Source organism: Nomascus leucogenys, chromosome 2 (genome assembly GCF_006542625.1).
Source record: "Nomascus leucogenys isolate Asia chromosome 2, Asia_NLE_v1, whole genome shotgun sequence".
NCBI lineage: Eukaryota > Metazoa > Chordata > Mammalia > Primates > Hylobatidae > Nomascus > Nomascus leucogenys.
The window spans coordinates 28,266,884-28,336,066 of record NC_044382.1 but is presented as its reverse complement, the minus strand read 5'-3'; the positions used below and the strand labels follow the sequence as shown (position 1 = coordinate 28,336,066).

At 51.5% G+C, this 69,183-nt stretch overlaps 2 protein-coding genes across 14 annotated transcripts; one reads left to right on the top strand and one right to left on the bottom strand.

Moving 5' to 3' along the window:
• The first annotated feature begins 10,500 nt into the window (after positions 1-10,500).
• On the top strand, positions 10,501-52,870 carry TCOF1 (treacle ribosome biogenesis factor 1). 10 transcript variants are annotated; one of them, XM_030826561.1, is made up of 27 exons: positions 10,501-10,714; positions 13,999-14,054; positions 16,968-17,107; positions 20,376-20,449; positions 21,247-21,433; positions 22,062-22,135; positions 24,528-24,758; positions 26,703-26,888; positions 27,119-27,313; positions 27,458-27,667; positions 27,843-28,058; positions 28,218-28,406; positions 28,602-28,850; positions 28,943-29,140; positions 31,429-31,566; positions 31,753-31,932; positions 32,056-32,256; positions 40,468-40,654; positions 42,462-42,598; positions 44,119-44,232; positions 44,531-44,750; positions 45,283-45,365; positions 45,947-46,127; positions 48,858-49,418; positions 50,913-51,010; positions 51,582-51,630; positions 52,371-52,870. In XM_030826561.1, the coding sequence occupies exons 1-26, from the start codon at positions 10,607-10,609 to the stop codon at positions 51,606-51,608; spliced, it is 4,440 nt and encodes a 1,479-aa protein (XP_030682421.1). In that variant the 5' UTR covers positions 10,501-10,606; the 3' UTR covers positions 51,609-51,630; positions 52,371-52,870. The 10 variants fall into 10 exon arrangements, 8 of the variants coding, with proteins under 8 accessions (XP_030682421.1, XP_030682419.1, XP_030682435.1 ...); XM_030826559.1 differs by having other exon boundaries at positions 45,280-45,365; XM_030826575.1 differs by lacking the exon at positions 24,528-24,758.
• A 1,310-nt stretch (positions 52,871-54,180) lies between these two features.
• CD74 (CD74 molecule) lies at positions 54,181-65,330 on the bottom strand. Of its 4 annotated transcripts, XM_003266638.4 has the most exons (9): positions 65,018-65,330; positions 59,656-59,828; positions 59,385-59,464; positions 58,763-58,825; positions 57,606-57,701; positions 57,205-57,292; positions 55,656-55,847; positions 55,105-55,167; positions 54,181-54,792 (listed from the first exon to the last, which is right to left on the bottom strand). In XM_003266638.4, exons 1-9 carry the CDS (start codon positions 65,140-65,142, stop codon positions 54,782-54,784), a joined length of 891 nt encoding a protein of 296 aa, XP_003266686.1. In that variant the 5' UTR covers positions 65,143-65,330; the 3' UTR covers positions 54,181-54,781. The 4 variants fall into 4 exon arrangements, with proteins under 4 accessions (XP_003266686.1, XP_003266685.1, XP_030682460.1 ...); XM_003266637.4 differs by lacking the exon at positions 55,656-55,847; XM_030826600.1 differs by lacking the exons at positions 55,656-55,847; positions 57,205-57,292.
• Between the last annotated feature and the right edge of the window lie 3,853 nt (positions 65,331-69,183).

The following is a 69,183-nucleotide window of genomic DNA, read 5'->3' as shown; positions in this document are numbered from 1 at the left end:
TCTCAGGGAGCAGCGTCTTCTGAGGCTTTTCTCAGTGAGTCCTCCCTCTCCCTGGGGGATTTCAAGACTTCCCACTGTGCCTTGGCCTGCTTCCTCCAGCCTCATAGCACCCCTGAGAGCTCAAGACAGTTCTCTTCCCTATTTTACAAGTAAAGAAGCTGAAACCCAGAGGTAAAACGACTTATCCCCAAGTTCTCCAGCCTATAAATCACTCAGCCTGAATTTCAACCCAAGTGGGCCCTGCTCTAAAGCCCGTGCTCCTAACATTCCACCTGAGGTCAAGGCCTCCTGAGGAGGGTGCCACACCAAGAAATGGCCCCAGCTTGCTGCGGATTGTAGAACCCCAAACAATAGAGGAAGACATTGACGCAGTTCATTATATTCAAACCTAAAGCCTTTGTGCATCGCAAGACTGCATAAATAAAGTGAAAAAATAATTCACAGACTAACAAAAGATAGTCGCGCAGACCACAAGATTAGAGCTCCTGCAAATCAATAAGAAAGACACAAACAGCACCATGGAAACGTGGATAGGGGGTACAAGAGGCAATCCACAGAAGAGGAAATCCAAATCACCAGCACAATTATGAAAACGGTTTAACTCCACTCTTCAGAGAAATAGAACTTAAAAACAAGAACGAGAGACGTTTGGCCCCCATCAGAGTGTTAAACATTCCAAAGTCTGACTATTGCCAGGTCAAGTCTAGATGTAGAGCCACAGAAACTCACCCTTTCAGATACAGTCAGGCAATGGCAGGGAGCCCCAAGATGCTCACACACCCGGCCATTCTTCCCCAGGCACATGCAAGACACGCATGAGGATGGTCATGGCAGTGCGGTTTTTATTATGGAAAATTGGACATCATTCAAATGCCCATCAACATGAGAATGGATTGATAAACTGTAGTACATGCCCCTACAATGAAATTGATTGAACAGTGGACATGTGTATACTGGTGCTCTGCACATCAAATGTGGATAAATTTCAAACACAATGTTGAATGAAAACAAGCAAGTTGCAGAAGGCTATGCACAATATTATGTCATTTACAAAAAGTTTAAAGCTACAAAGCAACACTTTCTATGTTTTATGAATGAATACATGTATAGCATGTATACATAAACATGTGCAGGAACAACTCATGCCAACTTCTGGGAATGGGCTGGTGACTATCTCTGGGCAAAGGGAAGGGAAATGATCTGAGATGTTCTTATGTATTTGAAATGTCTTTTTTCACAATCTAGGCGGGCTGCTGTGGCTCACACCTCTTATCCCAGCACTTTAGGAGGCCAAGGCAGAAGGAGGATCACTGGAAGCCAGAAGATCGTGACCAGCCTGGGCAACAAAGCAAGATCCTGTCTCTACAAGTTTCTAAAAGTTATCTGGGCATGGTGGTGTGTGCCTATAGTCCCAGTTACTCTGGAGGAAGAAACAGGAGGATCACTTGAGCCCAGGAACTTCAAGCTGCAGTGAGCTACGATCACCATCTCACTCCAACCTGGGTGACAGAGCAAGACACTTGTCTCAAAAAAAAAAAAAAAAAGTAAAGAAAAGAAATCTATGCCGGGCATGGTGGCTCACACCTTTAATCGCAGCACTTTAGGAGCCTGAGGCATTTGGATTACCTGAGGTCAGGAGTTCGAGACTGGCCTGGCTGACATGGTGAAACCCCGTCTCTACTAAAAATACAAAATTAGCTGGACGTGGTGGCGCATGCTTGTAATCCCAGCTACTTGGGAGGCTGAGGCAGGAGAATCGCTTGAACCTGGGAGGCAGAGGTTGCAATAAGCCAAGGTCGTGCCACTACACTCCAGCCTGGACAACAGAGCAAGACTCTGTCTCAAAAAAGAAAGAAAGAAATCTAGATCATGGGAACATGGAACTGTATGTATGTGTCCCTGCATTTTTCACATGCCAAATATCTTAGATACTAAAAATCAGGGAGCTGGACAGTTGTCCTAAAGTCAATTGTCTTCCAGGTCACTGATGACTGTTTGAGAGTTTCATCTGGAATTAACTTCCCATTCACTGGCCCTAATTCTCTTCCTTAAGGATCCCATGTGAAAATCCAATGGCTAGTGGCATGCATGCGGACTAGCTCCTGCCCTCAGCAGGCTGACTGTGCAGGCTGGCAACTGTGAGAGGAGGCCACGTCTCCCAGCCACCCCCTCCATTGGCATCTCCCTCCACCCTCTCCCACCACCATCCCTCGCCACCCCTCTGGCCTTCTCAGCAGATGGTAGCTCATACAGCCTGTTTTCTTCTGTAGAAAGTCCTTGACAAGCCCACACGGAGGCTCAAAGAAAGCCCACCACTTTTTCAGCGGAGTTGTCTTTGCTAACTATGGACTAGGCTCAACAAGGGACACTCAGTGGGAAGAACTGAGCTGGGAGTCAGGACAACTGCTCTTGACTTGCTGGTGACTTTGAGTAAGTGACACAACCTCTCTGAATCTCCACAGGTACACTGAGGGAGATGTGCACTTTGAAACCTTGAAGCCTCAGAATCCACTAGAGAGATTTTAAAAGCCCAGATGCGGGGGTCCCAAAATGGGAGTTGCTTGATGTGAGGCCTTGGAATTGTATTTCCATTGACTAGCCAGGCGATTCCACTGCACAGCTAAGCTTAGGAATCATTAGACAATCGTGGCAGGTTGGACATTCAGGTATGTGAGCAAACTCTGTCCACATTGCCTATTTTCTCTCCCCACCCCCAGTGCCTTCCTGCATCCTTGTTAATCATCATCACCCTGAATAGTTTATGCCAAGCAGGGTGCTGGGTGAGAATGAGGGAGCAGATGAGCTTCCAGAATGAGGCCCCTTTCAGCCTCCCACTCCTTAGTAACCGCAGAGAAGCTGAGAAAGAAGGCGGGAGGGGGAGCCAGCCCTCGTACCCTCCACAGGTGGAGGAGGGTCTAGGGGGCAGGGGCACATGGCCCATCTGCTGAGTTCCTGACCCTCTGCCCAAGGCCCAGCCTCCTAGCCCTGGGGCAGCTCCTTCTCCCTGTCTCCACCCCTACCAAAGGCAGGAGTCTGCAAATCACAGCATTCTAGAACATCAAAAGCAGACTAATGTTTTCCCGATTGCAGCCATTCACTGCTGTCTTACCACCTGTATATTATTTAATTGATACTTTCTTTTACATTGACTCACTGTTTTTTACTTGAATGCCTACTTTAGCCCCATTCTAAGCAATAATATCTGCAAAATAACAGGTTTGATGTGCTAGTTATTTTTTGTCTAATACACATTAAAATAAATACATAACGATTTCCATTTTAAAATGTCCATCTTTTTATCTCTTGAAGTCACTTTGTGCATCACCACACTTTCAGAAACACTGAGCTAGTCCAACCCTGCCGTTGCACAGAGATGCAAACTGAGGCCCACGGAGGGGTGGAGCTCGCCGAAGGTCCTGCCACTGGGGTGGAACCTGATATCCACAGGTGGCCACACTGGGCAGGCCCCAGGCACTCTGGTGACCTTGACCTTTTGAGAGACCTTTCTTTGGTTGTGCACTGCCCCCTCCTGGCTGGTTCTTCTGCAACACATGACCTCTGGGAGGAAGCAGCCAGGGGTGGAGGCAGGGCCACCTTGTTGCAGAACATAGATGACTGACTGCCCAGGTTTGGAAGGCTGGGCAGTCAGGGAAGGCACCATTGCAGAGGCGGCCTTTGCACTTGGCTTTGAAAGATAAATAGGAAACAGTCAAACTTCAAAGAGCAAAAAGGCAGTTCTGTCCAAATCATGTGAAGGGAGTGAGATGTTCTGAGGACAGAGAGTACTCAAGATTTAGCTGCTGGTTTGGATGATAGGAGACACACCAGGGAACAGACTGGGATGGGCTTTGAATGCCTAAGAAGAAGCTGTGACTTGAGCCTGTGGTCAGCAATTAAGCTAGGGGAGGTTTAATGAGCAGGGAAGTGATGTGATGCCAAGTGCAGTGTGGAGAGTGGACAGGAGAGGAGAGAGAGCCAAGGCACAGGCAGCACGGAGGGAAGAGGATGTGGCAGTGGCCCAGGGAAAGGTAGACAGGTACTTCCCTCTGTCTCTAACCTGCTGGAGTCCTTGTCGAGTCACTTCCTGTCACTGGGACTGTTTCCTTATCAGCAAGAGGAGCAAGCTGGGCTAGATGCTCTCCAAGGACCCTTCTAGCTCTGAGAAATAAAACCACAAAAATAAGAAATTATGCTGATGAGGCTATGAATTGCTACAACCCTTTTGGCAGTTAATTGGGCTTTAGCTATTAAAATAAAACACATGCATCCCCTCTGGTCCACTTTCAATTACATCATACAGAATTAAAGCTCCAGTCTGCAAGGATGTGTTTACTAGGATGTTTAGAGCAACACTACTCTATTAGCCAAAAAACTAGAGGCGAATAACCTGTATCATATCATCTCCCATCTCTGTCTGTTGATGGCCCTACCGGGGGACTGGTTATGAGCCCTCTGGCAGCTGGAGCCTGTCTTGAGCCTCAGTTTCCTCATCTACAACCATTTGACATGCTTTATAGGATGTTGTGAGGTTTTGATTGGTTAGTGTTGGAGCCTGGAAGCGTAGCTCCAGCTCACTGCACACACTCAACAAATGATAACTGTTACTATTACTCAAAAGAGTGTGGCAGATCCCAGCATCTGGAGAAACAGCTCTGCTGTATTGTTATTAGGTGAAAAAAGAGAGTTGCAGAGTTGAGTGTTTAGTATGATTCCCTTTTGTAAGAAAAGAAGCCAAGAAGCCAGGCGCAGTGGCTCATGCCTATAATCCCAGCACTTTGGGGGGCTGAGGCAGGCGGATCATCTGAGGCCAGGAGTTCAAGACCAGCCTAGCCAACATGGTGAAACCCGTCTCTACTAAAAATACAAAAATTAGCTGGGCATGGTGGCGCATGCCTGTAGTCCCAGCTGCTCGGGAGGCTGAGGCAGGAGAATCATTTGAACCCAGAAGGCAGAGGTTGCAGTGAACCGAGATCATGCCACTGCACTCCAGCCTGGGCAACAGAGCAAGACTCCGTTTCAAAAAAAAAAAAAAAGAACAGAAAAAGAAAAAAGAAAAGAAGTAAAGAGAAATTAAAAAGGAAAAGGAGAAGGGGGACTAAACTATATGAAGGATGTCTGTGTTTGTCTGGGCAGAGAAAGGATGTGAAGGGATCAAATACCAGGCTCCTTTCTGATTGGGAAAGGAAGAGGCTCTTGTGTGGAGAAGTGGGCTGGGAATGGCTAACAGGGAGGGAAAAATTATGGGCTTTGTCTTAATATATCTCTGAATTATTTAACTTGTTACTTTAGTAACAACTTGTAAACCTTTAAAAGCTCCTGTGAGATTAAAGAAAGAGACAAATTGGCATTTCATGAAAGGGAAGGAAGCCTTGGGAAATCTACTGGCCAAAATGACTTGGCCCAGGGAAAACCTGTTGTTACAATGGATGAAGGGAGCTACTGGGAAGGGCACCCTTCCCAGATGGGCCCTTCTCTTAAGAGTTCCACTACTGGAAGGGTCTTTGTTCAACAGCTTCATTTAACACAAGGTAATGCTGAGGACCAGAGAGGGCAAGAGACTGGCCCAAGGTCACACAGCTGAGCCAGGCAAAAAGGGCCTGACTCCTGACAGTAACACAGGGGAGAGGCCCAGTAGCCTTTCCCCTGTATCGCTGCTACCTCCCACCTCTGTGTCAGAGCCATTCCTGCTGGGAGAGACAGGTAGAGTACCCCATCTGTTGAGCTTCCTTCTCGTCTGTTGTTCATTCTTCCTTCATTCATTTCCTAAGTGACCTCGCCGTGCTGTGCATGGGAATCCAAGGTGACTAAAGCATGCTGCTTCCCCGAGAGGGACTCGCAGTTCAGTGGTCTGGGAGCATCTGGTTTCTACCACTAACAAAAGCATTTTCTCTTACTGGTAGAGAAATGTTCTGAGGCTAATTTTTTTTTTTTAATGCACTGTTTTGTTTGTTGCTGTCTTAATTGTTGCCATGTTATATTTTATCAGTTTAATGTTCTAATTTTGTGCTTGGGCCCTGAGGCAATTCAGTGAAGGGTATGATTTGGAAAATGAGGGAAATAAAGAAATTGTCCACAGAAGAGGCAGCCTCCCAGGAGCCGAGGACAAAGCATAAGTGCCGACAATGAATTTTATTAGGAGCAAAACAAAAACAAACAACCTGTTGCCAGACAGAAGGTATTAGACCATCCTGGTGTGGTTTTGTTTTCGTTCTTTAATTTAATTACAGTTCTGCATTTCTTCCAGGGTCAGCCAAGGATGCACAATCCAGTTCCTTCCCCACTGCCTTCCAAAGCCTTCCACATTCCTGCTTCCAGGCCTAGACTCAGTGAGCGCCTTGCCTGCCCTGCCCTCCCTTCTTCAGGAGAGGTCCGTAACCATTCCTGCACTTGCCAATACTTGTTAAGTGCCTGCTGTGTGCAGGCACTGTGCAAAATGTTGGAAATAATGCAACCAACAAGGCAAAGGTAAGTCTGCCTTCAGGGAGTTTACATTCTACTAAGGCATGCATTCTCAAATGGGGCCTTGACGCCCTCGAGGAAATGAAAACTGGTTCCTGGAGGTGTTGGTGGAAAAAAATCTTAGATCTTACAATGGTTTGTATGCTCATCATGTATATTCATCACCCATCCAGCCACCCAAGCGGAAACCTGGGTGTCACCACCAGTTCCAGCTCCCAGCCCTCTCTGAGCTCCCAACTTCATAAGGCCTGGCCCATGAAGGATTCCACTCTCTCCCTGCAAACACCCCATCTGCCTTGCTTCCCTCGCTACCCAGTGTAGATCCCAGGACCCAGAATTTTAGCATCTCTTTGCCAACACTTTAGACTCCTGTGCCCTTTTTTTTCTACCCATCTGGCAAAGCCCTAGGCCTGGATAAATCCCACTATGTACATACGTCTCCCCAGCCTGCAGCTGGGTAGGTGAGCCCTGATGGAGGAATTCACTCAGCAGGACAGGACAAGACCCACATACACTAAGGACCACCAACCTCAACTGGGGAGCCAAGACTGTCAGGCAATTGGGGATTTTGTGGGCAAGTTGCTTCTCAACACTCTGAATGATCATTCTCCTTCTTTCAAACTCCTCACCACCTCTTCTTCACTCTCAGCAGAAGACCTTGCCTCCCACTTTGCAGAAAAAATAGAAGCTCAAAATGAAATCTCCCTTAACATCCCACTATAAACCTACATCTACATCTGCACCCATCCTCTCTTTGTTCCTGCTTTTGGGTTCTAGAGAACTTATCCCTCCTCCTCCCCAAGACCAACCCCCCAACCCACATGCCTGATCCCAGCCCCTCGCACATGTTTGAGAGAACTTTACTCGCTGATTATCTCCCCTATTTCCTACACTCTTGGTTAACCTCTCTCTCCTGGATCTGCCATTCATTTTTGAACAAATCTCAGGTTTCTTCTACCTTGAAACACATCTCCCCTAACCTACATATTGGCCCTAGCACTTTATCTTTCTTGTCCTTTTTACACAAAAACTTCTCGAAAGACCCACTGCCTCCCTCATCCCTCCTGCACTCATCAGACCACTGCCATCTGACCCCCTCCATCATGCCATACATAAATAGCCCTCCCTAAGGCCCCAACAATCTCCACGCCTGTCCATAAACCAAAGCCCAGGGCTGCACCTTCCTCCTATCTGACCTCTCAGAGCATTCCCTCCATCAAGTCTTCCCGGCTTCCTAAAATGTCTCCCTTGGCCTCCTTCCATAAGCCCACTCTCCTGGGCTTTCTCCAACCTGTCCAGCCACTCCTGATCAGCCTTTGCAGGCAGATCCTTTTGTACACAGCCCTAATCTGTAGATGTACCTCAAAACTTCATCCTGGGCCATCTCTCTTCTCTCTCCACATTCTTCTCCCTGGGTAAGCTTCTCCTCATCCACAGCTGCAATTATCATCTCTCTATCGACAACTTCTCATCTTCATCTCTAGCCCAGACCTCCATGCCATGTCCAAACCCAGGTTTCCAAGAATCTTCTCAACATCTGCATGTGGTGACTATAAGGAATTTCAAGCTCAAGATGTCTAATGTAGAATATATACTTTCACTTCTCTGTCCACATCCTCCTCTCCTCAATCAAACCACCCCCCTGTCTCAGTCCTCTTCCAGTTTTTTCTATCTCAGTGAAAGATACTGCCTACTTGTTTGCACAGAAACCTGAAGGTCCATTCTGACATTGCCTCTTCCTTCCCCTCCCATTCCAACACACCTCTGTGACAACTTTAGTTCCTGATTAACTCTGGGAATCTTCCACTGCTCTTCAACTCCAATGCCACCAGCACCTCCCCCCCTGCCCCCCCACCTACCACCCCTCCCCCCAACACACACACACTGTCTTCTTCCTGGATGCCTGCCTGCACTCCTAACCCTGACTTGTCTTCCTACATATACTCATACCCGCCAGACACACTCCATTCTCCACTGGGCAGGCACACAGGTCACAGTAAAATTCAGATTTCATCCTGTACCTCTTGGGCTTACACTGTCAGTGGCTTCCAATGGCTCTTAGGATGGAGAAAAAAAACCCTGATGTGGCCAATCCTTCACGTACAGTCTGCCCTCTGCCCACCTTCTACACTCCCCAGTCCCCCTGCTCTCCCTCTGGACCATGCTACAAAGGCCTTTTTGTGTCTATTCTCTCAGCTGTACCTTCTGCCCTAGGCCCTTTGCACAGGTTCTTCCCTCTGCTCAGATTTCTTCTCCCCGACTCTCCCTTACACACAGTTCTGGTTTCCTCATAACCATCAATTTCTCAGGGAATCCTTCCCTAACTCCCAAGAAAAAAATAGATCCCTCCTTCCTGTTATATGCTTTCACAATAATAGCACACACGCACACAAAGAGCGCTATTGTTCAGGGCTCCTCTAAGCATTTCTGCTGAGAATTCATTTACTCCTTATGACAACCCAGTGAGGTAGAAATTATAATTATCTCCATTGTACAGATAAAGAAACTGAGTCACAGAGAAGTTATGTAACTTGCCCAAAGTCACCTAGTTAATGAGGCAAAGCCAGAATTTGAACCCAGGCAGTATGACTCCAATGCAGCTTTTAAACACTATATTTATTACATAAGAAAACACTATCCTTTTCCTTCCTGCACTTACCAGCTGTTTGTAACACTGTATTGTATGACTATTAGTTTAGTATGTGTCTCCTCCACTAGACTGTAAGCTCTATTGGAGTAGAGACCATTCCATCACTAGACTGTAAGCTCTATAGGAGTAGAGACTATTCCATCCCCAATGGTAGGTACTCAATAAATATTTGCTCAAGAAAATGGGAAATGTTGAATGTGTACAGACACATAACATTTTCCATTCAAGTTCAAGACAAAGATAACCACATACCTGGACCTCCTAGGGTTAGGGACTCCTGTGCCCGTAAGAAACATGCTGCCCTCAGATTCTCAATGGGTCCATGAAGTTAAGAACAGCTGACTCTAACATTCTGCAGCCTACCTCACCTTTTCCCTGCCAACCTTCCCTCAACAACTACAACAGCCTCACATTTAGTATTAATGGTATGTGCTTTGGTTTTAACAATCTTTTAAAAACACAAAACAGGGTCAACCTCCTTTGAAAAGCCAGTCAGAGACTATCTAATGCCCTCAGAGCAAAGTCCAAACTCTGTTGGGGGTGGGGGTGTTGTAGGCCTTGTCTACTTCTTCATCCTCATGGGCCCTCATTTGTTCCCTCTTCCCCACCTCACCCCACCCCACCTCGACAGCCCAGCAGCGCAGACTGGGGGTTCTGGATTTAGGGTTCCCAGGCAATAGCAGGGTGTTTTCTCATGCCTAGACTCATGCAGTGCCCTCTGCCAGTCCTCTGCTTTGCACCCAGCAATTTCAGGTGTCTTTATGCCTCAGCTTAGATATTTCTTGTGGGGTTCGGTGTCCCTCCTTGGGGCGCCCATAGGCTGCATCTGTCCCTGACAATGCACACCACATATTGAACTATAGTTGCTTGGTTACGGACAGTCGTCTCTGTGAGCTTTGAGGGCAACCGCCATGTATTATGCATCTTTTGAATCCCCCTAGCCTAGCCGGGTGCTAGCCCAAGTTACGGTGCTTACTACAGATTTGTTCAGTTAGCGAATGAATGAATGAATAAACTGGCAACTCGTGCCTGGTTTATGGGCACCAAAAACCGTGTGAAATGGATAAATGAGCAGGTAATGGCAGTACAAAGTTCGGATCAAGAGAAAGATCCAGATTAGGGAGTTCAGAGATGAGTAAAACGCAGACCCAGCCATCAGAGAATTAACAAGGAAGATAAATCTCTTCAAATCTCACCAGCCAGAAGGATTAAAAGAGAGTCGTTCAAGTCCCGGCCGGCCCCGGGGGCGGGTCCCTGTCTAGCCCCGCCTGCTCCGCGCCAATGGGCGGTCTTGTTGACTACGAGTCTCCGCCCCTTTCGCCTTGAGGGGCGGGGCCGGCCACTCCCGGAGAGGGGACTACGTTTCCCGGCGCGCCGCGCGGCCGGAGCGGAAGAGGAGCCGGAAGTGGGGCGCGCGAGGTCTAAGGGCGCGAGGGAAGTGGCGGGCGGGGACTAAGGCGGGGCGTGCAGGTAGCCGGCCGGCCGGGGGTCGCGGGCATGGCCGAGGCCAGGAAGCGGCGGGAGCTACTTCCCCTGATCTACCACCATCTGCTGCGGGCTGGCTATGTGCGTGCGGCGCGGGAAGTGAAGGAGCAGAGCGGCCAGGTAAGCGTTCGTGGGCCGTGTGCGAGGGCCGCGTGCAAGATGTGGAGATCCGCGGCTCGCGGCCCGCGCCCCTTTCCCAGGCGACCCGGCAGGCGCCCGGAGCCGGGTCCCGCAGTGCTCGACGGCGCGGGCCAGGGGTACCGGAGGAGCCGCAATCTCTGCCTCCCCACTGCGACTTCAGTTCCCCTGGGCCTCACTTTCCACATCGGGGCAGTGGGTTGGGCCAGAAAGTGTGCTCGCAGGGGCCGAACTTTGTAATTCCCGCGTCCCTTACCTCCACCCCCTTCCTGGTAGCGGGTGTTTTAAGTTTCCTAAGTCTCCCGCCACGTGGCTAGGCTCAGCGCGGCCCCCCCTGGGGCAAGGAGGTTGCTGCGAGTCTCGGGGGTGGATTGCGACCAGCCCCTCGGGGGAGCGCCTGGAGAAGGGACCCTACAGCCCCTTAGTTGAGCTGGAACTCAGGCCTTTAGCGATTGTCTGTACTGAGACGGACAGCTTTGGTACTCGAACTCGTGGTACAGTAATTTCTTACTTGATTAATTCAACTGTTAATCCGGTATTAAGGGTGCTTCCTGGTGTTCGAATGGTGAGCACCGTCTCCCAGCCCTCCTGGAGCTTACACTCTAGTAAGGTAGACAAATCAAAGAATCACAAAAGTGACTATATGCTTAGCACTGCAATAAGTGTTAAGAATGAGAGGGATGGGCCGGGCACGGTAGCTCACGCCTGTAATCCCAGCACTTAGGGAGGCTGAGACTAGCAGACCACCTGAGGTCAGAAGTTCGAGACCAGACTGGCCAACATGGTGAAACACCGTCTCTACTAAAAATACAAAAATTAGCTGGGCATGTTGGCGCACGCCTGTAATCCTGGCTACTCATGTGGCTGAGGCACAAGGATTGCTTGAACCCGGGAGGCAGAGGTTGCAATGAGCCAGGATCATGCCACTGCACTCCAGCCTGGGCGATAAAGCAAGACTCTGCCTCAAAAAAAAAAAGAGAGATGGATGGCAGATTGCCCTGGTCAGGAATAGCTGCGGTGTAAATGCCTTGTGGTGTACACACTGGCCTGGAGAAAGTCCACTCTCTTGAGCCCAGGAGTTTAAGGATACAGTATGAGCCATGATCATGCCACTGCACTCCGGCCTGGGCAACAGAGCAAGACACTGTCACAAAAAAAATTTTTTATTAAGTCCATAGCAGGCCAGGTACGGTAGCTCACGCCTGTAATCCCAGCACTTTGGGAGGCTGAGGCAGGCTGATCACTTGAGGCCAGGAGTTCAAAACTAGCCTGACCAACATGGTGAAACCCTGTCTCTACTAAAAATGCAAAAATTAGCCATGCATGGTGGCGTGCACCTGTAGTCCCAGTTACTCGGGAGGCTGAGGCAGGAGAATCACTTGAACCCAGGAGGCAGAGGTTGCATTGAGCTGAGATTGAGCCACTGCACTCCATCCTGGGTGACAAAGTGAGACTCCATCTCAAAAAAAAAAAAAAATGTCCGTAGTGGCTGAAGTGTGAAGTACAAGGGCCAGATGCCCCTGGGGAGATGGAGGCAGGGGCTGGCTGGAGTGGTCTGGTGGGCAGTTTGATCTTCCTTGGAAGAGCGGTGGTAAACCAATGGAGAGTTTTGAGCTGGTGAGACAGTATCCTAAGTAGTCAGGTCCCTTTGCCCTGTGGTGTAGGCTCTGCTCCTAATGCTTGCTCTCAGAACCTCCTGGAGGGACTAAAGGGTGATGGGCCCTAAGACGTTATCTATGCTTTTCCCCCTCTCTCTGAACCTCATTTGCTCTTCCTATTTCCTATCACAGATAAGGGGAGCAAGAGATAGTACCCATCTTCATTGGAGCAAAAATGCCCTGCCCTCATGGAGCACACATTCTAGTAGGAGCAGACAGGTGACAAATAGAAAAAGTTTAATAAGTTAATGATATAGTATATCCAATGATGGTTGGTGCTTGCTATAAAAGTAAGGCAAGCAAGGGGGAAAAGGGATGTCAGAGTTCGATTATAGGTAGAGTGGTCAAGGAAGTCTCATTGAGAAGGTGTCATTTGGGCAGAGACCTGAAGGAAATGAGGGAGTGAGCTGTGTAGTTAACAGGGGAGAGAACACTCCAGACAGCAAGAATAGCAAGGCCCCGTTAGAGGCAGGGTGGCCTGACACATTTGAGGACAGCAAGGAGGACACTTTGTCTGAGGTGGAGCAGAGAGAAACTGACTCTTGAAATCTTAGTGTTACGGGCTCACTGCTGGGCACTGACAGATGGTCTTGTTCAAACCAGATAGCAGCCTGCAAGGTGGGTATCGCTGTTGTCCCCATGTTAAGAAGAAGAAATCTGAAGTTTGAAGAGGTGACGAGATTAGTTCAGTCCACCCGTGCCCCACATTGCTTAGCCTCATTAGAGTACTTGATATCATGGCTTATTGACATTTACAGAGACAGTGGGCCCTCTGGCCTCTGCTCCAAAGGCCTGGATTCCACCTGGTTCCCTCTGCTTCCACCAAGGGACTGGTACCATTTGGGCCCAGTCTTTTCCCAGCAGACTAGTAGACTGTGGTCATGCCACCTGGATGCCTCAGGTGTCTGGGCTGTGATTCGCGCTTTGGGAAGATTGGCTGGCCACGGCTTTGAAAGCTTTTCTAAAGGTCAAAGGTGAGGAAAACCCTGTCTCATGGCCTCTAGGCATGGATAATGCCAGAGAGGCTGGGAGCTGGATGAATGCTAGGTTGGAACAGTCCACCTCTGGCCTTTCAAAGGGGTTGTCTAAAAAGGTTTTAGTTGGGATTGGTTGTCCTTCTTGTCTCTGGAAGGTTTTGGACAGAACTGGCAGGGCCAAGCAGACATACTTCCCAGAGCAAAAAGACCCTCTTTTTTTTTTTTTTTTTTTTAAAGAAAGGGTCTTGCTCTGTTGCCCAGGCTGGAGTGCGGTGGCGTGAGCATGGCTCACTGCAGCCTCAATATCCTGGGCTCAAGTGATCCACCGCAGCCTCCTGAGTAGCTGGGACCACCAGTGCATGCCACCATTCTCAGCTAATTTTTAAATTGTTTTATAGAGACAGTCTCACTATGTTGCCCAGACTGGTCTTGAACTCCTGGGCTCAAGTGATCTTCCTGCCTCAGCCTCCCAAAGTGCTGAGATTACAGGTATGAGCCAGCATGCCCAGCCAAAAAGACCCTCTTCTGAACCACCTGTCTGTATAAGTCATGAGTTTGGGGAGAGTTGGGCCCAAGGAGGATCCTTACTGTACTGGGGGTTAATTGTGGCTTTCTCTTTACCTCTCTGCAGAAGTGTTTCCTGGCTCAGCCCGTAACCCTTCTGGACATCTATACACACTGGCAACAGTAAGTGGTGGGGCCGACAGGGTGGAGTAGGGACACCCCAAGCAACTCGGCTTGGAATAAGCTGGGATACCTTTCTGGTCTAAGATCTGTCCCCGTAGCCCACTGTGGACACCATTGTTGCCTCCAGAAAGCCAGCTCACATCACATGGGTGGGTATTTCTGTGTGGATATCTGGTAGTGGGAGGGGACATTGAGAGCTGTGATCTCTTAAGAACAAGAGCTTCTCACCAGCTTGTCAGTTGCTCAACAAACGTTTATTGAGCACCTCCTGAAAGCCAAGTCCTGTTCTTAGTATGCAAATATTGTCACAAGTGAGACAGACATGGTTCCTCCTTTCCTGCAGCCGACATTGTAGCCAAGGAGATAGGCATGAGTCAAAGAATGAAACAAATGAATGTTAAATTACAGTGGTAGTCAGGATTACAAAAGAGAGGAACCTGTTGCCACAGCCACATAAATGAGTAAGCCTGGCTTCATTTGGGGGTCCAGGGGAAGCTTCCCTGAGGTGATCTTTGACTTGAGAGCTGTAGGAATTGGAGGAGTGAACTATACAGTGGGTAGAGAGCGGCAGGTGGAGTGTACCTGCCAGTGGAAATTGCTAATGCTAAGTCCTGTGGCTGGTGGACAGTACAGATGGGGCTAGGTCATCACATGGATAGCCACGCGTGGGCTGGTTATCCATGGTGAGGAATTTTGTCTTTATCCAAGAGCAGTGGGGCCATGGTAGGGTGAAAAAGTGAGGAGATCGCTCTGCACCATGGTGAGACTTGTCGGGCCATGGACACCATCATCCAGGCAAGAGCTGATGGGGCTTGACACAGGGAGAACGGGGTAGAGAGTGGATTCCCAAGAATCATAGGGATGAAACCAGGGCCTGTGGATGGGTGGGAGAGGAAGTATCTGATTGACTCCACGTCTGACTTGTGTACCCATGCATAGAGCTTGAAGGGAACCCAGTTTGGAGGGGAAAGATTTCAATGACATTTGAGTGTGAGATGCCTTTTAAACATGTAAAATTTATGTACTCTTCAAGGAAGAGGGAATCATCCAAGGATGTATCAACAGAGGAATGGTTTGAAAATGGAGAGAGTAATTGTGTTCTCTTCATACACTGGCCCGGCCACAGCTGACTAAGGGAGTGAAGGACGTGCAGACATATCCCATGAGGAATGGTAGAGAGTATTGAATTGCCTTGGATGGAAAGGAGGCAGGAGAGGGGTATGAGGGACCACAGCACATCTTTGAGAACCAAGAATAGTGTGTTCTCTGAGGCCCTGGTGACAGAAGCGGGCCCCAAATGTACCTGCTTCAGGAAGACAGGTTTCAGCTTCTGAATATAACGACATCAGAGCTATCCAAAAATGAGGTGGGCTAGGTGGAAGTGGTGAGTTCCCTGTCATTAGAGGTGTGTAAACAAAGGCAGAAATGGTGTGGAAGGGACTACAGCCTCTGGTGGAGAGCTAAGGTCATTGAAAACCCTGCCAACCCTCAGTTCTTAGCTGTCCTCTGCTGCTAAGGAGAGCTTAGAGCACAGGGCACAGCCCACACTTCCTCACCCTGACTTGCCCAGATGGGTGGGTGTTATTCGTAGTACGTCCTTCCCCCAAAAAACTGCTTCAGTGAGCTGCTCTGCACACTCTTCCCTGCCACTGGCCCCTTCTATGGGTGAGGGGTGCTGAGTTGGACAAGGACCTCAAACCCACCAAAGGCAGCCTAGCCTAGCAATTCCCTGCAGAGTTCAAACTCAGCAACTAGCTGTATGTATGACCTTGAGTGGATTTCTTGGCCTCCCTGAGTCTGTGTCTTCACCTGTAAAATGAAAATAATGATGGCAGTTATCTCATTGCATTGTGAGGGTTAGACACAGTGGTCCATATAAAGTGGTAAAACTACCGGTTGGAGGCTCCCCCACTTCCTGCACCCGCCTCAGTATTTATTGAGCATCTACTACAACCCAGGCAATATTCCTGATATAGCTGGAAACAAACCAGAGAAAAATCCCTGCTCAACATTTTTATTGGGAGAAAAGAGGCAGAATAAATTGATACATGTAAAAATGAAACCTGTTTTTAACAGGAGAATCCTGACAAGTGGCTTTCCTGGGAACAAGGGACCTGAGTATCACATCCCAAACCATGACAGAGCAGAGTCCATCGCAGCTGGGAAACCTGGGGCCTAGACAGTGACTCCCTGGGATGGGGGTCAATGGGCGTGAGACTTGAAAGTGCAGGGGCTCAGCCATCTGGGTGCTTATCCTACCCATGCCCTAGACTCACTTTGCCATGAGCAAGTCACTTAGTTGTTCAGTTTTTGAAACATGTGCGAGGCACTGAGGATACTGTAGTGAGCTGCCAGCTGCCCCTCTCCCTGGGCCTTTCTGTGTAGGGGAAGAGTCTAGGAAGTAAGTAAAATAACAAGAGATAGAGAAAAGCTCTGAAGAAAATGAAATGGGATCACAGGGCAGAGCATGCCTTGGAGGAGGGGGCAATCATCGAGGGCCTCTCTGGGGAGGCTACATTAAAGTTGAGATGTGAAGGACAAGGACCTGGGCAGAGTCTTCCAAGAAGGCACAGTACACACAGCACATTCTGCAGGAGGAAGAGCCTGGGCAGTTCTGTGAGGTGCCTGAGTGGGTCAGCTCCTATCACTTACAGACTGGTAGCTGCTGCAGCTGTTACCTAACATTATCCAGCATTCCTGATTATTTTAAAGACTAATCAAGAATTGTAAAAGCACTTTATGAAGTGAGTGAAAATGCAGAATACAAAATTGTGTCTATACTGTGTTTTCACCACTGTTTAGATTCAATGCACATTGCCTTATAAGAGCTGGAAGGATGCGGGAAGGTCTAGTCAAATCTTGTGGAGTTGTTCTGTCACCCAGTTGGTATAGACAGTCACCCTTGTCCTGCAGAACCTCAGAGCTTGGTCGGAAGCGGAAGGCAGAGGAAGATGCGGCACTGCAAGCTAAGAAGACCCGTGTGTCAGACCCCATCAGCACCTCGGAGAGCTCGGAAGAGGAGGAGGAAGCAGAAGCCGAAACCGCCAAAGCCAGTAAGAGCCTTGCAGCTTTGGGAACAGGCTATGGAATATTGATTGTTCTAGGGTAGAGTCTACCTCCAGCTTCTTCTATTATCAGTAGAAGACCTAAAAGACCCTGGGGAGAAGATTGGGAGGGCACCACATATCTTTGGCAGTATTTGAGCCCCTCTTCTGTGCCAGGCATTATATCTCCAGGCTCTGGGGATGCAAGGCTGAACCAAAACAACCAGATGGGCCCTTCCAGTCTCATTTAGTGTTTGGGGCCCAGGAGCTGCCCTGTTGCAGACTTCCAGGTGATTCTTATTAGCTGGAAAGAAGACACATGTTCAGAAGTACTGCTGGAGGGATTTCAGAAAGCAGCTAGCAGACACATTTTCTGTGTGACCTGTGGGATGCTTTAGTAATTGCTGATCTTCGTGTTCTTTTAGAATTGTACCCATTAGCACTGGAAGGCTGTACTGGGCACTGGTTTTACACCGTTTGCAGGAGTAACTCAGTCAAAGCTTTTATAGCCCCTTCTTCCCCTAAGGTCCCAGGGCTCCTTGTACTTTCCCCAACAGCAGCCATAACTCCACAGAGGAATTGCTGTGTCTCCTGTGCATCGTATTATCTTCTTTTGCTTACATAGAAGACAAATTTCTGAATACTTATTTTTTATTTTTCAACACAAGGTCTCACCATGTTGCTCAGGCTAGTCTTGAACTCCTGAGCTCAAGTGATCTTCCTGCCTTAGCCTCTTGAGTAGCTGGAATTCCATGCATATACCACCATGCCCAGCTTCCTGAGCCTGCTTTTAAAGTGTTTGAGATCATACTGGATATATATTTTATTATTTTTTTGAGACGGAGTTTCACTCTTGTCACCCAGGCTGGAGTACAATGGCGTGATGTCGGCTCAGAGCAACCCCCGCCTCCTGGGTTCAAGTGATTCTCCTGCCTCAGCCTCCCGAGTAGCTGGGACTACAGGTGTGCACCACGACTCCCAGCTAATTTTGTGGGTTTTTTTCTTTTTTTTTTTAAGTAGAGATGGGGTTTCATGATGTTAGCCAGATTAGTCTCAGGTGATCCGCCCACCTTGGCCTCCAAAAGGGCTGGGATTACAGGCATGAGCCACTGCGCCCTAGATATATATCACTTAATTTTACATTATAAATGCAAAACGAGTTCACTTTGAACTGTAGAAGAGCATATGGAAGAAAACTTAAAGGTTTCTTGTTCTCCTACCCTGTTCCCCATCATTCCTAAGTGCGTCTCCTGGTAGGTAACCTTTAAAACTTCCTACTTTGCCTCTATAGTCATTCAAACATGTATTCATACATGCATATATACAGACCTGCATGCTGTTTGAAACACAAATGGTAAAATTTCGTACTGATTGGCTATTTGGTATTAATCAATTTTATAAGCTGTGATAATGAAAGTGTAATTACAATTTTTTTTTTTTGGTTTGGGGCTTTTTTGAGATGAGGTCTTACCATGTTGCCTGGACTGGCCTTGAACTCCTGGCCTCGAACTCCTAGCCTCAAGTGATCCTCCTGCCTCAGCCTCCCTAGTATGTAATTTTTTTAAAAAAGTCCTCACTAGGTTGGGCATGGTGGCTCACACCCACCAGTAATCCCAGCACTTTGGGAGGTCAAGGTAGAAGGATCACTTGAGCCCAGGAGTTGGAGACCCACCTGGGCAACATGGCAAAACCCTGTCTCTACAAAAAATTTAAAATTTAGCCAGGCATGGTGGCGTGTGCTTGTAGTTTCAGCTGCCTAGGAGGCCTGAGGTAGGAGGATTACTTGAGCCCAGGAGGTCAAGGCTGCAGTGAGCCATGACTGTGCCACTGCACTCCAGCCTGGGCAACAGAGCAAGACTGTCTCAAAAAAAAAAAAAAAAAAAGTAAGAAGAGTCCTCGTTGGCATCCTGGGCAACGGTGAGACTCCATCTCTGCAAAAAATAATTAGCTGGGCATGGTGGCATGCACTGGTGGTCCCAGCTACTGGGGAGGCTGAGATAGGAGGATCATGTGAGCCCAGGCATTGAAGGTTGCAGTGAGCTATGAATGTGCCACTGTACTCCAGCCTGGGCAGCAGAGCAAGACCCTGTCTCAAAAAAAATTTAAAAAAGGGTCCTCATTGAGAGAGAAACATGCTGAAGTATTTGTGGGCAACATTATAGGATATCTGGCATTTTCTTCAAAGTAATGCTTGATGGGGAAGGGTGAGTGAGATAATAGATGAGATGAGAAGATTGATCACAAGTTGCTAATGGTTGGAGCTGCCTGGTTCTTCCTTTTTACTTTTTTTACTTACTACTTAAAATTTTTCCATAATTACAGAAAGAGAGAGATGGAGTGAAGTGCCAGGAAAAGAATTAGATCATGCCATTCATCTCAGCAACATTCTCCTCAACAAAAAGAAATCTAAGATTTAGGGAGACAATACCCTGGTATAAAAGCTCTGAGAAGCCGGGTGCGGTGGCTCATGCCTGTAATCCCAGCACTTAGGGAGGCCGAGGTGGGCGGATCACGAGGTCAGGAGATCGAGACCATCCTGGCTAACATGGTGAAACCCCATCTCTATTAAAAATACAAAAAATTAGCCAGGCGTGGTGGTGGGCACCTGTAGTCCCAGCTACTTGGGAGGCTGAGGCAGGAGAATAGTGTGAAGCCAGGAGGCAGAGCTTGCAGTAAGCTGAGATTGTGCCACTGCACCCCAGCCTGGGCGACAGAGTGAGACTCTGTCCCAGTAAATAAATAAATAAATAAACACTAAGAATCAGTGAATATCAATATCTAACGGGGCCCAGGTGGCATTGTTCAGCCACCTGTCCACTAAGAAGCCATTTGAATTCCAGGCAACTTTCTCTGTGGACCTGGGGCTGGCTGCCTGCCTGACCACTGCCCCTTCTTGCCGAACAGCTTTCAGGGCTACAGTGTGGTGGCCTGTGTGATTGGTGCCCATTGCAGTGTGCAGTGCCCAGTAGGCAGCAAGAATGTGGGCCAGTCCTTTTCCCTCCGGGGGCCTCAACGTCTCATGCTGCAGGGGAGTTGGGAATCCATCAGGGATGCAGACACATAGCTTCATGTTACCGTCCTCTTCTCTCTTGCTCCTGGTGGACCTGGCTGATGCATCACAGAGCTCATTCCTGCAAGTCTGGGCTCAGCCTCAGATCCTCGTACCAGCACCAGGCAGCCAATACCAATAGAATTGTTAGGTGAGATGAAACCTGTTTGCCATTCATAGATGAGAAAAGCTCATCTGGCTTCTTTAGCAGATGTTTGTTTCTTGCAGCCCCAAGACTAGCATCTACCAACTCCTCAGTCCTGGGGGCAGACTTGCCATCAAGCATGAAAGAAAAAGCCAAGGTGAGTGGGACTGCCTTCCAAGCTATTGCCAATGGGATTTAAGGTGCCTGGCAGGGGACAGTCTTCCATGTCAGAGAAGGATAGGGTTGTGAGTAATTGCCCCACCTGGATTCAGAGCTCAACCTGTGTCACCAGTTGGGGGATCTTAGTCCCTTCACCTCTGTGGGCCTCAGTTTACTTTTCTATAAGATGAGGATGATGCCTGCTGCAGTGGGCCACTGGGCACATTCTACACCTGGGGTAGGCGACTTCTTTCCTCTTTCATGCCTGCATTCACCTGTTCACTCAACAGATCTTGACTAATACCCGTTATGTTCCAGGCACTGTGCCAGGTGTGGAGGCACCGTAGTGATCAAGACATCTGTGGTTCTGAAACTCTAAAAGCATTTTCCAAACTGGAAACTGCTCAAAAAACAAGGTGTCATTTTCTAATAATCCAGAAAGCAGAGTTAGATACATACATGTATAAAGAATTGTGCCTCTGCAATTGCCTGGAGCATTAGCAACAGTGTCTCAAAGTAATTATGAAATAATGATAAGATCAACAACAAACTGCTACTTACCACTTGGTAAATAACTACCATGTCCCAAGAACTGGGATTCTGTTCTCTCAACACCTCTGGTGAGAGGAGGTGCTGTTTTTAACCTCACTTTAAAGATTGGGAAACAGATTGAAGGGGTAGTTTACCCAAACTCACACAGCTAAGAAGTGGTAAGATTGGGTTCAGATACAAGTGGCCTGTGCTCTTAGTTCACCATGCCATACCAGATGTGTCTATCACTCTTGTTCTCTGTAGGCAGGGACAGAGAAAGCCGGCAAGACTGGGAACTCCATGCCACACCCTGCCACTGGGAAGACAGTGGCCAACCTTCTTTCTGGGAAGTCTCCCAGGAAGTCAGCAGAGCCCTCAGCAAATACTACGTTGGTCTCAGAAACTGAGGAGGAGGGCAGTGTCCCGGCCTTTGGAGCTGCTGCCAAGCCTGGTGAGAAGCCCCCACCTCTAGGAACCTAGTCCCCAGAACTTGGGCTGGTGAGGCAGGCCTAGGCATTGCTTTAAGTTCTGGGACATTTCTGGAATCAAAAGTTTGTCTCCATGACAGCCAGGTTCCTGCACCTTAGGCCTTTTCCCGTCCCCTAGACGAGGGAGGGTCAGCTTACAGGGACCTGGCCTCAGGCTGAACAGCCCACCTAGTCGTTGGAGCATTTTCTGCTTTATGACTCACTGGTGAGTTACAGAGACCACTGGCAGCTCAGAGACTAAACTGAAAGGCCTGGATTTGCCTCTGTTTCCTATGTAGAGTAGACATCTGTCTGGCCTGCATCAGTGGATATGATGGTGGATGGAGGTTCTGTAGACTGTCAGGTGCTGGTGCATGTTTGTTGGGTACCCTCACAGCCCTTCCCAGGGCCCCCAGAGATGTGTGGGAACATAGGGATGGTGATGGTACCCACCTCAGAAGGGGGCTTCACAGCTCAGTGCATGTGAGGCACACGAGGGGTGAGCACTCAGCACTTGGCTTTGATGAGCAGCTGGTTTGTGGGGAGGTGCTGGGGAGGGGCAGGTGAGGCTGGAAAGGGAGTCCCTCAGTCCCCTCCGTGTCCGATCCTCAGGGATGGTGTCAGCGGGCCAGGCCGACAGCTCCAGCGAGGACACCTCCAGCTCCAGCGATGAGACAGACGTGGAGGTAATTGCCACCCATCCCTAGGAGTTGCCCTCTCCCAGCCTCTAACCCTCCCAGGAGCCTGTCTGAGGCTTCAGACACCAGTGGGCCCAGATCAGTTCAGCAACTGTGGCAGGGTGACCAGGAGCTGGAAAGGCTGCAGCCGGGGAAGGGCAGGGAGAGGAGCCTGGTGCTGCTTGCTGCACTCTGAGTGTGAGATCAGCCCTGGGGGTGGGAGAGGGACACCCTCCTGCCTGTGAGACTAGACAAGCCTTCCTGGGAGAGGTGCCCTGGAGTAGGGCCTCAAAGCACAGTGGGCTTCACTAGGAAGGGGTGTGGAGGAGGCAGGGCATTCCAGACAGGAAATGGGGCAAGAACAGGGCCCAGGGGCAACAGTGTGGCTGTCGTGGTGTGGCTAGGGCTGCAGCTGCTGAGAGGGTTCGGGGCCCACTGGTGAATGCCAGGCCTGGACACTTGGCTAGAGTTGGGCAGGACTCTTGGGTTTGTGAACTTTGACCTGGAAAAGGTCTCCACAGGTTACTTTTTATTGTGTACCTACTAAGTGGCAGACCTAGGGAATATAGTGATGAGCAGGACAGAGTTCCTGCTACCATGGGGCAAGGGAGCGTCCCTCAGATATTTAACTGGTGATGGCTGCTATGAAGTGGAAATGTAGAGAGCCACGCAGGGCAGAAACTGACATTGATGAGTAGGCGTAAGCAGAAGGAATGGCATGTGCAGAGAAGGAGGCAAAGAGTTTGGTGCTTTTAAAGAACATTGATCTTTTTTAAGACAGTCTCACTGTGTCACCCAGGCTGGAGTGCAGTGGCGCGATCTTGGCTAGCTGCAACTTCCACCTCCTGGGTTCAAGCGATTGTCATGCCTCAGCCTCCCAAGTAGCTAGGATTACAGGTGCACGCCACCACGCCTGGCTAATTTTTGTATTTTTTGTAGAGACAGGGTTTCACCATGTTGGCCAGGCTAGTCTCGAACTCCTGACCTCAAGTGGTCCTCTTGCCTTGGCCTCCCAAAGTGCTGGGATTACAGGCATGAGCCGCCGCGCCTGGCCAAAACATTGATCTTTAAATGAGAGGGAGAAACCAGGCACGGTGGCTCACACCTGTAAGTGCAGCACTCTGGGAGGCCAAGGCAGTAGGATCATTTGAGGCCAGAAGTTTGAACCCAGCCTGAGCAATATAGTGAGACCCTGTCTCTACAGGATGTTATTTTTTAAAAAACAAATAAATTATGGGGAAAGTGACACAAGATGAAGTCCTAGGTAGACAGGGGCCAGATCTTCTGTCTGACCTTGAGGACCACCATAAGGAATTTGGGTTTTATTCTAGGGGCTGTGAGAAGCCATCCCAGCAAGGAGAGATGGCCTGATTTGCATTTAATAAGATTGCTGACTGCAGCCTAGGTTGGAGGGCAGTGCAGAATACAAGCAGTGAGACCATGTAGGAGACTATTGGAGTAATACTGGCATAAGAGGCTGGGGGCTGGGAGACCAAGGTGTCCACAGTTGGAAAGATGTTTTCGAGGGAAAACCAGCACAAGTCATGGATGAACTGATCTGGTGCCCAGGGAACTTCTCACTTTACTGTGCTGCCTGGCCCAGTAACCCTGTGAAGGTTGAAAACTCATCCCCATCTACCCCAGGCCTTACCAAGGGCTGCCCTTCACCTTCCATCCTCACCCTTGGGCCCTAGATACCACCAGCTGTAAGGACATCCCTGGCTTCTGTCACCCCGGGTCTTGCCAAAGGGAAGGGGACCACTCCCAGCCCTCCATAAACACACAACCTCAATGGGCTGAGGCTGTGCGGAGCTCCAGTAGCAGATGCCCCAGAAACCCAGGGCCGCAAGGGGTCTGATGGATCTCAGAGGTAGAAGTAGGGCACTGACTGCCTGGGAAATGTCTGAATTGTGGAAGTGTAGGAAAGGGCTCACAGAAGGAAGGAATTTGCCCAAGGTGTCCAGCAAGCCAGTGGCAGAGGTGGTGTTCACATCCTGAACTCCTGGCCCTCAGGATGGCTGCTGTGATCAGATACTTGAGTTTAAGGGGCAGACAGGATGAGCTCTCCTGATTGAGAGATGCAAGCCCTTCTCTCAGGCTGAGCCCTGTGTGTGCCAGGTGGGAGATGAGCATAATGGTTTTGAGATCTGTCCCAAAGTCAGACAGTCCAGGGTTCCAGTGGGGCTCTGCCCCTTCATATTGATCATGAGTGATTTTACCTCTTTAAGCCTCTTGTACTTTTCTGGAAAATGGGTCTAAAGCTATTAACTGTCTCAGGGAGTTACTTCAAAATCCAATGACATTAGGAAAGAGCTTTATCAACTGCTGAAGCACCTGATACAGAACCTTAGGGGGAAACAGTAATTATCATTCATTTTCTAATTCCATCCTCTTATTCCAGGGGAAACCCTCAGTAAAACCAGCCCAGGTCAAAGCCTCATCAGTTTCTACTAAGGAGTCTCCAGCAAGAAAGGCGGCCCCAGCCCCTGGGAATATGGGGGATGTGACACCCCAGGTCAAAGGAGGGGCCCTGCCCCCAGCCAAGAGGGCCAAGAAGCCAGAAGAGGAGTCAGAGAGTAGTGAGGAGGGATCTGAAAGTGAGGAGGAGGCCCCTGCAGGGACACCAAGCCAGGTGAGGCCTGGAGGAGGGCTGCCCCTTGGAGGACCTGCGGGTCCCCCAGCAGCCTGAGCACTCTCCCATGAGCACCTCTGCCACTGGAGTTGGGGAGAGGGAGGAGTACGGTGTGAAGTTGAAGAGCAAGAACAGCCTGCTTCCCACAGGGGAGTCTTGCACTCCGCTTTGTCTGTGACCAACTTTACCTCAGTTTCTCTGCCTCGTAAATGGGCCGCTGTCCTCGTCGCAGCCAGTCCTGCTGTGAGGGACTTGAGAAGTTTTGATTCCCTAATCCTCTGACTTCTCAGGACAAACCAGACCCTGAGCAGGCAAACACCATGTTAGCTAAAGGGAATCCAGTTCCCTTCTCCATCTGCTGGGAGCGGGCAGGGCTGCAGCCCCAAGGCCCTGGGTGCATCCCAAGGGCAAGACAGGGGGGCTGGAAAGCAATGGAAGTCAGAGCAGGAAGGAGGAAGAGTGAGGGTCACCCACCCAGCCCCAGGCCTGGGGCAGGACAAGGCGGGGGCATGCAGTAGATAAGCAGATCCCCTGTGTTAGCTGCTGGTGAATGGTAAAGAGGAAAGTTGGGTGGGGGACATAGGAATGGCAACTTGAAACAGAGTGCTCTGGGCTGGCCTCGGGAGAAGGCATCTCAGTAAAGACCAGAAGGAGGAAGCACTCTTAGGAAGGTCGTTCCAGGCAGGGGCTCAGCAAGTGTCAAGGCCCTGAGGTGGAAGTAGGACTAGGAATTGTGATAAATTGGTGTTCCCACCCCATCTACAGGGAGCTTCTCTACTCCTCGGCTATTTTGCAGTATCTGGGGGCTACACAGTGTTGGATGGGCATCCACTTTGAGAAGGAACACAAATGTGAATTTTTTTTTTTTTTGAGACAGAGTCTTGCTCTGTTGCCCAAGCTGGAGTGCAGTGGTGGCAATCATAGCTCACTGCAGCCTCACTCCTGAGTAGCTAGGAATACAGGCACACACCACCACACCCAGCTTATGTGTGTGTGTGTGTATAGACAGGGTTTCACTGTGTTTCACAGGCTGTGGACTCAAGCAGTCCTCCCACCTTGGCCTCCCAAGGTGCCGTGATTATAGGTATGAGCCACCGCACCTGGCCATAAATGTGAACTTTTATGTAAAATCTGCTTTCTCCGTGTTGGCTCAAAAATTTAAAAAGGAGCTAGCCAAGCAAGATATGTGTGGAGCAGCCTGCACCTTCTGCATGGGAAGCTCTTAGAAGATCAGAGCTGCTGTTTTCTAGGGTTGTTGGCCCAGGGCTGAACACCCAGGGCCTTCCAGGGAAGACAGGGCCTGCAGCCACCCTGCCAAAGCCCCAAGACAGTGCAGAGCCCCACCGAGGAGTTAGTGAAGAGGGGGCCAGGTGTGCAGACCTTGCCCCGTGAGGCTGAGGATGGGCTTCCCAGGGGTCCTGCTGCTGTCCATGTGCAGAAAGTCCAGTGAGGGCCTCCCTCAGTCCCTTCCACACTTTCAGACTGCCTCTTCATTCCTTCCCTTCCCTGGGCCTTTGCACAACCCGTCCCCACAGCCCAGTCTGATGATGCTCCCCATAAGCCAGTGCCTATGCCTGTGCCTCCAGAGCTCTCTGGCCAGTGGGAGCCCAGCAGAGGACAGGCTCTAACTACCCAGTGTGCTGGGGCACCAGGGAGAACCATGTTAAGGAAGTGGTGTCTCTTAGGGAGCCACAGGCTGAGGAGGCAGTGGCTAAGTGAAATGGAACAGGGGGCCTGAAGGCTCCAGGAGTGAGAATGTGGGAAGCTGATCAATTTTTGAGAAACCAGAAGGCCTGTGTGGCCAAGTATCAGTCAAGGTAGGGAGTGGGGAGGGAAGCAGGGGAAGTCTTAGGAGCCTCATTAAGGCCTCTGGACTTTATCCTAAAGGCATCACCAGAGAGTTGTCACAAGCAGGAGAGCAAGCTGCCCTTTCTTTTTCACTAGGTAAAGGCCTCTGAAAAAATTCTCCAGGTCAGAGCTGCCTCGGCCCCCGCCAAGGGGACCCCTGGGAAAGGGGCTACCCCAGCACCCCCTGGGAAGGCAGGGAAGCCAGAGGAGGACTCAGAGAGCAGCAGCGAGGAGTCATCTGACAGTGAGGAGGAGACGCCAGCTGCCAAGGCCCTGCTTCAGGTGAGGCCTGAGGAGGGAGACTCCATGCAGCCAGGCCCCTCCCCAGAAGGCCTTCTCAGGACTTGTTCCCCCACTCTGTGCCAGAGCCCCGGGCATGCCTCAGACCCCAGCCCCTTACTCCCCTCTCACTGTGTGGCATCATTTGCCCTATCTGGTCTTTTGTACCTGGTGTCCTGTGTCTCCTCACACGTGCATCCTCTGGGCTGTCTCCCCTTGTCTTGTTTCTCCAGGCGAAGGCCTCAGGAAAAACCTCTCAGGTCGGAGCTGCCTCCGCCCCTGCCAAGGAGTCCCCCAGGAAAGGAGCTGCCCCAGCACCCCCTGGGAAGACAGGGCCTGCAGTTGCCAAGGCCCAGGCAGGGAAGCGGGAGGAGGACTCGCAGAGCAGCAGTGAGGAATCGGACAGTGAGGAGGCGCCGCCTGCTCAGGTGAGGCAAAGGGGAGGGGTGGAGAGTGGCCACATGCCTAAACCCCAGCACCTGCATGGGTGTGGCCAGCTTTGCCACATCCAGCTCTTGTCTCCACACGTCCACCCTCCGAGCTCTCTCCCCTCATCCTGTTTCTCACTCCAGGCGAAGCCTTCAGGGAAGGCCCCCCAGGTCAGAGCTGCCTCGGCCCCTGCCAAGGAGTCCCCCAGGAAAGGGGCTGCCCCAGCACCTCCTAGGAAAACAGGGCCTGCAGCCGCCCAGGCCCAGGCGGGGAAGCAGGAAGAGGACTCAGGAAGCAGCAGCGAGGAGTCAGACAGTGACAGAGAGGCACCGGCAGCCATGAATGCAACTCAGGTGAGGCTGGAAGCTGCCCTGCATGGCCTGTGCCCTGCCTCAAAAGACTTCCTGTGGATTTGACTTTTCCTCTCTGAACCTAGAGCCTTGTGCGGCTGGCTTCGTTTGCTCTCCTCCCCTCACTCACATTCTCCTTCTGGACTCCCTCCCTAATCTTGTCCTTTGTGTCTCCCAGGTGAAGCCCTTGGGGAAAAGCCCCCAGGTGAAACCTGCCTCCACCACGGGCATGGGGCCCTTGGGGAAAGGCACCGGCCCAGTGCCACCTGGGAAGGTGGGGCCTACAACCCCCTCGGCCCAGGTGGGGAAGTGGGAGGAGGACTCAGAGAGCAGCAGTGAGGAGTCATCAGACAGCAGTGATGGAGAGGTGCCCACAGCTGTGGCCCCGGCTCAGGTGAGGCCCCTTCCTGTAAGGTTCTTTTTTTCCCCTCAGAGTAGAGCTGCCTGTGGCCTCCCAGCCTCACACTGGGACTCTGTCTACAATCTTAGTTTCTTAATGTCTGCACACACCTACCCTGGGCTCCCTCTCCCGATCCTGTGTATCTCATTCCAGGAAAAGTCCTTGGGGAAAATCCTCCAGGCCAAACCCGCCTCCAGTTCTGCCAAGGGGCCCCCTCAGAAGGCAGGGCCTGTAGCCATCCAGGTCAAGGCTGAAAAGCCCATGGAAGACTCGGAGAGCAGCGAGGAGTCGTCGGACAGTGCGGACAGTGAGGAGGCACCAGCAGCCATGACTGCACCTCAGGTGAGGCCTGGGGAAGGAGGCTGCCACATGGCCTGATCTGCCACACCACAGTCAGCCCCCCAGGGAGCTGTGCTCCCTCAGGCAGAGCATGGGTTCTGGATGGTGGGGCAGAACAGCAGTGGGGATCCACCTCAGAACAGATGGGGGACTCTGAGTTCAGGAACCTTCTCCAGCCTTTCTTTGGTGTCCCCTCAGGCAAAACCAGCTCTGAAAATTCCTCAGACCAAGGCCTGCCCAAAGAAAACCAATACCACTGCATCTGCCAAGGTCGCCCCTGTGCGAGTGGGCACCCAAGCCCCCCGGAAAGCAGGAGCTGCGACTTCTCCAGCAGGCTCATGCCCAGCTGTGGCTGGGGGCACCCAGAGACCAGCAGAGGATTCTTCAAACAGTGAGGAATCAGATAGTGAGGAAGAGAAGACAGGTCTTGCAGTAACCATGGGACAGGTGAGGCCTGTGTTTTCTGGGCGGGCCTCAGGGCCGCCCCTACGTGGTCCTTTGGACTCCTGGAGACACCTCTCTTCCACTTGTCATCCCAGGCGAAGTCTGTGGGGAAAGGCCTCCAAGTGAAAGCAGCCTCAGTGCCTGTCAAGGGGTCCTTGGGGCAAGGGACTGCTCCAGTACTCCCTGGGAAGACGGGGCCTACAGTCACCCAGGTGAAAGCTGAGATGCAGGAAGACTCTGAGAGCAGTGAGGAGGAATCAGACAGTGAGGAGGCAGCTGCATCTCCAGCACAGGTGAGGCCTAGAAGGAGCAGGCCCATCCCACCCACACCTGTTCCTGAGCCAGGGCTGAGGATGGGCTTGACTGGGGGCTAGTCTTGCCTGCAGATGTGCAGAAGCCTCAGAGGTAGCCTCAACACAGCTTCCTTCCCCATCTTTCACTCCATGTCTCTGCCCATCAGAGGTCCAGGGTCTCTGTCTTGTTTGCCTTTTGAGCTCCCGCTGATTGATTCCCTGTGGTTTTCACAAGCTCTGGAGTTCCCACCCTGCCAGCTGCTGCCCTTGTCTGGGGCTGCTGAGGCCCTGTTCCTCGGGGAAGTCCTGTCTCTGTGGAGCATGGGCATGCTCCTCCAGTGTGGAGTGATGGGGTTGAGGCAGAGGGTGTGAGCCTGGGCTGCACAGCATGACAGGTGAGAGCATCTAGGCCTTTTACAGGAGATGGCGGCATCTGAGCCATGGGCTGAAAGAGTTGGCCAGGTGAAATGGGAAGGGAGAGTGTTCCAGGCAGAGGAAGCAGTCTGTGCGAGGCCAGGGAATGAGAGAGTGCCTGGCTTGGGTGCCTTGCCACAGGCAGCACATTGTGGTGGGATGGCTGGCAGGGGTTTAGAGCCAGACCGCCTGGGTTCAAGTTTCAGCCCCACAGCCTGGCAAGTGCTGTAAGCCCTCAGAACCCTTACTCTCCTATAAACAGGAAATCAGCCCTCACAGGTTTGGGTGAGAATTTAGGTGAGATCTCACCTGCTACACCCAGCAAGGGACCTGCACACAGCAAGTTGTCTCTTCTGTCACCCTGACGATGGGCCAGGCTAATGTGGAACAGCTCAGGAGTCAGGTCTCCCAGCCTGGAAGAGCTGAGAGAAGATGGCTCACTCCCTGCACTCACCCACCCACTGTTTATTATTTTTAATTGTTGCTCTGTTTTTTTCTGTAACCACTCAGAAATTAGTCATTTCTTTTTTTCTCCGTACCAGAGCACACATTTCTACCGATTTTTTTTTTTTGTCCTCCTCTCATTGTTGACTTGTGGGACCCCAGGGTCCTAGGATTCCTCCATTGAGGTTTTTAAGCTCTGCAGGGGCCCCTTCCAGAGCTGCCTCTCCTCTTTCCCAAGCTGCAGGCACATTCCAGACCCAATGCCTTACAGTTTCATTATGCAGATCACTTAAATATTTGTCTTCCCTTCTGAGCCTCCCACCTGTACCATGAAGTGGGTGTTTTATTTTTATTTTTTGAACCATGGGCTATTTTGAAGTAAGCTGTTTAATTTCCAAATACCTGGGATTACCCAGGTTTCTTTTTGTTGATTTCTAATTTAGTCACATTGTGGTTGGAGAACATATTTTGTATGATTTCGATCCTTTTTTGTGTATTGAGACTTGTTAGGTCAAGTCAGTCTTGTGTCTTGTTTCTTGTGGAAAACATGGCTCCCCCCTGGAGGACTTACATGCTCTGCTGATGAGCACCTCGGCCTGAGTCATACTTGGTCCACACTGTAGGGAATCTTTCTTCTTGAAGTCCTGATTCTTCACCTCACATGACCTCATGTGTTTGAGGAATGCTGGGGGATGGGGATGTTTTCCAACACTGACCAGATGCCGTCCCTGAGTGAGGCAGGGGCCTTGAGATGCTGCCAGAGTCCTCGTTCTGTTTCACATTAGGCTTGCTGTCACTCCTGTCAAGGATCTCACTCTGGGAATTTCCCTCTTTTTTGCTCTCCTATTTGTTGGAGTCCCTGACAGGCCTTTTGGGGGTTCTCTGGATATCTGTTAAGACTAGGTTAAGCTGAAGAAAACCTTGAACAACAAGTATCTTGTTCTGCCGTGGCTGCTTGAGCTCCAGCTCTGACCTCAGCATTCCATCTAGCCTGGAGGAGGAAGAGACATGTTTCTGACCTTTTATGGCACTCAACTTACATTCTATGAACCAGAATTTAATGACATGGCCACCTAGCTGAAAGGGAGCCTGGAAAACATCTTTGTTTTAGGTAGTCTTGTGCTTAGCTAATGCTAAGGAAGGCACACACAATGAGTTTGAGTGTTTACTATGTTCCAGACATCATGTTGAACTCTGAATCTCCTATTTAGTCTTCTTCATAACCCATAAGTGGGCCTTATTATTATCTCCATTTGATAGAGGACTGAACTGAGGCCTAGTGAGATCAAGTGATGTGCTCAGGTTCACACACCTATTGCATGGAGGAGCCAGAATCCAGACTCGGGCTCCGGCTCCAGAGTCTGTATTCTTGGCTAGCTGCTTTACTCTATCTCACCTTCTCCCTCCTTAATTCCCTTTTCTCCACTCAGGTGAAAACCTCAGTAAAGAAAACCCAGGCCAAAGCCAACCCAGCTGCCGCCAGAGCATCTTCAGCAAAAGGGACAATTTCAGCCCCTGGAAAAGTTGTCACTGCAGCTGCTCAAGCCAAACAGAGATCTCCATCCAAGGCAAGTGGGGCCAGAAGCCACAGGAGGTGTGGAGGGTTGGGGTAGAGAGGAGGACCACTCACTGAGCCCAGCCAGGAGAAGGCCCGTGCATGGGCAGGCCACCCACCCAGAGTTGTGCCATGGTGGGGAGTGGGACCTGAAAGGAATCACTTCTGCCTCCAATACTGTTATCCCCCTGCAATTCAGGTGAAGCCACCAGTGAGAAACCCCCAGAACAGTACCGTCTTGGCGAGGGGCCCAGCATCTGTGCCACCTGTGGGGAAGGCCGTGGCTGCAGCAGCTCAGGCCCAGACAAGGCCAGAGGAGGACTCAGGGAGCAGTGAGGAGGAGTCAGACAGTGAGGAGGAGGCAGAGACGCCGGCTCAGGTGAGGGGGAGGGAATGGAGATCATCCCCTACATGGGATGTAACACCTTTGCCACATCCAGCTCCTGTCTCCTCACACATCCACCCTCCAGGCTCTCTCCTCTCATCCTGTTTCTCACTCCAGGCGAAGCCTTCACGGAAGACCCCCCAGATCAGAGCTGCCTTGGCTCCTGCCAAGCAGTCCCCCAGGAAAGGGGCTGCCCCAACACCTCCTGGGAAGACAGGGCCTTCGGCTGCCCAGGCAGGGAAGCAGGATGACTCAGGAAGCAGCAGCGAGGAGTCAGACAGTGACGGGGAGGCACCAGCAGCTGTAACCTCTGCCCAGGTGAGACTTGCCAGGCCTCTGAGCCACCAATACCCACTCCTCAGAACGGGGGTATAGGGCTGGGCGCAGTGGCTCACACCTGTAATCCTAGCACTTTGGGAGGCCGAGGTAGATGTATCACTTGAGGTCAGGGGGTCAAGACCAGCCTGGCCAACATGGTGAAACCCCGTCTCTACTAAAAATATAAAAATTAGCTGGGCATGGTGGCGGGTGCCTGTAATCCCAGCTACTCGGGAGGCTGAGGCAGGAGAATCCCTAGAACCTGGGAGGCAGAGGCTGCAGCAGGCCAAGATCACGCCACTGCACTCCAGCCTGGGCAATGAGAGTGAGACTGTCTCAAAAAAAAAAAAAAAAAAAAAAAAAGAAGAAGAAGAAGAAAAGTGAAAAACCGGGGTTTAGGGCCAGGTAAGGAAAAGGAAGGAAGGCCAGGTTAAGGCTTAAGCCTCCAGCTCCACCATGCCCTCCTCCCTCTGCTGTCATCCACATCTCCTTAGGTAAAACCTGCTACTAAAACCCCCCAAACGAAGACTTCCTAGCTAAAAGTGTCCTGGGTCTATATCTAGATCGAGGTCTCCACCAGCTCTATAAGCTAGGCTAGTATCTCCCACCAAGGTAATGAGACCAAGAATCTACATGTTAGTTATTGTGCATACGTTAACGTAATACAAAATGACTCTCCCTGTCAGAGTCCCAGGGAAGCTTGGAGTGTGGCACAGGTCCCCCTGAGGTCCTGGAGAGATGGAGGAAGTCTCGTCCTGCACATTGGCCCGGAGCCTCACATAGGCAGGCGCATCTTCTCAGGCAGGGCTTGTCTAGCTTAGTGCAAAGCCTGGACCCTGGAGGGTGGGGAGAAAGAAAATCTGAACAATTCCCTCTGTCTGCTTGCAGAAGATAGGAGGGCTTGCTACATCCTACAGAAGTGTAGGACGACAAACTCCAGCACTGCCAGGGCACAGGTGTGTGATGGACATGACTGATGCAGGCCTGGCAGAAATGATAGATGTCGGCTGGGTGCGGTGGCTCAAGCCTGTAATCCCAGCACTTTGGGAGGCCAAGGCGGGCAGATCATGAGGTCAGGAGTTCGAGACCAGCCTGGCCAACATGGTGAAACCCTGTCTCTACTAAAAAAAAAAAAATACAAAAATTAGCCAGGCGTGATGGCAGGCACCTGTAGTCCCAGCTACTCAGGAAGCCGAGGCAGGAGAATCGCTTGAACCCGGGAAGCAGAGGTTGCAGTGAGCGAGATCGTGCCATTGCACTCCAGTCTGGGCAACAGAGTGAGACTCTGTCACAAAAATAAAGAAAAGAGATGATAGATGTCAGGAGAGATGGTAGATAGTGGTAGCAAGTAGGGCAGACCGGGGAGCCCTTGCCCCATCCAGAGGGACAGTTCCTATCAGCTTCAGCCGGTCATGACTGTGGAAATGGACCCTCTGTGTGGCCAGATCTTCCATTTCTTAAGGGAAGCTGGAAGTCCCTGTGCCAGGCCAAGCTCCATAACCTCTTAGATTTGTTTTCTTCATGAGTAAAACAAGCACTGAGATGAATGCTCCCTAGCCCTAACCTCTGCCTTTGATACACCAAACCAACAATTACTGGGGGTGAAAGACATTGGCCCTGCCCTCAAGGAGCTCACAGTCTGTGGGGCAAGACAGGTGACCAGATTATCGCAGAGTATGCTAGTGGTGCTGACAGCTGAAAGAGCAGGTCTCTGAGAGGCCAGAAGAGGAGGAGATAATTGAGCTGAACCTGAAGGATGAGCAGGCACAAAAGTGGAGAGGGCCCCTCAGTGTGTGCAGAGGAGCTGGGCATGAAGGCGCATGGTCACTGAAGGCAGCTGTCCTGTAGGCCGTAGGCCCTCCCAGGTGCTTGTTACTGGTAGATTTATGGAGGACCTAAATGCCAGACTAAGACATAGGCCCCAGCCGTGTTTTGGCCTGTGTAGTTTTTTTGTCTTTAAGTTTTCAACAAGTTCTTCTATCAGTCAGAATGGCCTAAGCTGCAGGAGAAAGCCCCATTCAAAAGAGCTTAAATAAAGGGATTGACTTTCTTAAAGTGCACAAAGTCCCAGGTTCCAGCTGCTGAAAAGCTGGTTCCTTCAGCTGAGTGTCGGTGGTGACCAGATTTCTTCCATCTCTGTGCTCCACCAGCTTTATGGTCATAGCAGAGCTGCAGCATCTCCTAAAGTGCTGGGGGCAGGCCGGGCACAGTGGCTCACACCTGTAATCCCAGCACTTTGGGAGGCTGAGACAGGCGGATCATTTGAGGTCAGGAGTTCAAGACCAGCCTGGCCAACAAGGCGAAACCCCATCTCTACTAAAAATACAAAAATTAGCTGGGCCTGGTGGCACCGGCCTATAATCCCAGTTGAGGCAAGAGAATCACTTGAACCCAGGGAGGAGGAGGTTGCAGCCTGGGCAACAGAGTGAGCAGAGCAAGACTCCATCTCAAAAAAAAAAGAGATTAGGGGGTAGACTTAAGGCTACTGAGACCTCAGGCTGGACGTACTACCGCCTTAGCCATAGACAAGAGGCCGGTAGTTCCCAAGACTGGCTGGGAGGAGAGCCCACCCTCCCTGATGCATGTGGTAGGAGCCACTGAACAGTGAGGGTTCTATTAGCAAGGAACAGATGCGGGCACGGCTGTTAGGAGGCAGCCTGCAGTGTGCATTGTAGTTGTCCCATTTAAAAATTGGAAATGACATGTACGAATCTTCCAGCTTCTCTTGAGAAATTGGAAGCTCAGGCAGCCTGGGTCCAACTTTTTTGGCTAGGCTGAGTAGGGAAAAGGGGGGCCCCCATTCCAGTAGGGACCACTGAGCTGCCATCACCACCAGCATTTCCATCCAGATCTCTGAGTCCTCCTCTGACTGCAGTGCTCATCGGTCCAGCCCCCATCATCATGCCTGCCCCAGCAGGAGGGGATGGTAGCCAGTGGAACACTTCTCAGCGGCTCCTGCTTTTGGCTGGGGGTGTTACAACCAGAGGTGAACTGTGCTGGGACCACTGGCTTGTGCCTGCAACCTTGTCCCAGGCTGCTGTCACCTCTTGTCGAGACACTGGGCCAACAGCCCTGCAGCCCTCAGGTTTTAGCTGCATTGGAGTCATAAATCCCTTTCATGTTCGGAGTCAGCTCTGGAAGGAGCTAGCAGGGTGGAAGCATATTTCCAGTGGCTGTGGGGCAGGTCAGGCCAGCAGGTATCCCTGTGCATGTGCAGGAAGGGGCCACGCTGCCTCTCCTGGAAACCAGAGTGCCTGAGGGTCATTGCCTACTGGCTGTTTCCCCCTCAGCAAATGCCCCTCTCCCCAACCACGTGCTTATCCAGGTCTTGTCCCCTCAGAAGGACAGTAACTCCAAACCTTCCAGAAGCAAGATCCTGGCCCTAGCACCTCCAGAGAGGAACATGGAGGGGTCCTCAGAGAACAGTGGGGAAGAGCTGCCACTGACCCAGGTATGCCATGCCTTCTCTCTGCAGATGCTGCAGGATCAGAGCTGGGCTGGCAGGCCTTGCAGGAGAGGGCAGATCTTTCCCATAGGGAAAATCTTGCCATATTTAAACAGCACCTCACAGCTTCCAGAGCTCCTTCCTCTATTGTGACATTCATCTGAGCCCTGTGAGGCAGGCAGCAGTGCACAGTTAAACATACAGGCTTCAGAGCCAGGTGGTATTGGGGCGAAGCCCAGCTCTACCACCCAACAGCCCTGTGGTCCTGGGCAGATGCCTTTTCCCCTGTGTGAGGCTCAATGTTTCAGCCATAAAATGGGGACAGTACTGGCACCTCCCTCCTGCCTCTGTGCACTGGTGCCAGCACACAAGGTACTTACCACAGTCCCCTGCCTAAGAATGGGTGCCTGTTAACTGTGAGAAGGGCAGGGAGTGTTGCCCCATTTGACAGATTGGGAATCAAGCCTTAGAGTTGAAGCAGTTTCCCCAAATTCTCATGATTCATAAGAGGCTGAGGAAAGGTGCAAACGCTGGTCCCCTGGCTCCCTATATCTCTCTGTTTTCTGTTTATGACCGGGAGTCTTCTCGAATCCCATGAGCTTTGCCCAGGACCCTCTCTCAAGCACCTGTGGCATACTTTCATGTGCTCCACTGCACCCAGAGCTTAAGCCACAGTCCTGCCCAGGCTACACCCCCAAGGGTGAGACTAGGCCCACCTTATCTCCCTGTACTCCAGAGGCCCAAATCAGCCATGCTGGTGTGGTCCAAGCTTCTGTGTGAACCCTGGCCCTCCCATCAGACAGCATTACCCTTTGTCCTCCTCTAGCCCCAAGCTCCCAGAAGCTTCTGCCAGGTACCTCAGAGCACCAGCTCCCCTGTCCCAGGGCCTAACCACAGATCCTGGAGTTCTGCAACCTCCAGACCAGAGTGGTCCCATGAACCACCTCCCCTTGAATATCACATACCACATTGTTATCAATTCATCATTAAGGTCAGATGCTGTTTGCACACCTCCAGCAATAGGGTGCTCACTGCCTCTCACTTTCCAATAGCACAGATGACAAAAGTAAAGAACAACCACCACCATCGGTAACTCCCTGTATTTGCATTTTTCTGTTTAATCTCCACAACAGCCCTAAGAGGGTGGCTCCCTTTGTTGTTTGCGTTTTAAGGAACTGGGAATGAGGCTCAGAGAAGTTGAGGGACCTGTCCCAGCATCACATGGCTGATGACAAGGGGACAGACCTGGTGTTTGAGCCCAGGCCATTCACATTCTGACCCGTTGCCTGGTGCTGCCCCGACACTCTCCTCTCCTGGGCTTGGGCATTGCCCTCTGGCTCTGTGTGGAGGCTTTACGAGGCCACCTGCCTCTCTGAGGGATCTAAACAACTGGGAGGGAGGGGACCGCACCCCCTTTCTCTGTGGGGGTGGACTAACACAATTAAAATGAACATCCTGCTTAAACTGAACCATTTAATTGGTATGTTAGTCCTGAAGATTCTGGAGTCTCTATTTAAAAAGCAGAAAGAAAAGAAGTCAGCGGTTTGTACATTCCCCCAGGAGGATTCGGGGAAAACGGGCATAGCCCAGGGAAGCTGGGCATAGCCAGGGGAAGCTGCATCCTATTCCTGATTGAGAGATTTTTAGTTCCTAATCCCCAGCTCACCAATTATGATTATTTTCATTATTGTACATTTATTGAGCACCTCTCTATTGACAAGTTTCAGTCTGATTTTATTAGCCCATCAGTGGGGAAAGGGATTGAGGCCAGGGTGGTGGGCAGAGCCCCAGGCTAGGAGGCAGGGGTAGATACTTTGGCTCCATTCCTAGACCCCTCACTGTGCCTCCGCCCTGTTGTGCAGAGTAGACCTCAGGCCAGAGTCTGTGCTGGGGTCAGGATAGCTTCCAGATTTAAAAACAAGTATGTGAGGTGATGCATATGTTAAATAATTTAGCTATTCCACAATGTGTATGTGTATCAAAACATCATGTAATATACCACAAATACATGCAGTTTCACTTGTCAGTAATATAATTTTTTAAGGCTAACTTCTTCTATTAGTTTGTCAAAGACGTAGGCCCTGCTCTTGAAGTTTTAGGCTGAATCAAAGAAAAAGGAAACCTGTAAGAAACTAAATTCGGGTGTTAAATTGAGGCCTAGCATAATTGGTTCTAGAAGGAGCTCCAGTCTGGTGCCTGGAGAATAAATTCTAATCCTGGCTCTGTCACCAGTTTGCTGGGTACCCTGGGTGAGGCCACTTGCCTTCTCTGAGCCTCATTCATCTCAATCTCTGGGATGAGACTTCTTGGGTGGGTGGGGTGGACCTTGAGGCTCCAGGCCACATCCCCAGAGAGTAGAATTTCTCAGTCCCCTGGAGTGGGGTTGGCCTAGGTATGTTAACCAACCCCAGGCAGTTCTGAGAGAGGTTCTTGGAGTGTTTGTTGCCTTTGTGCCTTTGTCCCTTGCCAGGGTCCACAGCCTAGGCCATCAGCCCCCTCTCCCCACTCTGTGCCCTGGACTTGTTGGAATGAAGGCACAGTTAGAATGAGCTCAGCCTTGACAGGAGGGGGTGAGCACTGTCCAGAAAGCCCCTAGGTTTGGTTCTGCAGGCATCAGACCTACAGGTAGGAGGGGTATCCCTGGGTTCCCTCTGGGTTCTTACTGCCCAGCACCTGTACGGAGGTACAACCAAATGTTCAGGCAGTGCTGGTTTTGCTGCTTCACTCCCATCAGTATTTTTCTAACTGACCCCAGAACTACCTTCCTGTGTATACTGTGCTTTGCAGTTTCCACAGTGCATTAGAACCCCTCCAGTGAATGAGCCCAGGCTGGGATAACTACTAGCCGTTTCGTTAAACAGGAAACTGAGGATCAGAAAGTTGAGGGGCTTGACCACACAGTGAAGTCATGAGAGAGGCATAATGAGAAGCAGGTCTCCCCCTATACCCTGGGCAAGCTTCACTGCCCACCTTTATAAACTCTAAAGACTAATGCCCCACCCTGACCCCCCACAGCCAAGCCCTCTGCACCACCTCCTCCTACGGCCCAGAGGCCCAGTGGGGTGGCGTGGGCAGGTGGAACTAACAGGAGGCTTTTGCTGCTGAGCTGCTTTTAACATCCCAAGACGCTATTGTTTGCCTCAGTGGGTTCGTTGCTTCTCTTCGTCCCCGACAATCTGTTCCTGTCTTCACATATATATAGATCCCCCCTCCCTCAACTGTAAGCCTTCTCCCACTTTCCATCCTTCTCTTTTTTATATCGTGGGAAGGAAGGCTCTGGAAGTGGCAGATCAGAGCAGCCGTGGGGGAGGCTATTTGGCAGGGGTAGGAAAGGCCTAAGCCCAGAGAAGCTTCCACCCTCATGCAGGTACCTTTCTGTTTTACTTTTTACTTTATGCCTCTCCACAGCACCTTAGCACCCTGAGGAGCCAGGTGTGCTAAGTCAGGCTCGGGGTAAACAGGATGGTGAAGCAGAGACCAGTCTGGACCTGACTCCACTCCTTTCTTAGCCTCAGGCAGCTGCCTCTTCCTGCCCTCCAGCTCTTCACTGGCCAGAGAGGGAGCAGAGCTCAAACCAGATCTGACATTTGGGGAATGGAAAGTAGACCTAACCAGCTCCCTGGCTCACAGCCATGTGTGTTCTCGTTAGCTGGAGGTTCGGGAAGGAAATGGGCCTGGAGATGCTGCCCTCGTGTGCAGTGAACATGTTCAGGGATGGTGCAGTTCAGAACCAGACTGGCCTGCAGAATACCAGGGAGCTGCTATTGCTTGTTTGCTTTTTCTTTTACTGTTTCCTTGGAAAATTTAAAGCATACCCAAAGATAGAATAATGTAAAGAACCCTCACGTACCATCCCCAGCCTCAACAGTTAGGAACCTCCTGAGCAGGCTCGTTTCACGCAAACCCTCCACTCAGTTCCCCAACGCCCCTGGATTACTTTGCAGCCAGTCTCAGACATGTCAGCTCATCCACCAGGATTTCAGTATGCAGCTCTCAGTTATAAGGACTTTTGTAAGCACAACTACGATACAGTGTCACACTTAATAAGTTGATCTACCCAGTCAGTGTCCCTATTTCCCTGATTGTCTCATGGAGTTCAGTTAAAGGCCACATACGGCATTGAGTTATTAATCCTCTAAGTCTTAATCTGTTGGTTCTCACCCACTCACCCAACCCTTGTTTCTCTTGTGCATTTTTTTGTTGAAGAAACTGAATTGGTATAGCTGGGGAGTTTCATCCTGGGCCACGTATCAGGAGGGCTGCGTCAGAACCTCTGGGGGTGGGGGCAACTAGACTGTAAATACCTCCCCAGGTGAATTGCATATTCCAACCAGGCAGCCTTGGAAAACTGCTTAGACCACCCCCTGCATTCAGCAAGTAACTGTCTCTGAAGCCAGCCGGGGAAAGAAGGCAGAATTGGACATTCTGGCCTTGGCTTTTCTTCCAGTAGGGACAGCAGCCTTGGGTCGCTCCTTTTCCCTCTGGGCTTGTGATTTTCCCACTTGTATAAGGGAGCTGATCCTACTGAATATAGGGCTTCACTGTGAGAGTCAGGTGGGCTCTGTGAGTTGTGAAGTGCTGTGCTGGGTCTTAGCAGATGTGTGGGGTGGGAGGGGGCACCCTGGGCAGCTGGAATGGCTTCTGTGCCCAGCTGGCCCTGAGCTCAGTGGACCCCTTGCCTTGTAAAACACTCCCTAACCCCATTACCTCCTTTCCCTGGCCAAGCCTTTAATCACTGGGTGGGTGTTTTGTTTTTGTTTTTCAAGGTGATTAAACCCCCTCTGATTTTTGTCGACCCTAATCGTAGTCCAGCTGGCCCAGCTGCTACACCCGCACAAGCCCAGGCTGCGAGCACCCCGAGGAAGGCCCGAGCCTCGGAGAGCACAGCCAGGAGCTCCTCCTCCGAGAGCGAGGATGAGGATGTGATCCCCGCTACACAGTGCTTGACTCCTGGTGAGCGCAGTCCCTATGCAGTGGTGGGAGGGGCTGCCAGCACTGCCCCACATTGAGGCCCAGAAGAGACAGGACGCTGGCTGAGTCACATAGCAAGGTGTTGGTCGGGAGGGGCTTGGGGTCAGGTCTCTGGGCCCTGCATTAGCCATTCTGATTAGGGCCTGGCTCAGACCTGCAGTTCTGGGGGAATAGTTGCTAGGGCTTTTCTGTGCCAGCCCCAGGCATGGAACCCAGACCAGTGGCTAGAAGCTGCAGGGACCAGGTTCCTACATAGTCTAAGGAAGAATTCTGTCTCAGTTGACTGCCTGTGGAACAAGTGGTCAGGGTGGTAGTGAGCTTCCCGTCCTTGGTGGCATGTAAAGTGGGTTAGGCAATCCCTAAGCCAGAGACATTACAGGGAGAGATTTCATCTGTCAACGAGAGACAGGACCAATCTGAGGTTTCTTTGACTTCTGAGAATCTGTGATTCTACCAATGACAGCAGGAAAAGGGTTAATGTTACTATTACAGTTATTATAACAGTTTTACAAGCAATAATACCTGATCCTGATAGGATAATTTAAAAATACAGGCCGGGTGCAGTGGCTTACGCCTATAATCCCAGCACTTTGGGAGGCTGAGGCAGGCAGATCACCTGAGATCAGGAGTTCAAGACCAGCCTGGGTAACGTGGCGAAACCCCGTCTCTACTAAAAATACAAAAAATTAGCCTGGCGGGCGCCTGTAATCCCAGCTACTTGAGAGGGTAAGCCACGAGAATCGCTTGAACCCCGGAGGCAGAAGTTACAGTGATCCGAGATGTGCCACTGCACTCCAGCCTGGGCGACAGCGAGACTGTCTCAAAAAAACAGAAAGCAGACAAAATACAGATTACTGCTGGGCATGGTGGTTCACACCTGTAATCCCAGCACTTTAGAAGGCCAAAGTAGGAAGATCACTTGAGCCCAGGAGTTGAAGACCAGCCTGGGCAACATAGTGAGAGCCCTATCTCTACCTATCTACCTACCTACATACATATATACATATACATATATATACATATACATATATATATGTATGTGTGTGTATATTTTTTAATAAAAATACAGATTAGCACATAAGAAACTATATCACCTGTAATTCTGCCCCAAAAATTACTGTTAACATTTGACACATGCTAACTTTATAAAAACCTAAGATATATGTGTGTTTTTAAAGCAAGGCCATACCGTATCTAACACTCAGTAACCTTTACTGGATATTTTATGACATCAGGTTTTTTTTTTTCATCTTCGCATATTTGCAGCACAATTCCTAATGGCTACAAAGAAATCCCTTGGGTGGACATGCCACAGTATGTGTAGCCAGCACCATGTTGGAGGAAGCAGAGGGTTTTGTTTCAGGGTGGAGGGGTGAGGGAGTTGGCTGTTATAAACAGTGCTTTGAAGAACATGCATGTAACCAGGCCTCTGCAGATAACCACGGGGACTCTTAGGAGAGACAATTTTAACTGCCAGGAGAGTCATTTGGTGCCGGTGCTCTGGCCCATTGCTCAGGAGTGGCAGCCCGACCAGCTGGGAGGGGAGGGGATGAGGAAGCCTGGGGTCACCCCCAGAGCAGCCATTTGAGCTCCCTGAGGCTTGTTAAATGACATAATGACATCTCCTGCCTGGGAGGCTTGGAGAGGGGAGTAAACAAGCTTCTGCCTCTGTAAGGCCTGAGCACAGCTCTAGATCACCAGCACAGGCCGGTAAATTGGGTTATTGCCACTGCTGAGGAGGCAATGGGGCTTTTGTGCCCTGATGTGCCCACGTCTTGCTCCATTTCAGGCATCAGAACCAATGTGGTGACCATGCCCACTGCCCACCCAAGAATAGCCCCCAAAGCCAGCATGGCTGGGGCCAGCAGCAGCAAGGAGTCCAGTCAGATATCAGATGGCAAGAAACAGGAGGGACCGGCCACTCAGGTACCTGGTGGGCAAGGGAGGGTAGTGCAGGCCAGTGGGGTGGGGCCCTACTTCCATACTTACCCACATGTGCTGATGGGATGGCCTGCAATTGCTGTCACCCCCACACTCCAGAGGTCGTGGCCTCACAGCCAGAGGCTTTCTGGCCTCCTAGCTACAACCCCCCAAATCACCTTTGAGTTATGAGGAAGAGTAATCTGGGGACACAGCCTCCTGGCCAAGCAAGCCCTGCAGCGCTCGAGTCCCTCATGAGATTTTCCAACGTAGTGGGGCTTTTGGTATTTTTTCTTCCAGTTTTGGAATGCCATGAACAAAAGTTGCCATTTTTTGGTGTTTGTAATAGTGACTTCAGCATTCTTCCCAGCCTTCACCATCTTCAGTGCATTTTTATTTGGTCCTTGCCTGAATCTAAAAGCTGGGCATTTTAGGGTTAATGGCTGGTGCATTGTTTAGATCATAAAACTTAGCACACATCCCCACCCCGAGGGCTGTGACGTGACCAGCATTCAGCAAGGCCAGAACGTGGGTCTTCTGAGACCCAGTTCATTGCTCTTTGGGCCATATCAGTCTGGTTTCCCATCTCAATGAGAGGATGAAGTCCATGACGCACTCTGACCTCTCTTCCTGAGGGGTGGGCTGGGGGGGCGTTTGTGGGGTGGGAGGGTGCTGGTGTGCCACCCACTCCCTGGGCTCATTACAAGCTCCAGGCCAAGAACTTCTGGGAACCTGGGTGCTGGATGGGAAGTCAGGCTGTGGTCACTGCATCCATGAGCATCTGTTCCTGCCAGGCCCTAGGGATACAGCAGGAACCAAGACAGGGACAAGGAATTCCCAGGCCAGTCAGGGAGTGGTGAGGGGCAGCGATTAAACAAGGAAACCCACATATAAATAAAAAGTATTCACCAGCTGGTAGGAGAGGAAACAATAAAAACTAGAGAATAGTGGGGTGACCTGCTATATGAAGGCCTCCCAAGGCAGCGATGCTTAAGCAGAAGCAGCCAGTCACAGGATGAGCTGGGCCACCCTCCAGGCAGGGAAACTGCAGATACCAGGTCTTCGGGGGAAGCACTTGGGGATGAGGGAAACTGAGAGGTGGGGACAGCTGGATGAGGAGCTGGGAGAGAGGAGAGGAGCCAGGCCGTGGCAAGGGCCATGCCACATCTGAAGGCTCTCAGCAAGGGGTCATGCCCAATTTCCATGCCCACCACTCTCCCTGACTGCTGGTGGGTATAAGAAGTAGAGATGGGGGACCACCAGGTTGGAGATTGTCCCCAGTGAAGGTGCAGATTGAGTGGTGGGGCCTAAGCTGCTTCCCTGCCCTGGGCTGGGAACTATCCCTTGCTCCTTGGGAACAATGTGATTAGCTTATAACCTGAATCCTGCCACCAATTTTGCCCCTTTGACTGCCCGTCAGTCCCAGCTCCAGCCCTCACCCCAGCCAGACAGCATCTGACCAGGGTGTGGCACAGCTGGCATCCCAAGGACTCGTGAGTCTCAGGGCTATCTCTTGCCACCCACAGGTGTCAAAGAAGAACCCAGCTTCCCTCCCACTGACCCAGGCTGCTCTGAAGGTCCTCGCCCAGAAAGCCAGTGAGGCTCAGCCTCCTGTTGCCAGGACCCAGCCTTCAAGTGGGGTGAGCTTGGGGAGCAGGGGAAGCAAGCCCGCGGAGCATAGAAGGTGCAGGCGTGGCCCTGCATCCCGGCACCAGCACTCACCTGCCCCATGACCTCTGCACTTGGTTTGCCTCCCTGGGCCTCAGTGGCCTAATCTGTAAGAAGGAATTACAGTACCTTTCGTAGTTGGAAGGATCAAATGAGGCTGCATGTGTGCCCCATCTAACACAGTTCCTGGCCCTATTGAAGTGTTCAGGAAGGACCAGATCTTACTTGCCCTGATTTTTCCTTCCATTCCTTCTCCTTTCACCGAATTAGGTTGACAGTGCTGTGGGAACACTCCCTGCAACAAGTCCCCAGAGCACCTCTGTCCGGGCCAAAGGGACCAACAAGCTCAGAAAACCTAAGCTTCCTGAGGTCCAGCAGGCCACCAAAGCCCCTGGGAGCTCAGATGACAGTGAGGACAGCAGCGACAGCTCTTCAGGGAGTGAGGAAGATGCTGAAGGGCCCCAGGGGGCCAAGTCGGCCCACACGCTGGGTGAGGGTGCCAGGGGAAGGGGCAAGGGTGGGCCAGGAAGAGGGTGGAGTGTGGCCTGGTGGAGCCACAGCTCTGGCCTCAGCTCCATATCTTAGACTCGTTCTGCACCTGTGGCTGAGCCTGGGCCTCAGTTTCCCCATGTGTACAACTTCATGAGGAAGTCAATCCAAATTATTTCAGAGCCCTGACTTTGCTGTTTGACCACTCTCAGCTTTTTGGTATCAGACTCCCTTCACTGGCTCCTGAAAACTCCAGGGCCATGTTTCTGGAACAGTGGAAAGCAGGGAAATAGAAATGGGGCCTCAGGAATTAGAAATAAGGCTTTGGCATTCAGATGTTGCACCTAGCATGCTGTGACTAGCGATGAGTGTGCAAGGAGTGTTGAAGCAGTAGGAAGACTTGGGGTGAGGCGGGGCAGGGGATGGGGGTGAGAGACCTGCAAAGAGACCAGGGCCTTCCTGAAGGGCTCTGCCCTTCCTGGCTGGCAGGGGCCACCTGGGGCTACCAACAGGATACTGTGCTTCTCCAGTAGGTCCCACCCCCTCCAGGACAGAGACCCTGGTGGAGGAGACCGCAGCAGAGTCCAGCGAGGATGATGTGGTGGCGCCATCCCAGGTAACTGCAAGGGAGAGGACTGGCAGCCCACAGGCCTTAGGGTGGAGCCCCAGGCCAGGCTTCTGTCTACCCGATCACTCAGGTCAGGGGTCTGGGTCCCCTCTCTTCACAGAGGCCTTGGGCAAGGTTCTGTCTGCGAGGCACCACGTGTGGCCCAGCCAGCAGACCATAGCCAGGCTTCCTCCCTCTCCTCATAGAGCCCTGAGTAGCTGACCCTTGGGGTCTGTAGAAGGGATTGACCTTGATTCTGGGTGATGTCCGGACAAAACCATTCTTTAGCAGATTTATTTTAAGGTTACTATCTGTATGTGGCAAAAGCTGGTAATTTTCCATTCGTATTAATAAGAAATTGCCTTTTTAAATGTGCCTGTCTAGAAAGTGTATTAATTAAAATAGTTCAGGAGGCACACACCAAGGGCTGAAGTGCTGCTCTGCGCCTTGCTGTCCACCTACTCTGCACCGATAGGGCAGGGTGATCCTAGAGGCCCCAGGCTGCTTTCCTCACAGCAGGCCATGACTCGGGCTGGGTTATGGCAGTGGGGCGGAGTGGTGGCAACCTCTTTCACAATGGGCTTCTTCAGTCTCTCCTCTCAGGTTATATGACCCCTGGAATAACCCCAGCCAATTCCCAGGCCTCAAAAGCCACTCCCAAGCTAGACTCCAGCCCCTCAGTTTCCTCTACTCTGGCCGCCAAAGATGACCCAGATGGCAAGCAGGAGGCAAAGCCCCAACAGGCAGCAGGCATGTTGTCCCCTAAAACAGGTAAGTTAAGGTCTGCAGGAGGCACATAGCAGGACACAGAGGGACAAGGCAGTGGGCCCCTTCTTGCCCTCCTGTAGCAACAGTCCTCCCAACATGGTCCTGTCTGCCCCCAGAGCCTCTCCAAGTGAGACCTTGTGGCCTTGCATTGGACCTGGAGATGCTCATCAAAGTGCAGGTGGGGCCAGGTGCAGTGGCTCATGCCTATAATCCCAGCACTTTGGGAGGCCGAGGTGGGCAGATTGCTCGACCCCAGGAGTTCAAGGCCAGCCTGGGCAACACAGACCCCATCTCTAAAATTTATTTTAATTAGCCGGTGTGATGGTGCACGCTTGTAGTCCCAATTACTTGAGAGGCCGAGGCATAAGAATGACGTGAAGCCAGGGGGATGAGGCTATAGTGAGCCATGATCATGCCACTACACTCCAGCCTGGGTGGTACAGTGAGACCCTGTCTCAAAAAAAAAGTACAGGTGGGCCCCATGCCCAGGTGTCTGGCTCCCATGGCCCTGGACAGCCTGGAAGTGGGGGTGTATCCAGGCCTGGGTGGTGCTGATGCACCTGGTAGGATAGCCCTTGCCTCAGAGGAAGCTGCGTCTTTTGGCTTATGGAGCAAGCGTTGGCTCTCTCCAACCATCCCCATCGACTTTTCTTCCCCGTAAATAGGCTCACGGTGTGGGGCGTGGGCCATGGGCCTCAGAGGATAGCTTAGACAATAGGCTGACAGTCACGTTTGGAGGACACTCAGCACATGCAGGAGACCCCAGGCAGTAGACTGGCCCCAGGCTGTTCTGACTCACTGTAAAGCCTTGGAAATCCCCTGGCCACTCTGGACCTCTGTGTCTTAACCATACAGAGCAGGAGTTGATGTATCCAGTCTGTGTCAAGGCATGGCACATGTAGAAAATAGTCACATTGTATTTGGAGGGCAGACTGGATTATTCAAGTCACCCAACCTGGGGCTTCCACTATCCCTGACCCTACTGGAGCTAAGGGTCAAATATGTACCAGCTGGGCACACCTGGGACAGCTCCAGGGCTTCCCCAGCCTTGGTGTTCTGGGTGTTCGCAGATAAGCAGCAGAAAAGTGGGCTGGGCGCAGTGGCTCGTGCCTGTAATCCCAGTACTTTGGGAAGCCAGGGTGAGCGGCTCACTTGAGGTCAGGAGTTCGAGACCAGCCTGGCCAACATGGTGAAACCTTGTCTCTACTAAAAATACAAAAAACTAGCCAGCATGATGGCAGGCGCCTGTACTCCCAGCAACTCAGGAGGCTGAGGCAGGAGAATCACTTGAACCTGGGAGGTAGAGGTTGCAGTGAGCCGAGATTGTACCACTACACTCCAGCCTGGGCAACAGAGCAAAACTCTGTCTCAAAAAAAAAAAAAGCAGCAGCAGAAACCTAGGCTCTGGGGAGAGAGGTTGCCAGTTGCCAGGGCTAACTGTGCCCTCCCCAGCTTCCCTCTCCATTGGCTCCTGCCATCTTGAAGAATCCCCAGAGGATGGAATTGGGCCTCCAGCCATCCCGGGGGCCCCTCTGCCTAACCTGGCCTGCCCTGCCCAGCCCACCTCCCCCAGCCCACCGCAGCTCTAGAGCCAAAAGTTGCTAGGGATCCTGGGTGGGGCTGAGGGGCCAGGCTCACTGCATGCTGCAGGGGGCAGCCCTAGCCTCAGTGTGACATGAGTACCACATAGAGTGTGACATGGAGTATCCACCTGGGCCTTCCTCCAGGCTAACACCTCCAGGGCCAAACGACCAAGCCACCTTTCAGAGCCCAGCGTGCAGGAGTGTTGTGCCCATGAGACCCAGAATGGGGCAGAGACCTCCAAGTCACTTGGGAAGTTAGAGCCGGCGAGGAGACCCAGTCATGGGGCTTTCAGCTGCAGCTTGCCCCAGGCTGGGTCAGAAGAGGAATTGCTGCTCACTTTCTTCCCCAACATTCTCTGTGAGAGGCGGTGCGACAAGGAGACATTTTAGAGGGGGCTGTGGAAGGCTTTTTTTTTTTTTACACGTGTAGTCAGCACACAATTATCAAAGGCAAGCAGAGGCGTGGAAAATTCTAAACAAAGGCTGCACCAGAAGTCTCTCTGGCAGGCAGTAAACCTGCTTAGTCAGCCACCACGTATATATACACTGCACCCAGCACTCCCCACCTTGCCCGGACCCCCTGACCAGGAAGGGCCGAGTGTGGATAATCATCAGTTGAATGTCTGCATGGCCCCCACTTTTATTATAAATCTACAGTGTATCATAGGAAGCCTTACTGTTCATGCACCCCTCAGGCTATAGACAGGGAAACCAAGGCCCTGGGAGGAGATGGGTCCTGGCCAGAATCACACTGAAAGTTGGTGGGAAAGTCAGACCTAGAACCCAGGTCTCCTTCCTCCCAGCTCCAGACTCCATCTCCCTCCTGTCTGAATTTTCATTTCATTGATAGATTTTAGGCCCTTTTATTAATATTCTGGAGTCATTTTCTGTCCCCCACCCTAACTGGAGTTTTTATATAAAGAGACAGGGAAAAGCTGTAAGTTAGAAACGAAGTCAGAGTGTGAAATTGGTGGAAAGATGTGAGCTTAGGAGACCAGCTGGGGCAGAGTGACCGCCAAGCCTTGCTCTCCCCATCTGTGCCATTGTAAGAAAAGATGGAGTCACTCCCTGCACCCTCTTCGCTCTTAGGTACCATAAGATCTGTCCCCCAACTTTCCCAGATCTGTGACCCCACATTCTTTCTCCATAGGTGGAAAAGAGGCTGCTTCAGGCACCACACCTCAGAAGTCCCGGAAGCCCAAGAAAGGGGCTGGGAACCCCCAAGCCTCAACCCTGGCACTGCAAAGCAACATCGCCCAGTGCCTCCTGGGCCAACCCTGGCCCCTGAATGAGGCCCAGGTGCAGGCCTCAGTGGTGAAGGTCCTGACTGAGCTGCTGGAACAGGAAAGAAAGAAGGTGGTGGACACCACCAAGGAGAGCTGCAGGAAGGGCTGGGAGAGCCGCAAGCGGAAGCTATCGGGAGACCAGCCGGCTGCCAGGACCCCCAGGAGCAAGAAGAAGAAGAAGCTGGGGGCCGGGGAAGGTGGGGAGGCCTCTGTTTCCCCAGAAAAGACCTCCATGACTTCCAAGGGGAAAGCAAAGAGAGACAAAGCGAGTGGTGATGTCAAAGAGAAGAAAGGGAAGGGGTCTCTTGGCTCCCAAGGGGCCAAGGATGAGCCAGAAGAGGAGCTTCAGAAGGGGATGGGGAAGGTTGAAGGTGGAGATCAAAGCAACCCAAAGGGCAAGAAGGAGAAGAAGAAATCCGACAAGAGTGAGTGACCGCTTCTCCCAGCCCACCCGGAGGGCTGCTGGGCACCACACGGGGATGGGAGGGACCCTCAGCCAGCACCTGATCTCATTCCTCCCATGTAGAAAAGAGAGGCTGAGACCAGCCTGGCCAACCTGGTAAAACCCCGTCTCTACTAAAAATACAAAAAATTAGCTGGACGTGGTGGCAGGTACCTGTAACCTCAGCTACATGGGAGGCTAAGGCAGGAGAATTGCTTGAACCCGGGAGGCAGAGGTTGCAGTGAGCCAAGATCACGCATTGCACTCCAGCCTGGGCGACAGAGCGAGACTGCCCAAAAAAAAAAAAAAAGCTGAGAAGTGGTTTGTCCAGAGTCGTGGGGGCAGCTTGTGGCAAAGCCAGAACTCGATTCCAGGGCACTTGAGCCAGCACTGCCAGGAATGCTCCAGAAGGATGAGGAGTCATGTCCTGTTTCCCCAAGCCCAGTGCAGCAGATCTTGGAGGAACCTGCTTCTCCAGCCAGCTCCTGGGTGCAGAATGGACCAGGAACCAGACTGTCAGAATCCTCATCCAAAACCCCATCTTCTCTCTAGACCTCAGTTTTCCCTCCATAGTAACACTGGCCCTTTACTGAGTGCTGTTCTAGACTCCGCATGCGGCAGGACCTCATTTAGGTAGAAATGAGGCTCAGCAGGTAGAAAACTGAGGCTCAGAGAAGTAGAGATGCTGTTCAGGGCCACAGAGTTTTACTAGGTGGAGCCAGAGTCAAACCTAGGCAGCACTCTTGAGCATCACCCTGGACGGTGGGTTGCCAGTGATGCCTGAAGAGCCAGCTCGTTCTAGAACAAAAGTCGGGCACCCTCAGAGCAGGACTTGCAGCCCCTTGGTGCTCAGAACTGTGCTAGATTTCCATTTACAGTAGGGATAGATAGTGTCCATTTAAAATAAATTTGCGGGAGTTTCAAAAAGTGAGTTGAGCTAAAGAAAAATGGTAGTCATCCAGGTGGTCCATGGATGGGACAGAAATCATGAGCTGGCCTCCAGGGGGCAGGTGAGCTGGCCCTGCTGGGTGATCACCACAGCTGCCAGCCTGTTTTATTTTTATTCTTTGAGACAGGGTCTTGCTCTGTCACCCAAGCTGGAGTTCCGTGTCGAACGCAGCTCACTGCAGCCTCAGCCACCCAAGCTCCAGCGATCCTCTTGCTTCAGCCCCACCAAATAGCTGGGACCACAGGTGTGCACCACCATGCCCAGCTAATTTTTGTATTTTTTGTAGAGACAGGTCTCACTGTGTTGCCTAAGCTGGTCTTGAACTCCTGGGCTTGAGCGATCCACCCACCTCAGCCTCCCAAAGTGCTGGGATTGCAGGAATGAACCACCATGCCTGGCCCTGCTGGCCTGTTGTGATGGCTTTTGGTGGTGTGGGGAGAGCTGGGAGCCCTGCCCTGTGCGCCTCCCAACATTGACCCCTGCACTTAGGATTACCATCTGTTCAGGAACTTTACTTTCTTCCCTCAGGAAAAAAAGACAAAGAAAAAAAAGAAAAGAAGAAGAAAGCAAAAAAGGCCTCAACCAAAGATTCTGAGTCACCGTCCCAGAAGAAAAAGAAGAAAAAGGTAGAGAGTTCCTGGGGGGTCTCAGGCCAGAAAACGGACCCAAACCCAAGACCCCTCCTACATACCCAGACCTGGTTCCTGCCCCCTTTCCCATTTTCGGGGCCCAGTGGGGGGCGTCAGGAGTTATGACATACCAGGGAAGAGGCTGGCAGGGCATTTTCCCTGAGCACATGGAAGCCGTAGAAGTGGCCTGCCTGAGGTAGAAGGGTGTTGGGGAAGGAAGGAGAGACTCCCCCCAGCATAGGGAAACCAGGTAGACTGTGGCAGGTTTCCAGGTGAAAGGAAACGTTACCTGGGCTGCGTGTGCCCCGGCTGGCAGGCTAGCCCTGAACAACAGCTGTCCTCACGGCCTGGGGCCTCAGCACCTCAGACACAGATGAAGTTCTCACCTTGGCCAGCAGGGCCTCAGCTGTATTTAGGAGAGCTGAACATCTGTTTGCTTCTGCCCTTGGAGGTCCCTGCAGACCCAGTATCTGTTCTAGAGGAATTCACTAGTCCTCAGGAGGTGGGGGCAGCAGTGGGTGGGGAAAAGCTGCAGGTCTGAGAGCCTCTCGTACTTCCCTCCTCACAGAAGAAGACAGCAGAGCAGACCGTATGACGAGCACCAGCACCAGGCACAGGTACGCTTCCCAATCCTTCCTGAGCATTCAGGGTGGGAGGACAGCTCTGGTGTCCCCTGTGGTCCCAGAGAGCCAGGCAGACCTGATAGGTGGGCTCTAAGGGGAAAGGAGGCTGGGGAAAGAGGTTCTATTGCCAAGGGTCCATGGGGCCAGTGGGGTGACATCAGGAGTTGGTGCTGCAGCATCAGAAGGATCCAGAACAGTAATGGCAGTGGTGATACCGAGTACACTCTGGGTGCAGGGGTTGTGCGTGCTTTAGGGGGCGTGCCCTGGGATGGAGCCTGTTTGTAGGTGAGATCAGATAGGGCTTGGTTCCTACTTCACTTGTGAGCAGTTCATTTTCCTCATGATCCTGTAACTTGGGGGCATTTCCTTTGGGGAAGGAAGATGGTTTACTCAAGATGAGCTATCACCATGGATCTATGCTTCCCTATGGAGGACAGGCCCTGCCAAGTGGTGGTGACAGTTAGCTGCTCCACCTGGCTGTGCTGGCCCTGTGGTCACCCAGCCTCCTGTAAATGGGGGTGATGCAGAGCCCACCTCCTGGGCCAGTGGTGAGGCTTACGTGAAGCTAAGCTAAACACTAAAGGACTCAGCCCAGTTCCCAGAACATTCCAAGTGCTAAAAAATGTCCACTGTGGTTAATGCCTCTCCCCTGCATTGGAGATGCTAGATTTCATTTTCCTTGCAGGGGAAAGGGGTTAGGAAATTTGATGTCTGCATGTGTTTCCTTCCCCCAGGGATTTCCTAGCCGAGCAGTGGCCATCCCCATGCCTCTGACCTCCGCCGACCTCTGCCCACCATGGGTTGGAACTAAACTGTTACCTTCCCTCGCTCCACAGAAGAAGACAGCCAGCTGCAGGGGTCCCTGTGCTGGCCAAGCCAGTGAGCCTGCGGGGAGGCTGGTCCAAGGAGAAAGCGGACCAGCTCCCATGACCTCACCCCACTCCCCCAACACGGGACGCTTCATATAGATGTGTACAGTATATGTATTTTTTTAAGTGACCTCCTCTCCTTCCACAGACCCCACATGCCCAAAGGCCTCGGGACTTCCCGCCACCTTGCTCCACAGATCCAGCTAGGCCTGACCTGTGCCTCATCCCGTGCCGCTCGGTCTCTGGCTGATCCCGAGGCTTTGTCTTCCTCTCATCAGTTCTTTTGGTTGTGTTTTTTGGTTTTTTTTAATAACTCAAAAAAAAAAAATAAAAGACTTGGAGGAAGGATGCAAGCTCCCAGTGCATCTGGGGCACACATTTCTTGGAAGGGACTGTCTCGCCAACACTCAGGATTCCTTCTTGCCTGCGTGTTGAGGCTGTGGGTGACTGTGGTTAGTGGGACAGGCGGTGGTGAGCGGTGAAGTGCCTGGGTGCTGAATTGGTGGTGAAGGCTTCCTGGATGAGGTGGCATCTAAACTAAAGGATGGTCATGGTTGATTTCCTGTTGCCAGAGTAAGTCATGCAAATACCCAAAGACAAGAAATGGAAGGGGCTGAGAATCCTTGAGTTAGGCCTCGAGCTAGGAGCGGGCTCCCTGGAGGTGCATGAACAGCTGTGGCAGGCACAGCAGGTCTAGGAAAATTGGAAGCGAGTTGCCTCTCACATCGAGCTCACCATGGTTCTGTGGTGGTGAGGGCAAGAAGTGGATGAACATGAAAGACAGGATGATGTCTTGGGTGTGGACTGAGGGAGGGGAGGGGTAGCAAAGGAGGTGGTCTGCTGCTCCAGCCCGGAAATGCAGAAGCCCACTTCCCTGGGCCCAGAGCCATATGGAACACCAGGGGTCCTGGAGATGTCTCCAGAGCTTTTAGCCTCATTCTGGAAACAGCCAGAGGCAGTGCAGAGAAGGAATGCTTGGCTAGAGGTGTCGGAGACCCAGGTTGGCATCCAGTTGCAGCCTTGACTCGGGGCCCGGGGCCAGACCCTCCACCATCTGGCCTCTCTCAAGCATGTTGCTCTAGAACAGAACTACAGAGTAGTGTCCTCATTGGGCCTTGTTGACCCACAGCAAGACTTTAAACTTAAAAATGGGGTGATTTCACTGCAGTTCTTGATTTCTGGCTCCTCTTAAAAAGATAACATCTGGCAACGGGGGCTGTGCTTCCTCCTGGCAGCAACCAGATAGAGCTGAGTAGCAGTCAGCCCCTTAGGTAAGGCATGGGCACCCAGTTCTCCACAGTCCCCTACTTCCTGTCCATCCTGACATGGAGGCCCTGTGTCGGTTGCCATCTGTCATCACATTCACACTGTTCTTAGTATAGAAATGAAATTGGGGACATAGGAAAATGAAAGCTGTACCAAGAAGAGCTTGTGCTTAAACTAGACAAGAGCCTATTTCTTTTTGGAAGTAGAGTGTTCCTGTGTGTTAAACATGTAATCAAGTATGTCTGTGTCCAAAGACTACAGCCCCCACCAGCCCTGCCTGGCCCTGCAGGCATCTCTGTGGGTTCCTTGGGCTGCGTTCTCCCACCTAAGTGACTGGATTTAGCGTCTTTAGTTAACCTCTTTAGGATAAATGAACTAGATCTCAACAGAAGAGCCAGGAGCCGGAGTGTTGTAATTACTACCTTTTATTCTAACATGAACCATGGCCCTGTGAGCTGATAACAAGCATGGCTGAGCAGAGGGAACTAGGGGTCGGCAGAAAGGATTATGGGTGGAAAATCTTGGCTCTTCCTTGGGGAGTGATGCTGGGGAAAGGGAAGAGAGTGGCTCAGCCTGCAGGTAAATAGGCTAGAAAAGCCAAGGCCAAAGGCCAGAGGGGAGAGGACAGTCAGCCTGTCCAGCCTGGGGTCTGGGTGTAGGGTTATCCCTTCTCCCTGTGCCTTCCCATCTTGTCCATGAGCCTAGATCTCGGAGCCTGTTGTTGGAGGCTGCTGTGATGTCAGGAACGGGGATCTGTCTAGCTTTTGGCCACCTCCTGGGACCTCACGCCCCTGTTGACAGAGGGAGATTGGGCAGCAGGGCCTTGCTGCATTGTTATCTGCTGTTCCGACTTGGTTTGTCATGTCCAAGGGTGACGAAAGAGCCAGGCACCAGGGTCTCATGGGATGAGGTACAGGGTGGGAGATGGGGGAGGGGCTAGGGGCTGAAGGGAGCAAGAAAGCTGTAGCTGTGCGGGGCCAGCAGGATGTTGAAGACCGCCTCTGCTGCTCTCATATGGGGACTGGAGAGAGAAGCAGCAGGTTGAGGTTGGAGTCACCCATTTGTTGTCCCTGCCCCTTTCTAATATCCTGGACCTGCAGAGCAGTTAAGGACTGTCCACCCTCCCCTGCCCCCTGCTCAGGTCCAATAATGACCATCATGGATTTGTGTAATTCCCCACAGCCCCCCAACCCTGTTCCTTCGTCTGTGAAATGGACATCCCAGGAATGTTGGAGAGTGGCCCAGCGTCACACTCCTTCACCTGCCCACAAAGGAGCTTGCCCTGCTGGGGATGAGCTGCTGGTGACCAGATGCCCCTATGCAAGGCCCTTACCTGGGCCCAGATCCTGCTTGGTCACACCCAGCCCAGAAGACGGGTCCTCCAGTTCCAGTGACTCTGCAAAGGAGCAGCAAGTCCATTTGTCACTTGAAGTGCAGCCTAGCTGACCCAAGATGTCTGAGGGCAGTGCTTCCCACCTAGCCGCAGGCTTAGTGCCTGGGAAAGCAGGTACCCAGGGAAGGACAGCTGCAAGCAGCAACAAAGAGGGGTATGGGGGCTTGAGTGAGAAGGGGGTGATGAAATGAGATGGGTGGGTCTGTAGGACTCCTGGATGCCAGAGGATGGTGCGTGGATGGATGAAATTCACAGATGAAAGGACTGACGGATAAGTGAACAAATAGATGAGTGGATGTAAGAGGAGAGATGATAAATGGACAAATAGGAATGCACAGGTGGGTGGATGGATAAAGGGCTGGACGTATGACTACATCGCTGCCCCCAGGAGCTGCCATCCCGGGTGTTGTGTGCTTCAGAGGGGACCTCTTGCCCCTCAACCTTCCTAGTCCTTCCTGGTCCTCTGACACTCTCACAGTGCCACTGCTTACCACTGCAGTTATGGTGCCCGCGGCTTCTGGTGTTGGGGACCTCCGTGCCGTTGGGGAAGACGCACCAGCAGTAGCCGATGCTCCCATAGCACTGGAGTGGCAGATAGTTGCCGTTCTCGTCGCACTTGGGCCTGAATGAACCCGGGTGGACAGCAGGGATGTGGCTGACCTCTTCCTGGCACTTGGTCAGTACTGAAGCGACAGGCATGATGAGGACACAGTGAGTGAGTGAGCTCTGAATCAGGGTCTGAGCAGAGCTAGAGACCCACACACCACTGCTGTAGGCCTAATGCCTTCTTCCCAAGTGGCTTTACTCACTCCAGCCATCACACGGATCAGAAAACTGAGAGGCCTAGACCAACAAGGTCTGAGATCAAAAAGGAAGTGAATGGCCATGTGTCCAATTCACCTCAGAAGTTGATGGTTTCTTCTGATACTCAAAGCCCATTACAGTTTTGGGCTAGGCACAGTGGCTCATGCCTATAATTTCAGCACTTTGGGAGGCCGAGGTGGGCGGATCTCTTGAGGTCAGGAGTTCGAGACCAGCCTGGCCAACATGGTGAAACCCCGTCTACTAAAAATACAAAAATTAGCTGGGCATGGTGGCACATGCCTGTAATCCCAGCTACTCGGGAGGCCGAGGCAGGAGAATTGCTTGAACCCGGGAGGCTGAGGTTGCAGTGAGCTGAGATCGCACCACTGCACTCCAGCCTGGGCGACAGAGCCAGACTCCATCTCAAAAACAAACAACCAAAAACCACCATTACAGTTTGGAATTGCACTTGCGATTCTGATTCTAGAGAGAAGCGATGGGCACCTTGGTAAGTCTAAGCTTCCTGTTACTGGGAGTTCCCAAGTAGAAATGGGGGTTACCATTTGTTGGAGATGTCTTAGAGGGGTTTAAGCATCAGCTAGGAGTTGGAGATAGCATGTAAGGTGTCTTCTATGAATCTGATGCAGAAACTGAGGCCCCAGGCAGGGTGGCCATTTGACCTTCTACTTCAGGACCCTGAATCCCAGAGGGAAGGAGATTTGTCCAAAGTTACATAGCAAATTAGAGACAGCACCGGGATAGAAACAGCACTCTGTCTTTGGGTCTAAAAACATCCTAGTCTGCATTGTCCATGAGGTGGGAAGCGCCCAAGGCTCTCTTGGCAGCAGCTGTGACCTTGGCGCCCTCACTGGCTTGCAGGCAGCACTGGGGCAAGGTCATTACAAGGATTCCTTTCTGCAGTGTTTCGGGCAGGTTCTGCCCCAGGCACCCTGTGCTGTACCATCGATGCTCTGTGAGAGGGGTCACCTGTACCCTGTGGTGACAGGCCTCTGTGGGCCCTTAGGAACCCTTAGACAAGATGGGGGTGGGTCAGGGGAGGGGTACAGCCAAACCAAGAAGGAATAGACAGGAGAGAGAGAGAGAAGTGAGAGCTGAGAGGATGGGAGATTCCGCGGTGCTGGTACCAGGGAGTGCTGGAGGCCCCGGCCTCAGCAGCTCCAGGAGAGCCCTGAGGGTCCAGAAGCCCTGGCACGCTAAAGCTCCCACTCCCTGTACCTTTCGGTGGAGCCTCAGTGGGCTTTTGCTCCAAGGAGTGCCTGCTCATTTCAAACAGGAGCCAATGGTGCATCCAGCTCTCAAAGACCTAATACAGATAGAGGTGGAGGTCAGGTTCAATGGCTATCACCAAGCCCCTACACTGCCTGGCTTTGCCCCTGGGGACAGAAACATGCAGGGCCAAATAGGGCCCCAACATCCGGATCCAGCTGCAGCCTGGTTCCCACTTAAAGACCCATGGGGCTGAACCCCACACACTGCAGCATCCAGGCTTTGGAAGTGCTGGCAAACCCCTTCAGCTTCCTGAGAATGGCTTCCCCAGCCCACCCTCACCCCACCTCTCCCAGCCCTGCCCTAGACATCGGAGGAAAGAGAGTTCCCATGCAGGGAAACCTGCTCACCTTCCAGTCTATGGTCTCCATGGTGTTCTTAAGGTGTCTCAGGTTCTCCGGGAAACTCCCCTTCAGCGGCGGGTACACTTTCAGGGGGTCAGCATTCTACAGGGTGGCAGGGCAGGAAGGATGGTTCAAAAAGAGCTCCCTGGCAGGCAGTGTGAAATGTGTAGCCCACCTTCCCTTGGTCTTCCATTCCTCAGAATGGATCAGAGCTGCACCAAGCCTAAACCCTGGACTTCAGCCATTATGGGAGGGGAGGGAAGGGGTAAGGGTAGTCCAGCTGTTCAGCTACAAGACTGCAGGGTTGCGAGTCGAGTTCTAGATTCCAGGCCAGATCTACCAACAAGCCCCAGTGTCCTCCCTGTGGATGGCTGCTCAGCTTTCAGGTCTCACCTGCTCCAGAAGGTGACGACCCAACCTTGACTGCCCCCAGCTAGGTTGAGTCCTCTGCCTGTTTCTTCACAAAGCCCCCTGCACTTCTGTCATCACCTGGTCACTTGTCTGTCTCCCACACTAGCCTGCGATCCCCATGGCTTCAGAAGCTGGGTCCAATTGCTCCCCATTGTGGGCCCAGAGCCTTGCACAGTGCTGGCACAGGATACACACGCAGTACAAATTTGGGGAGAAAAGGGGTGTCTTGAGCAAGTCACTTCCAAGCTTTGAGCCTCAGTTTCTTTATTTTTATTTTATTTTTTGAAATGGAGTCTCACTGTCACCCAGGCTGGTGTGCAGTGCCGTGATGATCTCGGCTCACTGCAACCTCCACTTCTCGGGTTAAAGCGATTCTCCTGCCTCAACCTCCCGAGTAGCTGGGATTACAGGTGCCTGCCATCACGCCTGGCTAATTTTGTATTTTTAGTAGAGACTTTCACTATGTTGGCCAGGCTGGTCTCAAACTCCTGGCCTCAGGTGATCCGCCTGCCTAGGCCTCCCAAAGTGCTGAGATTACAGGCATGAGCCACTGCACCCAGCCAAGCCTGTTTATCTAAAAAATGCAGAGAGGCCGGACTACATATAACATTTAAGGGTCATCCTTGTATTCGCTAATCCAGAGAGCACATGTTGAAAGTCTGCCACGAGCCAGGTATACAGGCCTTGGAGCTCGGCCTGGCCAAGGTCCTGGGTGGGCAGGCAGGGCCACCCGGCTAGCTCCCTGCACTCACCTGGAGCAGGTGCATCACATGGTCCTCTGTCATGTTGCCATACTTGGTGGCATTCTGCATGGGCTGTGGGAGGAAGTAACAGAAGGTTACCAGCGCTGGTCCCTGGAGCATGGGGTCTGGAGCAGGAGCCAGTTGCTGGGATCTAGGTAAGAGACTGGAATCCCAGGCGCTTGGTCAATGATTCCATCTCTGCCACCTCCAAACATGAGAGCTCGAGCAAGTCACTTTAGCTTCCTGCCTCAATGTCCTCATTGGTCAAACTGGCATAAGCTTTCCTGCCCAGGGTTTTGTCCACAGCACAGTATTGTGAATATAAATATTGTCAATGCATGATAGCAAGGTCTTTGAGAATGAGAGAGGACAGTGAGATGCTATAGGAAATGAGAAGCACTTTGTAAACTGTAGAGGGCTGAGCCTTCCTCCCAGAGATGGCACCAAGAGACTCTTCACCTGTGCCCTCCACACCTGGGGAGCCCTATTCTTCCTGAGGCAGGCACTGTCCCTCCCACAGCAGTAAGGACCCCTCCCCAGCTGGGCTCTCCTCCCTGCCCCTCCCCTTGGCACTGTCCTCCATCCAGGTGGGATAACCTTGCCCCTCCCACCACCCTGGGGCTGTCCTTACCCCCCGGGGCAGGGCTCCCATGGGCAGCGCCTGCATCAGCAGCGGGGTGGCCATGCGCATCTTGCTCACAGGCTTGGGAGCTGTGGGGACAGGAACGAGGGTAAGTGTGGCCCCAGTGCCCAAGGAGGAGGGTATCAGACCCAGATGAGGAAGGGCTGGAATTCCGAACCCGAGGGAGAGGACAGTGGGCCCAGCTGGGTGCAGGGATGGGGGTCTCTGAGGTGAGGGATGGTGGGAGGTGGGGGGTATCAAGATGTAGGGGTGCACGCACGCTTGGGAAGCTTCATGCGCAGGTTCTCCAGCTGCAGGTTCTGGGAGGTGACTGTCAGTTTGTCCAGCCGGCCCTGCTGCTGGTACAGGAAGTAGGCGGTGGTGGCCTGGCCAGCCAGGAGCAGAGTCACCAGGATGGAAAAGCCTGTGTACAGGGCTCCGCGGCTGCACTTGCTGTGGGAGGTGGGGAGGATAGGTCAGAGGAGGATCTACGGTGGTGGCTGCCCCCAAGCACCGGCTAGGAATGGGGAAATGTATACCCCCATTTCCATTAGCCCCCTAAGCCACCCCTAACAAATAATGCACTTGAAGCACAAACAATAAACTGGCTATGGAAATACAGCTTGAAGACCTCGCCCCACCCCTCCTTCCAACCATCGATGTGCCCGAAGTCCTCCCTGGCAGAGACCCTGCAGCTGCCACGGGCCTGAGTTGAACAGAGAAGAGCAAAGGGGCATGCTCGTCCTCTCTGGACCTTAGGGTCCTGCCTGTGCGATGAGGGATTGAGGTAGGGGGGTCTTCCCAGGCTCCCTTTGCCTTGGGGATCTCCTGAGGATCAGGGCTGCCCGCAAGAGGAACAGGTTTGGTTTTGTTTTTGTTTTTGTTTTTGTTTTTTTGAGACGAAGTCTCGCTCTGTCGCCCAGGCTGGAGTGCAATGGCGCGATCTCGGCTCACTGCAACCTCCGCCTCCCGGGTTCACGCCATTCTCCTGCCTCAGCCTCTCCGAGTAGCTGGGACTACAGGCACCCCCCACCATGCCCGGCTAATTTTTTGTATTTTTAGTAGAGACGGGGTTTCACCGTGGTCTCGATCTCCTGATCTCGTGATCCGCCCGCCTCAGCCTCCCAAAGTGCTGGGATTACAAGCGTGAGTCACCGCGCCCAGCTTTTTTTTTTTTTTTTTTTTTTTCTGCTGGCAGGTATGTTATTTTTTTTAATTGACAAAAAAAAAAAAAAATTGTATGTGCTTACCAAGTAAGGGGAAGAGCCTTATCACCCCTCTGCCCAACCTCCCACCCTCTCAGTAAAATCAGATTTAAGGAGAAAAGGTAAGGAAGTGGGACTGGGACAGCAGAAAATGTAGCCCACCTGGGAAGAAGTGGGGTCTGGCCATTTTAGGAGTGGGCTGGGGGAGCCTTGGACAATGTCAGGCTGAAGCAGGACCAGGCACCACCCACTCTGGGACCATCCTCTGCCCAGGCTCTCCATGTCTTTGAGCATGTCCCTGCCAATCTCTGTGACTTTGTCCCCTCATTTGTCACATAAGTGCCCCCACCTCTGCGATTCTAGAATTTGGTGGGTTTCTTCTTTTAAGCAAGATCTCACTGCAAGCGCCAAAGTATTTCAAATGGTAATATCCACCCTGCAGGGGGTGGGCAGGAGTATAGATGCCTGAGCCTGTGTGGCCTGGATGAATTTCTCATGCTCCCTGGACTCACCATCCAGACCCTCAGACCTCAGCAAGCCCTTGTATCTGTGGGACTTGGATGCGATTTGGGGGTGCATGCGTATGTTACAGTACAGGGGATGTAAGGATCCTGCCCCTACACCCTGGGAGTTTCTGATCGGTTCTTTGACGACCCCAGGGGTGGGACTACTAAGACCCTAGTCCAGGTGTTGCCAATGTGAAGGTGTTGGGAGGTGATCGGGCCACGAGGCCTTCTCCCTCACGAATGGGATTAGGTGCCCTGTAAGAGGGCTTGACGGAAGGAGTTGGTTCTCTCTTGCCCTTCTGCCTTCCACCATGTGAGGAGACATCAAGGAAGCCCCTCACCAGGCTGGGCGTGGTGACTCATGCCTGTAATTCCAGCACTTTGGGAGGCCGAGGCAGGTGGATCACTTGAGGCCAGGAGTTCGAGACCAGTCTGGCCAACATGGCGAAACCCCGTCTCTACAAAAAATACAAAAAACTTAGCCGGGCATGGTGGCGTGCACCTCTAGTCCTAGTTACTTGGGAGGCTGAGGTGGGAGAATCACTTGAACCTGGGAGGCAGAGGTTGCAGTGAGCCAAGATCATGTCACGCATCACTGCACTCCAGTCTGAGTGACAGAAGGAGACTCTGTCTCAAAAAAAAAGAAAGCTAGGCTGGGTGCGGTGGCTCACATCTGTAATCCCAGCACTTTAGGAGGCCGAGACAGGCGGATCACCTGAGGTCAGGAGTTCAAGACCAGCCTGGCCAACGTGGTAAAACCCTATCTCTACTAAAAATACAAAAATTAGCCGGACGTGGTGGCGAGCACCTGTAATCCCAGCTACTCGGGAGGCTGAGGCAGGAGAATCACTTGAACCTGGAAGGTGGAGGTTGCAGTGAGCTGAGATCATGCCATTGCACTCCAGCCTGGGTGACAGAGTGAGGCTCCATCTCAAAAAAAAAAAAAAAATTAGCCGGGCGTAGTGGTGGGCACCTGTAGTCCCAGCTACTCAGGAGGCTGAGGCAACAGAATCGCTTGAACCTGGGAGGCAGAGGTTGCGGTGAGCCGAGATCACACCACTGCACTCCATCCTGGGGGATAGAGTGAGACTGTGTCTCAAAAAACATAACAAAACAAAAACAAAAAAAAAAAAGAAAGCCCCTCCAGAACTGTGAGAAATAAATTTCTGGGGTTTTTGTTTTTGTTTTTTTGTATATTACGCAGTCTGTAGTATTTATTCTGTTAAAGCGGCACAAAATGGACTAAGACAGACCCATTGGGAACTGCCAGGATGAGGCTGCACCCTGCCTACTCTAGCAACCAGCAAGCTCCAGGAGGCCCTTCTGCCTGGTAATGCATGACATCACAGACTGGCTCATTCTCATTGGCTTGCTGTGTGCCAGTCTGTGCTTTCTGGGATAAGGCCCAGCCCAAGGGAGAGTTATTCGGGAAGGAAACAGCAAAAACCCGACGGGGAGGGAGAAGTGGGGAGACCAGACGGAAGGGAAAACAAATTCTACTTCTTGGCCTTCTCCAGGAACAGGGGTGGCCTGGCCTGTGTTCAGGCTCTCCAGCCTCATCCTCCACCTGTTCAGTGCTTCTGCAACCCCACACCCAATTCTAGCCCCAGCTCTACCTCCCACACGCGACATGGGACAGTACCTTCCCCTCTCTGCGCCACAGTTCCTCAGGAGGCCTAAGAACCTAGAGATTCACCCTGAAGACAAGCCCACATAACCTGGATTGGAATCCTGGCTCTGGAGTCGGTTAGTTCTGGGACCATCTAAGTTGATTAACCCTCTGTGTGAGTAAAATCGGGTAAAACATCTGCTCCAAGGGCTGTTACGTTAAATAAGATGATGGGGGTAAAGCTCTTGGCTCCACACCTAGCACATTGTTAGCACTCTATAAATAAATTACACTCAGTGCAATTCTCAGGGGAGTTCGTAGTTAAGTTTAGCATCTGCTTTTCTTCCTCTTTATGCATCTTGAACGCCTGTCCCCTGGTTCTGGTAGAGTGCCAACTCTTGTCACCCCCCTCTTTATTTCCTCATTTACACTACCTTCTTCTGCAATTAAAAAAAAAAAAAAGCCAAAGTCAGGAGCCAACCAGAGCTAGCAGGAATCATGACACAAATGTTGCCAGGCAGAAGCATTCACAAAAGCCTCCAAAACAGGCTCCAGTCTGGAATGGCCTAAGCACACATGGCCAGCTTTAGAAGCAGTAACTGAATAAAGGGAAAACTAGACAAGGATTAGACAAGGGGGCATGCACTCTGAACACTGAGCCCAACTGGGTCTGTAAATCACTGAGTGGTCTGAGCTCAGAGGGGTCTCACCTCCCCTTCCCACAAAATGCACCTCTGAAAGGGGGCCAAATGGTAGAGTGAGCTAACACTTTGGTAAGTCACTTACCAATGTGAGCCTCAATTTCCTCTTCTGTAAAAAGGGACAACAAAAGTACCTGATTCATAGGGTGACTGTAAGAATTAAAATTGAGTTTAGCCTTTATATATGTAAATAATCACAGTACTAATTAATAGTGGCTGAGGCCTGGTGACAGGTACACAGTGGATGTTATTATGGCTATTATTACAGGGACTCAGGGAGAGGCAGTGATTTATCCAAGGTCACACGTGGCCTAGACCAGAATCCATTCCTCACAAAAGAGTCTGCCCTGCTTGCCATGGGATTCCCTGGGGTTTTCACAGGCCACAGCTCTAATGGTCTGCAGCAGGTTACCCTGTTCCCCAGAACATAGCTTGTCATAACATCTCTGCAGGGCTCTCCCAAACCCCTTTCTGCCTGGCAACAGCTGACATCACACCTTGCTGTAAGTCCATGTAGATCGCAAATTACTTTTTGGAGACTGGGGGTAGCAGGGGCATTGGGGTAACAGCCTTCTAGCCCTTTTTGAGGGAAACACATGGGTGAGGCTATTTTAGGGCTGGGAAGTGGGTCCTGGGGTCCTCTGGATGGCTGTGCTGACCTCTGGCTGCAAGGGAGAGGGGCACAGACAAGAACATGACCCCCGTCAACCCTGAGCCCCCTCCAGAAATTTAACCAGAGCCTGTCCCTCCTTTCTTGCCTGCCCCCAACATCTCACAATCCCTCCCGTGATGGCAGACGTCTCCATCTACTCTACAGACACTTGCAACTATCATTCCCCTGATCCGTGGTAATTAGGAGTGAACTCCTCTGTGAAGAACTGCTTCCACCATCCTCTTTTAGAAACTCTTTCTCCACGGGGATCTTGAACATTTTCAAAATCTGGTGCAAGTTCTTTATTTTTATTATTTTTATTTTTTTTGAGACAGAGTGTCACTCTGTCACCCAGGGTGGGGTACAGTTGCACGATCTTAGCTCACTGCAATGTCTGCCTCCCGGGTTCAAGTGATTCTCATATCTCAACCTCCCAAGTAGGTGGGATTACAGGTGTACACCACCACACCTGGCTAATTTTTGTATTTTTAGTAGAGATGGGTTTTCAACATGTTGGCCAGGCTGGTCTCGAACTCCTGGCCTCAGCTGATCTGCCCGCCTCAACCTCCCAAAGTGCTGGGATTACAGGTGAGAGCCACCAGGCACAGCCTGTTCCAAGGCCTTTAACCTAGCATTCACAGCCCAGCTTTAGTGGGGTCTCAAAGCCCTGGATAGCATGTGAAACTCTAGGGAGAGAACCCATGCTCTCTTCTGCTTTTCAGAAGAAGGGGGTCTGATGCAAGGAAAGTTACAAACTCCTGCTCTTAAAGTAACCCCCTCATTCGACAAGAGAGGGAGCCGGAGCCCAGAGCAGGCCAAAGACTTGCTCAAAATCACCCAAAAAGTCAATGTTAGAGTCAGAGCCTGAATCCCTCTTTCCTGTGACTCCCGGCCAGTGCTTCTTCCCAGCACATGCGCACGGCTCTGCAGTCCAGGATTGGTGTGCCCTTTCCTGGTGCTCACACATACCTCTCCGGGGCTCCAGGGCGCCGGCCCAGCATGGGCAGTTGCTCATTGTTGGAGATAAGGTCGCGCTGGTCATCCATGACTGGCTTCTGATCTTCCCGACAGCTCCTGCTGCTCCTCCTGTGCATCTGGGACCCTGAACCCCTGGCTCACCTCTTAAAGCTGGTGCTGGAGAGGAATCTGATTCGTCCACAGGAGGCCACTCCGCCCACTTGGTAGATGTGGAAGTGAAAGCTACAAAGGCTGGAAATACCCCACTTTGGTGAAGCTGCCTTTTGCGGGGCAGGATGTGGGGCGGGGGGCGCTCCCCAGGCAGGTAGAAAGGCCAGCACGATCCCATTGGCTGCCCAGGGCCCTCATCACTTGTTTCTGGGCAGGCCTTTGGATTCATAAGGCTCTTTGAATGTTTCAAGAAACAGGCAAATGTCCACTCCCTGGACAGGAAAGCACTTTGAAACAGAAGACACCTTTGTTTGTCTCCCCTTCCCATCCACAGATGAGTGGGTGCAGAAAGGGGCCGTGCACCCTTGGTGAGCTCAGACAAGTCCTCTTCTCTGGCCTCCGTTATGTCATCTCAAACATGCGGGAGGAAGTTTGGACAACGTGCAGGGGTGAAAACATTTCTTTTCTTTCCCTGTTCAGGTTCTTAGTTGAGACGCTCCCTGGAAACAAAAGTCAAGTTAACAAAAGAAAAACCAGCCAAAGTTAATTAACACATGCTCTACCCATTATGCAGTAGAGGCCTCAGTTGAGAAGTATTTCTCTCTCAAGGCAGTGGCTTAGGGGCCTTGCTTAAAGAGTATTTTAACAAAGAGCCATAAGTCCCACAGAGTGACAGGACAGAGAAGAGGATATCTTCAGGGTTCCAAAGGGCTGGAAATGTAGGAAGGTAAATGTATGGGAAGAGTCAAGTCTGATCCAGTATCCTCTGAGCTGTGCTTCTGAGCTGATCAAGACAGAGAGAAGGGGCAGAGGGTACCCCTGTGTTTTAACCTTTTACCTTTAACTAAAATCCGCAGGTTTTTAGAAAGGAATATTTTGATTTCCTTCAAACCTAAGAGCCCACGGTTTTAAGGCTCCAGCACTCAGACTTGCCTCCACTTACCAAGCCCTCCTCCGTGCCAGGCACGTTGTCCATGCTTTGTTTCCTGTGATCTTTACGGAGGCCCTTTGAGGAGTGTTTTATCATCTCCATTTACAGATAGGGACACAGGGGCTCTTGTGAGCATCACACCTCCAGAAAGTGGTGGAGTCTGCATTTTTAACCACTCTACCCCTCTGCCTCCTTGTGTGTTTCAGATCCAGGAGAATGGGGGCCTGTGCTGGGAGGGAAGAGGAGGGCCTGGGAAAGGGTGCCTGGGGGGATGGGACTATGTTGGCAAGGCTCCTGCGCTGTGACATAATAAAAAACGTCTCTGGTCTCTGTCCCTGGTTCCTGACACAAGGACCACTAAGAACCAAAGAATCTCCAGAGTAAGGCTGGGTGTGGTGGCTCACACCTGTAATTCCAGCACTTTGGGAGGCTGAGGCGGGAGGATCAGTTGAGGTCAGGAGTTTGAGACTTGCCTGGCCAACATGGTGAAACCCTGTCTCTACAAAAAATTTAAAAATTAGCCGGGCATGGTGGCACACGCCTGTAATCCCAACTACTTGGGAGGCTGAGGCAGGGGAATTGCTTGAACCCAGGAGGTGGAGGCTGCAGTGAGCCAAGAACACATCACTGCACTCTAGCCTGGGTGACAGAGCAAGACCCTGTCTTAAAACAAAAAAAAGACCGGGCACGGTGGCTCACGCCTGTAATCACAGCACTTTGGGAGGTCGAGGCGGGTGTATCATGAGGTCAGGAGTTTGAGACAAGCCTGACCAATATAGTGAAACCCCGCTACTAAAAACACAAAAATTAGCCAGACATGTTGGCATGTGCCTGTAATCGCAGCTACTTGAGAGGCTGAGGCAGGAAAATCGCTTGAACCCTGGAGGCGGAGGTGTGAGATCGCGCCACTGCACTTCAGCCTGGGCAACAGAGCGAGACTCCGTCTCAAAAAAAAAAGTATCTCCAGAGTGAGAAGAATGTCTTTTTTTATATATTCAGGAAATGCTGGTGGCTGAAAGCCCCTAGAGAGCTTCAGATGGAGGCTGGGTGCCATGTGAGGAGAGGGTCGGGACTTTCAGACCTCACCCCCACCCACCCCACCCCGACTTCCAGAGAGGAGAGAGGGGTTGGAGGTTGAGTTCAATCAGTGATTTAACCAACCATGTCTATATAATGGAACTTGCATAAAAATCCCAAACAACTAGGTTTGGAGAGCCTTCGAGTAGACGAACACATCCATGTGCCAGGAGGGTGGTGCACCCCAACTCCACAAGGACGGGGACAGAGGCTCCTGTGTTCAGGACCCCTCCCACATGCCGTACGCTATGGACCTCTTCATCAGTATCTGTATCCTTTATAATAAACTGGTAATAGTAATCTGTATCCTTTATAATAAACTGGTAATAGTAAGTAAAGTGCTTCTCAGTTCTGTGGGCCATTGTAGCCATTTGTCAAGTATGAAGAGGGAGTCGTGGGAACTCCCGATTAGTAGCCAAGTCATCAGAAGTACTGGAGTCCTGGGACTTAGGATTGGCATCTGAAGTGGATGAGTCTTGTCTGACTGAGCCCTCAACCTATGGGTTCAGATGCTAACCCCAGGTAGATAGTGTCTCAATGGAATTGAATTGTAGGATGCCCAGCTGGTGTCCAGAGAGTTAGAACATTCGTTGTTGGTGTAGAAAAAATCCACACATTTGGTGTCAGAAGTGCTGTGAGTGTAAAAAAACAAGTTTCCTTTCATATACCGTATTTGTTTTATTAATCTTTATGTATTGTGTGTGCTTTATAATTTGCATTAGTAAATTTTTTTTATAAATTTAGACTTGTGGTTCGAAGGTTCAATGAGTTTTGGATTTCAAGAGTCAAAGGAGATAGTATATGCATTTTGGGAGGAGAGAGAAGAGCAGACATGGCCTTTGACGTAGCCAGACCTGAGTTCAAATCCCAAGTCAGAAACATCCTAGGCGTGTGAGTCCCTGAGCCAGTCCCTCACTCAACCTTTCTTTCTTTTTTTTTTTTTTTTTTTTTTTTTTTTTTGAGACAGAGTCTTGCTCTGTTGCCCAGGCTGGAGTGCAGTGGCACGATCTTGGCTCACTGCAAGCTCCGCCTCCCAGGTTCACGCCATTCTTCTGCCTCAGCCTCCCAAGTAGCTGGGACTACAGGTGCCTGCCACCATGCCTGGCTAATTTTTTGTATTTTTAGTAGAGACAGGGTTTCACTGTGTTAGCCAGGATGGTCGCGATCTCCTGACCTTGTGATCCACCCACCTCGGCCTCCCAAAGTTCTGGGATTACAGGCGTGAGCCACCGCGCCTGTCCCCTCAACCTTTCTGATTTTGCTTTCTGCTTTGTAATGCAGGGATGGTAATACTAGCCTTGCAGAGCTGTTAGACTAAATAAGCATTTAGCCAGAGCCTCGCACCATAGAAGATGCTGAAGATATGAAACTGGATGGAACTGGAGACATTTTGTAAGTGAAATAAGCCAGGAACAGAAAGTTAAACACAGAATGTTCTAACTCATATGTGGAAGCTAAAAAAAGTTCAACTCATAGAAGTGAAAAGTAGAACAGAGGATACTAGAGGCTGGGAAGGGTAGGGGGAAGGGAGGGATGGGGATGCAAAAGGATACAAAATTGCACCTAGATAGGACTAAGTTCTCATTTTCTATACCCCTGTGTGATGACTATAGTTAACAATAACGTACAGTTTCAAATAGCTGTGAGACAGAGCAGGGATCCTTCTTAGGGGCCAGCCAAGCACCCTACCAACATAAAAATAGAGAAAAATCTAGGCCAGAAATGGTGGCTCACACCTGTAATTCCAACACTTTAGCAGGTCCAAGATGGGAGGATCGCTTGAGGCCAGGAGTTCGAGACCAGCCTGGGCAACACAGTGAGACCCCATCTCCACAAAAATTTTTCTAAAATTAGCCAGGCGTGGTGGCACGTGCCTGTAGTCCCAGCTACTCAGGAGGCTGAGGCAGGAGGATCCCTGGAGGCTTGAGTGTCCAGGCTGCAGTGAGCTATGATGATGCCACTGTACTGCAGCTTGGGTGACAGAGTAAGACCATCTCTA

Bases quoted from the DNA above. Each gene is read 5' to 3' on its own strand.
- CD74 (XM_003266638.4), bottom strand. From the start codon at position 65,142: ATGCACAGGAGGAGCAGCAGGAGCTGTCGGGAAGATCAGAAGCCAGTC. The intron at 57,293-57,605 runs GTGAGCAGGTTT...TATCTGTATTAG, and splicing joins TGGAGACCATAGACTGGAAG to GTCTTTGAGAGCTGGATGCA. The intron at 55,848-57,204 runs GTACAGGGAGTG...CTGTCGCTTCAG, and splicing joins CACTGAGGCTCCACCGAAAG to TACTGACCAAGTGCCAGGAA.
- TCOF1 (XM_030826559.1), top strand. From the start codon at position 10,607: ATGGCCGAGGCCAGGAAGCGGCGGGAGCTACTTCCCCTGATCTACCAC. The intron at 46,128-48,857 runs GTAAGTTAAGGT...CTTTCTCCATAG, and splicing joins CATGTTGTCCCCTAAAACAG to GTGGAAAAGAGGCTGCTTCA. The intron at 51,011-51,581 runs GTAGAGAGTTCC...CCCTCCTCACAG, and splicing joins AGAAGAAAAAGAAGAAAAAG to AAGAAGACAGCAGAGCAGAC.